This window comes from Brassica napus, chromosome C6 (assembly GCF_020379485.1).
Source record: "Brassica napus cultivar Da-Ae chromosome C6, Da-Ae, whole genome shotgun sequence".
NCBI classification, from domain to species: domain Eukaryota; kingdom Viridiplantae; phylum Streptophyta; class Magnoliopsida; order Brassicales; family Brassicaceae; genus Brassica; species Brassica napus.
Window position 1 is genome coordinate 19,741,801 of NC_063449.1, and position 60,948 is coordinate 19,802,748.

Consider the following 60,948-nt stretch of genomic DNA (forward strand, 5'->3'; position numbering starts at 1 on the left):
ATTGTCCACGGGTGATAGAATGAGAGTTTGGGGCATCCAACAAGGTTGTGTATTATGTGGTGAGAGGGATGAAACCCGTGATCATCTTTTCTTCGCATGTCCTTATTCTTTCACAGTGTGGGACAAGCTGGTGAACAGGTTGACTGGAAATGGCACAGATCCAGACTGGATGGGCACGCTACGGCACGTCAGCGACAACTCACTTCCCCTATTTGACAGGATTTTGCTAAAAATGGCGTTCCAGACATGCGTCTATTTATTGTGGAAGGAAAGAAATGGGAGGAGGCATCACACATGTTTGCGAACAGTATATCAACTGATCAGGATCATCGATAAAACAGTACGGAACAGGATTACTTCGCTCCGATACAAGGCGGGCCATAAGTTAGAAGGTTTAATGCGTCGTTGGTTTGAAGTTACGGCCTAGTTGATTTTCTTCTCGATCTGTAAATCATTTAGCTATAGTTTGCACTAAAGCTTGTAATACTCTACTATTTCTATTCTGATCAATAAATTTAACATTTCATCAAAAAAAAAAAAAAAACAACATTATATATTTTTTAACTGGTATTTAGGTTACCAAACAAAGCTTAAAGATTTCTATTAAAATAGATATATCACAATACCGGCTCTATGAAATGGTGTTTTTGTTTTTTCTTTTATGAATAGCTTCATAATTTATTCTTTATCTTTTCCAAACTTGTTAATAGGATTTTCGAAGTATATCCATCATAGCCGACCATTTTTCTCATACAGATCATCAAAAGTTTATGCATTTACGTGTTATTTATATCTTAGACTAGTATGGTTTAATAACTACATTTTAATAAAATTTAAATTGTATTTTTCATTTATCTATAGATTAGTAACAAACCTCTTAAAATGGGTATTATTTAACTACCCATGATATTTATTATTATATACAATATTATTAAAAATTTGTCAATTTTAAAATGTTTCAGCATTATATAATGGTTAAAACGAAAACAGGAAAAAAAATTATTAGTCAAGGATTTGCATCTGACCTACTAATAAGAACATAAATCGTATCTTCTTCAACCTAAGAAGATAATCTTTTTGTAAGTTAGAAGTCTTTTCTTTTCTTGTTGAGTATCTTCTTCTCCGTATTTTTCTTTTGAAATTGTATCTCGATCTCACTATTCTTCGATTCTGATCTGTGAAGCTTGGGCCTCACCAGAAGTAAAATGGGCCAGCGACAACACCATATCCTCCATGGGCTGAGTTCACAGCAGGCCCACTCCAGCTCATAACACCTGATCACATACGAAGCATATATAATAGATGTGAGTATGATGATTAGGGCAACAGAAGCAATAATAAGGAAACATCTGATTAAGGCAACAGAGATCAAGCAACGAGGTACACAGCAAGAGAGAAGAGATATCAACAAGGATAAATAGCTTAGATTTAAGTCTATTTGATCTAAGGAGGTTGATTGTGTTCTCTAGCTAAGTTGAGGTTGATCCTATTGTAATCAAACTATCTAGTACACTGATTTGGTGTGACTAGTGTCTCTTTGATCTAGTGGATTTTGGGAGCAGAAGTTCTCCCACGAGACGTACCGCGCCGAGGGCCGGGAACTCGTTAAATCGTTTGTGTCTTTACTCTCAGTACTAGACCTAGGTCAAGATAACTTCTAACCTAAGTAACCTAAGATAAACATTCTACAAGTGGTATCAGAGCTTCCGGTTTACATCAAGGTTGCTTAGGATAGAGAGAGACAGAGGAGGTGTATAGTCAGTACCTGCTTGATGGTGAACACAAAGGAACGCATCGAGATCGACCGGTTCGAGGGTGATGGTGATTTCGCCCTATGGAAGGTGAGGATGCTTGCTCATTTTGGAGTACTTGGACTTAAAGCTATTCTCACCGATGATAAGCTTTTGAAAGATGATGTGGATCCAAAGGATGAACCTGAGTCTGCCATGAAGGACACGGGGAAGGGGCTAGCTGGGCTTGTTGCGCCCACACCTGCAATTGATCCTGCAAAATTCGAAAAATCAGAGAAAGCAAAGGACCTAATTGTGCTGAATGTTGGGAACAAAGTCTTAAGGAAAATCCAACATTGTGAGACTGCTGCTGCAATGTGGAGTACACTGAACAAGTTGTACACAGAGACATCTTTACCCAACAGGATTTATCTACAGCTTAGGTTCTACACTTTAAAGATGGCCGACTCAAAATCCATTGATGAGAATGTGTATGAATTCTTGAAGCTAGTTGCAGACTTAAACAATTTGCAAGTTGAAGTATCCGAGGAAGTTCAAGCTATCCTACTGCTAAGTTCTCTACCTAACAAGTATGATCAACTCAAAGAGACTCTCAAGTATGGGAGAGACACCCTAAGCCTAGTTGAGGTTACAGGGGCTGCAAGGTCAAAAGAAAGAGAATTGATCGAGAGTGGTAAATTTACCAGGTCAGGTGGAGAAGGTCTGATGGTGACAGACAGGGGAAGATCAGACCAACGCTCTGGCAAAGGCAATGGAAAATCCTATAGGGGAAGATCCAAGAGCAGACAGGGGCGTTCCAAATCGCGTCCCAGAAACAACAAAAACACCAAGGGATGTTTTGTATGCGGCAAGGAGGGCCACTACAAGCGTGATTGCCCTGATAAAAAGCCTTACAAAACGCCAGACTCAGCCAACGTTGTGACAGAGTCCAAGGAACCTTTAATTCTCACCGCAAGCACCCAATACTCTAAGGACGAATGGGTGATGGACTATGGCTGCTCGTTCCACATCACACCAGACAAGAGTTTCCTGTTCGATCTGGAAGAATTCAAAGGTGGAAAAGTGTTAATGGCAAATAACACACATAGCAACATTCAAGGAATTGGAAAGATTAAAATTCTAAATCCAAATGGATCGACTGTGGTTCTAACAGGCGTCAGATATATGCCTGGTATGAGTAGAAATTTAATCTCTTATGGAATGTTGGAAACATCAGGATGCAGATATGAAGGCAAGGATCTCATGGTTAATTTCTATAAGGATGATCAACCGGTTATCTCAGGGAAATATCATCAGGGACTCTATTATCTACAGGGGACAGTCTCTCGAGGAGAGGCTAATCTATCTAAAGTTGAGAGGAATATGACTAATGTTTGGCATTCACGCCTCGGTCATATGAATCTTAATAACATGTCTGAACTTGTCAAACGGGGATTTATCATTGACAAGGAAGTTAAGACATTGGATTTCTGTGAACACTGCATAATTGGAAAATCTCACAAGCAAAGTTTTCCTAAGGCTAAACATGTGACTAAAGGGATTCTAGAGTACATTCACTCTGACCTTTGGGGTTCTCCATCTACACCAGATAGCCTTGCTGGAAACAAATATTTCGTGACATTTATTGATGATTTCTCTAAGAAGGTTTGGATTTATTTTCTTAAGACTAAGGATGAGGTATTCTCTAAGTTCAGAGAATGGAAAGCTGAGGTGGAGACAAAGACAGAGAAGAAAATCAAATGCCTAAGGACAGATAATGGGTTGGAGTTCTGTAATAAGCAGTTTGATAATTACTGCAAACAGGTGGGAATTAAACGCCACAGAACCTGCAGCTATACCCCGCAGCAGAATGGGGTCTCAGAAAGGATGAACAGAACCATCATGGATAAAGTGAGATGCATGTTAGCCGAATCTGGCCTAGACCAAAGCTTCTGGGCAGAAGCTGCATCTACTGCTATCCATCTGATTAACAGGTCACCTAACTCTACACTAGAATTCAAAATGCCCGAAGAAGTTTGGACAGGTGCTAAGCCCGATCTAGGACATCTCAGAACATTCGGATGCACTGCTTATGTGCATATAACAGAGGAGAAAACGGGACCAAGAGCCATAAAGGGAGTCTTCGTGGGATATCCTATGGGCACTAAAGGCTACAGGGTCTGGATAGAGGAGGAAGGCAGATGCAGAACAAGCAGAAACGTTGTCTTCAACGAGGATGAGCTGTACAAACACACTGTTGCTAAAGGAAAAGAAAGCACAGAAGTGACTAAGAAAGGAAAACGAGCTAAGAAGAAGGTTTCATTCAGTGATGATTTGATCAGAGGACCTTCTCCTTCTGTCGAATCCAAAGACACATCTGATCAAGGTGGAGAAGAATCATCATCATCTAGCTCTAACAGCTCAGGTAACCAAGAACAAGATCACGAAGCTGATAGTGAAAGTGATCACGAAGTTGAGAGTGAGAGTGGTGCCATTGAATCTCTAGACACCTATGTTCTGGCACGAGATAGGGAAAGGAGACAGAACGTGAGACCACCATCCCGATATGAAGATGGGAATTTTGTAGCTTACGCTCTCAATGTGATTGAGGACTTGGAAGTTCAGGAGCCAAAAAGCTACGCAGAAGCTATGAGAAGCCGAGAAAAGAAACTATGGAAGCAGGCAGCAGAAGAAGAAATGGAATCTCATAGAAAGAACAGAACCTGGGATCTCATTGACAGGCCTACAAAGGCAAAGCTTGTTGGATGCAGATGGCTATTCAAGCTAAAGCCAGGAATCCCAGGTGTTGAGGATGAACGATACAAAGGCAGACTAGTTGCTAAAGGATATTCTCAGACAGAAGGGATTGACTACAATGAAATATTTTCACCTGTTGTGAAACATGTCTCTATCAGATTTATGCTCAGCATTGTGGTGAATTTGAATCTGGAACTAGAACAGATGGATGTTAAAACTGTTTTCTTACATGGAAGCCTAGAGGAAAGAATCCTTATGGAACAGCCAGAGGGGTTCATAAAGCCAGGGACAGAGAACAAAGTATGCCTGTTAAGGAAGTCTCTGTATGGCTTGAAGCAATCCCCAAGAAGATGGAACCATCGGTTCAACAACTTCATGAGGGATCAGCTATTTGAACGTTGCAGTAAGGACCTATGTGTCTACATGAGGGATGTTCAAACTAATAAGGTGATCTATCTACTCCTATATGTCGACGACATGTTGATTGCCTCAGGAAATAAAAAGGTGATCAAAGAGCTGAAGGAAAAGCTGAGTGGAGAATTTGAGATGAAGGACATGGGAAAGGCCTCAAGAATCTTGGGCATGGATATCACCAGAGATCGAGAGAAGGGAACCCTGATCCTATCTCAGAGCAAATACATTGAGAAAGTCCTAAGGACGTTTGAAATGCAGGACGCTAAGGCTGTGATTACTCCTACTGCATCACACTTCAAACTAAGAAGTCTCACAGATGACGAGTTGAAAGTGGAGGCTTCTCAGATGGAAAGAGTTCCCTATGCCAGCGCCGTGGGGAGCCTAATGTACGCCATGGTAGGCTCCAGACCTGACTTAGGTTTTGCAGTAGGCTACGTCTGCAGATTCATGAGTAAACCAGGAAGGGAACACTGGAAAGCAGTTCAATGGGTCCTAAGGTACTTAAAGGGGGCAGTGAATTCGAATTTAACATTCAGAAAGAACTCTACACTCCTAGTGGAAGGATACTCAGACTCAGATTATGCAACAGACATGGATAGAAGGCGGTCAGTAACTGGATATGCATTCAAATTTGGAGGTAATACTATCTCATGGAAGTCATGTCTACAATCAGTGGTTGCCTTATCTACTACAGAAGCAGAGTACATGGCTATGAATGAAGCAGCAAAAGAAGCAATGTGGCTAAAAGAAATATGCAATGAACTAGGTTTCAAGCAACAGGGGATCAAACTCTACTGCGACTCTCAAAGTGCCCTAGCTCTAGCAAGAAATCCAGTCAATCACGAAAAGACAAAGCATATAGCTACCAAGTTCAACTTCATTCGAGATCTAGTGGAATCAGGGGATATTGTCCTACACAAGATTCATACTAATGTCAATCCTGCAGACTTCCTAACAAAGACGGTACCTGGTCAGAAGTTCCAGCTTTGCTGTGAGCTTTTGAATGTGAACTGAGAAGACTGGAGACGCTCCAGGTGATTAAAGTTGTATGATCCCATCCTCGCATAACACAAAAAAAAAAAAAGGTCAGTGTGTGCGTAAATAGGGAATCAAAGGCAACTGGGAGTGTCACTAAAGAAGAAGGAATCACCTGGAGGATGATTAGAACCGGGTAAGAAGACCTGGTTTAGGTGGAGTAACTTGGGCCACCAGACATTCCCACATAAGAGGACACAGACAATGCTTCATGAGTTGTCAGAAGCAAGCATCGGGGTCCGGAAAGGTTTCAACAACCAATCACCAACACCTACGAGACAGTGAACCTACGTCAAGCCACAAAATACAGTTGTGAGTAACAAACCCGAGAACGTTACCTGAGCACAAGAGTATTTGTTGAAAGGCTTACCAGCAGAACATGATAATATAATAACAGTTCAGAGAGCTGAATCACATGTCCGATCAAGGAAGGGTTTCAAGACTGAAACTAGGTGAGCTCGTCATCGAGCTAAAACCGGCTCCTGAAACAGAACAGAAGAGTCAGATTGACAAGTGAAGAACATATTAGAGAAGGGTCGCTGAGAAAGGAGGTTACTTTATCTACAAAAGGGGTGGAGTGTGATGATAGAGCTCAGGTAAGAGCTCACCGACATGTCAGGGTCTCAATCGCGTCTAGAGACAGAGCCGCGAGCCATCTGAGACGACATGCAAAGGAAAAGAATCCACGGGTTAGCTCAAGACCTACAAGACTCGTTTAGTATCCCTAACAGATGATACTAATCGCTCATGAAAAGGAGAGATGAGAAGTACCTGGGGATATTAGGGAGGAAAGATGATGGAGTCACGATCAGGTGAGCCATCATCAGAGAAGTAAGTCGCCGCTCGGCGAAGAGACTTCGAGGGAAGAATGGAGAGGAGAAGATGCGACGCTATCGAGGTGGAGGTGGCGAGATCTTCTTCAATCGGAGTGACGTTTGCGAGGTGGAGCAAACGGAGATCTCTCTCAAGATAAGACCGAGTCCATTTCAGTGGAGAAGGTTCGCGAGAGAGAGGAAAGAGAGGAGAGAGAGTCATACTGACTCGTCTTCCTTCGATCAAGACAAAGAGACAAGGAGAGATGGGCTGTCGGCAACCAGGATTGCACGATGGGCTATTATTGGGCTCGACTCAAGCTGGTGGAGATTTGTGAAGCTTGGGCCTCACCAGAAGTAAAATGGGCCAGCGACAACACCATATCCTCCATGGGCTGAGTTCACAGCAGGCCCACTCCAGCTCATAACACCTGATCACATACGAAGCATATATAATAGATGTGAGTATGATGATTAGGGCAACAGAAGCAATAATAAGGAAACATCTGATTAAGGCAACAGAGATCAAGCAACGAGGTACACAGCAAGAGAGAAGAGATATCAACAAGGATAAATAGCTTAGATTTAAGTCTATTTGATCTAAGGAGGTTGATTGTGTTCTCTAGCTAAGTTGAGGTTGATCCTATTGTAATCAAACTATCTAGTACACTGATTTGGTGTGACTAGTGTCTCTTTGATCTAGTGGATTTTGGGAGCAGAAGTTCTCCCACGAGACGTACCGCGCCGAGGGCCGGGAACTCGTTAAATCGTTTGTGTCTTTACTCTCAGTACTAGACCTAGGTCAAGATAACTTCTAACCTAAGTAACCTAAGATAAACATTTTACATGATCTAAAACATAAAGGAGATGAAATGGTGTTTCCACCGTCTTTACCTTTAATTTCAGTCGAGCCATTCGTTCGCATGAAAAAAGAACTCTAAAGTAAATTCCAAATTGCACAACAAAAATAATCTAATGTTTAGAGAAGAATAAAAATTCATCACTAACTCATTTGCTAAGAAGAATATGAACTCATCCTTACCACCAACCAACGGATACCGAGGCGGTATTTCCTAAAGCCTTCTATAAATTTTGCTTATTTTTTTCTTAATTTTGCCTCTCCAAAACCTTTGCATCCTCATCAAATTAAAGTTTCATCTCTCTTCAGAGAAAAAAGTTATGAAAGCATCGGCTATTCTGTTTCGTGGAATAAATTAGTTGTTTGTAGAAGTTGATATATGGAAATGATGTGATGTATCAGAAAATCATGGCTGGAAGCCTGGAACGGTTGAGACCACTAAAATGATTTTGCTTTCCTTTCTATCTTTATCGTTTTTTTTTTTGTTTTTTTTAACCAGTTATTTTCTTTACGATTTAATTGCAGAACAAACGTCTTGTATCAGAATTTTTTTTTTAATTTAGTATTTGAAAAAAAAAACAAATAAACATGTGGCATAATTTAGCTGATGAGGCGACTTGCACTTTGTTATATATAGGATATGCAAATCTGCCACATAGAATCAATTTTAAGTATTCATTAATGCAAAAAAACAAATATATCATTGTTATTTCCGATTTTTTAGCCGACTATAGTGGAATTGACATGGACAATGCGCATCTCCAACGCTTAATCTGCCGTGGCAACTGTGTTTTTGAATGGTGGCACTGATTGCCATGAGATCATAAGTGCTATAAAATGCAATGATTACCAAAACAAGTAAAACTATGCAATTATATTATTATAGTCTGAAAATTTCATCAATATAATTTAGTTCATACTGCCTACTCTGTCAGCAAATTTTTATAAATAGAAAATTGCATTCATTTCAACTTAAATAAGCTTTCATATTAAATTGAATATTATATAAAATGAAATATTAGAGTCAATAAGTTGATATCAAATAAGTTTTGTAATTCAAAATTTATCAAAAATATATATCACACAATTAATCAAATAAGTTGCAGAAATTTAATTAAAAATTCATAACAAAAAGATTAAAATGTCTGAAAAAAAATTAATTAATATCTTATATAAGTTCATATTAATATAAATACAAGATATATATATATATATTCAAATATTATTTCTTTAATAAAATTTTGTTAAAAATATTTCCGCGCTGATCAAGCAACGTAAAAAGTATGATTCTCCTTTTTTTGGCAATGATTGTTTCCTCCCAGCCACAATAATCGACACTAGTTCTTATCCTTCGGTCTGAGCGCACACGATTTTGCATTGCCACTCGGTTTATTCATCTTCTGGCTTATTACCACTAAAAATTTCGCTCCTCTTTTCAAATTTTTACCGGTTACGGCCGTTGGATAATACTACTCCTTGCTCATCAACCCACTTGGTTCTTCCCCCAATCCGGGTCGGATGGACCGCCTCCAGCTGTCCCATCATCGGTAATCGTCTCCTTAACCCTACCGGAGATGGACTTTGGATGTCACTAATGTTGGTGTGTTGCTACTTTAGTCTTGGAACACTTACTACGTGTTAGTGTCTGAATCAAAGCGATACTTCCTATCTCCTCCTAAAATATTCAAGTACTCTCTCATTCATAGTGAGAAGAAACCTTACAAATCTCTCTAAGCTAGCTTTTCCATATTGTGTCTCGAACAACCATGAGTAGAAGACTTTCCTATGCAGAAAAAGGCAAGGGGTTTGCCGTTCCTCCTGAACGTCCAAGAACAGCTAGAATCAGGGTCCCTTCTTGGACAATACTGATCTCATAAGGAAGGATTCTCTTATGCTGGTAGGAAGAATCCCAAACCCTAAATATCAAAGAATGTGGTCATTAATCCCTTTCTTTGTTGAGCACTGGAAAGTAGAGACAGGTCCAGTGGATGCAGATATGGGGCAAGGCTGCTTCCAGTTTCAGTTTTCCTCTGAAAGAGATATTTTGAAGGTGTAGGAAAACCAACCTTATCACTTCTCTCACTGGATGATGATATTACAAAGATGGGAGCTCTCTACCTCTCCTAGCTTCCCAAATCAGATTCCATTATGGATCCAAGTTCAGGTATCCCTCTCCATCTCTGGTCAGATTTGGCCCTAACCTCCCTAGAAAACGATATAAGAACCCTGGAATCTGTGGAAATAACCTCAATAAAAGCTCGTATGAAGCCATGACTGAAGTGAGGGAAGTTATGTCACGGTACACAAACTATATTGATCCAACAGAAAGCGCTGACAGAAAAGAAAGATTCAGACAAGCGGAGGAATCAGGGGAAGTAGAAGAAAATGCAGCTATGATGACTAGAGATTTACTAACATCCAACTTACCTGATGCAGAACATGAAACCATACTTCAGAGTCTCACTCCAACTCCACCGTCAGTTCTGTCCCTTATGAGATTAGGCCCGATCATGGAAGCAGAAGAAGAACTCACAGCCCCTGACCTTGAACCGCCAGTGGTTGTGACTAAATGCGGGCCAGGGAGACCGCCTGGTAGAAGAAACATAACCTCTTTTCCACTAAGGTTCCTGGGAGTAGGAATGCGGAGAAGGAAATCTCAAAAACTCAACCCTCTCCATCAAGGAAGAAACCTTCTATCACCATCCCTCGTAAAGAGGATAACACTTGTGGAAACACTGGAACTAAGTTTGCAGGAACCAGTGCACCTCCAAGAAGAATCATAACCTCGAAACTTGCGGTACCTTCATTTTCAACGCTACAGTGAGACTGTGGGGCAGATTTTCAGAATCTGTCCTCTCCTCTTCCTTAAAAGTGGTATGCTGGAACTTTCAAGAACGCTTGAACAGTTTGTCATCTCAGAGAGATCTGCAAAAAAATTGACCCATACATTATTTTTCTCTTAGAGACAAAAAAATCCCCACAGTGTGGTGGAAAAAAAGTTATAATGCTTGCGACTTGCAAATATAACTTTCAAATATAAAGACAGTAACTCCACACATGGAATAACAAGAGGAGGGTTAGCTCTACTCCGGAAAGATGACATTGATCTAGAGATTATATCCTCCTGTAAATTTTATTTGATACAAAACTTATGTATGAAGGAAATTTGAGCTATGCCACTTTTGTTTACGGTGATCCGGATAAAAAGAAGAGAAAACAAAGTTGGGACTACCTTACTGCACTGTCTCTGATCAGAGACTCTCCCTGGTTTGTGTCTGGAGATTTTAGTGACATGACATGTAACTGCGAGAAAGAGGGAGGCTCATAATGATCAGAGTGATCTTTTGATGACTTCAGATAATTCCTGTCAGAATGAGACCTTTATGACATTCAGCATTCTGGAAACTGCTTGTCTTGGAAAGGTAAGAGGAAAGGTCACAACGTCATATGCCGTCTAAACAAAGCCTTCTCCAATAGCTCTTGGACAGAGCTTTATCCCTCAAAGAGATGTGAGTATCTCTGCTTTGAAAGCTCTGATCATCAACCCCTAGAAACGTTCTTCGAGCCCCTGAGAAAGAAAAAGAAAGGAATCTCCAGATATGATCGATGTCTTAGCAAAAATGCTGATATGCAAAAGCTATTTGAAGACACATTAGCAGAAGAAGCACAACTTAAAGTCTAGCAGAAAATCGATAAATACAGAAGAACTATCATTAAATGGTCTAAGCAACAACAAGTTGAGAGAAAAATCACATTGGAAACCTGAAGCACCAAATTGATCAAGTTACGTCCGATTCCAACCCTAACAAGAGTTGCCTTAAAGAGCTTAATGAAGAATTGCAAAAAGCCTGCAAGCTGGAAGAAGAAGTGGCAGCAAAGAAGCAGACAACTCTAGCTAAACCTAGGGGACAAGAATACATGCTTCTTTGACGCTTCAACAAAGAAGAGGAAAACATTAAATAAATTCTCTGTGCTAGAAGTACCGAATGGTAGAGCAGTATATACAGAAGAGGAAATTACTACTATGGTGAAGAATTACTCCAGAGACATTTTTAAGCCTATAGACAGAGGCTCCAGGGATATGGAGACCATCATCAATAATGCTATCTCACCCCTTATCTCAGAGGAAACTAATCAAAGTCTAATAGAATTACTTGACGCAAAAGAAATCAAAGACGCCCTTTTCTCCATCCACCCTGGAAAGGCACCAGGGCCTGATGTCTTCTATAGCTGCTTCTTCCAATCAAACTGGAATGTAATGGGAGAAGATGTTGTTAAGGAGATCCAAGACTTCTTCCAATCCGGCTGTTTGCCGAGAACTGTCAATGAAACCCATATAATGCTTATTCCAAAGATTCTTAGTCCTAAGAAAGTAGTAGATTACAGACCTGTAGCACTCTGCAATGTGGTTTATAAGGTCATATCAAAGCTCCTTGCAAAAAGGCTTCAACCTCAACTATGCAACCTCATCACTGAGACTCAATCTGCATTTGTACCAAAGAGAGCCATATCAGCCAATGTTTTGATTACCCATGAGTTCCTATGCTACCTACCTTCAAAAGCCAAATAACATTGCTACATGGCTATAAAGACTGATATGAGTAAATCCTACAATAGGCTGGAGTCGAATTTAATCAAGACTACACTGGTACTGTTCGGCTTTCATCCTACTTGGATATAGTGGATTATGCAATGCATCAATACAGTTAGCTACTCCTTCATTGTTAATTATGCAACAAAAGGATATGTGAAACCAAGCAGGGGGAGCAGACAGTGAGATATATCCCCTGTCCCCATACCTATTCACAATGAACTCCTTTCGAGTCCCTGTAAATTGGCTCAAAGGAACGGAAGGCTGAAAGGGATTAAAATAGCATCAGGGGCTCCATGTATTAATCATCTGCTTTTTGCAGATGATACCATGTTTTTTGCAAAGCTAATGCTAAAAATGCTCAGACACTCAACAAGATACTATCTGCCTATGAATCAGTATCAGGGCAACTGATAAATACTCAGAAATCAGCCATGTCTTTCTCCCACATAACCAGCCAAGAGAGAAGATACCAAATCAAAGAAATCCTAAAAATTGAAAATGATGGAGGTTTTGGCAAATACCTTGGACTCTTTGAGCAATTTAGTAGAAGAAAGAGAGATTTGTTTGCCAACATCATAGACAGAATAAATCATAAATCCAACAGTTGGTCCACAAGATTCCCCGCAAGAGCTGGTAAGATGATCATGCTGAGAACAGTGCTATCTACTATGTCCTCCTATTCGATGTCCTGTTTTAAGCTTCCCCAATTTCTCTGTGCACAAATATAGTCTCTATTAAGGAGCTTCTGGTGGGATACTACACATGACAAAAGAAAAATGTCATGGATTGTTTGGAAGAAATTCGCAAGACCTAAAAACCTTGGCGGTTGGGGGTTTAAGGATATTACAACCTTTAATGATGCTTTACAAGCCATGCTCAGTTGGAGGATACTATAGAATCCGTCATGTCTCCTTGCTCGCTGTCTATTAGGTAAATACTGCAAGGAAGAATTTTTTTTATCAGTGCAACCATCTAAATCCTCCTCCCATGGCTGGAGGAGTGTTTCCATTGGCAGAGAGACCTATTGGTAAAGCAACTAAGATGGATTGTGGGCGGAGGATCATCAATAAGTGTCTGGAAGGACCCTAGTTATCATCTGCAGATCAACAAAGACCCTACGGACTTGCTCCATAAGCTCTTCAGGACCTTAAAGTCTCAGACTTAGTGCTTGATGGCTCCACTGATTGGGACCACCAAAAAGTGGAACAAATCCTCCCATTCCATAAACACCAGATCCTACAAATTAAACCAACCATTTTCAATGCCTCCGACGAACTGGTGTGGCTCAAAACTGCTTTAGGCGAGTATTCATCAAAATCAGGATACAGAACCCAAACTGAAATCAATCTCTTTGAAAAAACGGTCAATCTTGCAAAGCCCCAGAGTGCTTAGAAAATGTCTGAGAGCTAAAAACCTCAGACGAGATAAAAGTGTTTCTATGGAATTTCATACATGATGCTCTAACAGTAGGAGAACAATTCTCTATTCGAAATATACCTCTCTCAAACAGATGCCGCAGATGTAATGAGATGGAATCGGTGGTCCATGTGCTCTTCACTTTCGTATAACCTAAGGATGTATGGAATCTAGCAACTAAGCCTCGGTCGTGGACCCACGCCTCATCTCAAATATATGTGATGGACTTGAACTTCCCCGAAGAATCCCAACTCTCCCATCCGTAGAATTGGGGCCATGTATGCTATATGTTTGGATCTTTTGAAATTTATGGATTTCTAAGAACCAATTAATCTTCCAAAATAGGATCTTTACTCCTGAAGAAACCATGACGAAAGCGATTTCAGAAGGTAGAGAATAGTCTGTCTCTCAAGATCCTCCTTTGAAATATGAAGTAACAAGACCTAGCATCAACCATGATCATATTCTAGACCCAGATCGAATCTACATGTACACTGACGCCGCTTGGAACCGTTCGATGGAGTGTGTAGACCTTGGTTGGATTAATGATGATGAAGGATCATCCCTGATGTGGTCATCAGATCAGCAACTGAACCGGAGGTCAACCCAAAGCCCTACTCAACCAGCCAAGGCGCCAAGCAAAACACATGTGCATTAAAAATGCTGTATCTTACAAACAAGGAGGGTTTAAGTCACAAGACAAATTTTAATAGACTCTACACTAAATAAGGAGTCCATCCCATTTGGAATCAGTCCAAAATATTCACGGAGCAAGAAGTTATGAATTTTACAAGTCAGAGGTTTTCCAGCCCGTCCATCTGCAAGTACCCGACTTTAGAAGGAGATTTAAGCTCAAGTAAGGAGCGGCCTGAAGCAAAGCCCATCATAGGAGTCAAGAGGAGTTTATCAGATTTCCAGAAAGCCCAAGATCAGGAGAAATGTCCACGGAATTATGAAGTTATGATCCAATCTCCAAAACCGGTCAATCCAGTTCTACACTTGCCTCAATTGGAAGCTAACCGGTTCAATCAGCTTCAAACCAGACATTGGCGACCAGGAGATCATTTCAACCAATCAGAAGATATTGTAGGAGTCCAGGAGGAGTTCTGCAAGTTCATACCATGCACCAGCAACCGTTGGATCATGAGGATCCTCATTTACTCAAACCTGCCTTATTTGAAGCAAACTGACATTAATGTCCAACAGCTCTTTTCTCTTCAGATCAGGCACGAGATCAGAACCTATCAAGCACCCAGGAAGGTCCCAAGGAATCTCTCTTATCCATTAAAACCTTCCAGGTTCAAGAAGAATCAAGTTTCTCACTTGGAGCCAAAATCCCATAAAGGGCTCCAATGGCTAGTTTTTCGATTTTGTTACTTTGCTTGATTTGTTTCCTTTTCTATTTGTTTTAGAACGTTGGGACCTTTGTATCTGAGCCTTATATAAGCTCCTAGACGTCCATTGTAAATAGCACCCTTAATCACCAAGTTAATAGAAAGTTTATTCAGTTTTATCAAAGTTGTTCTTTGTATAAAATAACGGTCTTTAGGATTCAAAAAGAGAATCTTTGTTGTCTTATTGATTTCGTGAGTCTAGTTTGTTTGTGAAAATCAAACAAACTCAGTACACAGATTGAGAGAGTCAATCACTTCGATCCATCATTCCATCAGATTGAGAGATTCAATCAAACCTTTCTCCGCAAATCCACTTGAGTTCATCATCTAATCAAGCTGAGAGTGATACACATCCAACAGCTTGATTTCAACCTATCCTTTGTTTATTTATCTTGTTTTATTATCATTATCATCATCATTTCATTCATTTTCATATTTGTTTCTGTTTGCATCATAAAAACTCTAAACTCATAAAAATCGGTTCTCTTTGTTTTCAGGTTTAAACCTTGGTTCCACTATTTTTATCAATTCGTGGGTTACCCCCCCCCCCCCCCTGTGCCTACAACATTTTGGTATCAGAGCTTAAGCTCCTGACTCAGGTGATTTCTATCCTTGCATCTCATACTTACTTGCATTTGTTTTTCCATTCATAAACCGAAAGTCCATAAAAACTGTTTTTTTCTGTTTCAAGTTTTGTTTCTGCATATTTTTGTTCTTGCTGTTCATCATACTTTAAAGCCACGAAAAAAAAAAAAAAAAATTTGTTTGATTCATTTAAAAATCGAAAATCCCAAAAGAAAGTGTTTGCATTCATTAGTTTCCATAAAAAAAAATCCCATAAAAATTTCTGTTTTGAATTTGATTCCTTTTCATTTGCATTCATAAATTCAAAAGCCAAAAAAAATCATCCTAGTTATTGTTTCATACCATTTCTACTTGTCCATTTCGTGATTGCATCAGAAAAGAAAAAGAAAATATTTTTTAAGCTTTAGTTTATATCATTTGCATATTTAATTGTTGCATTTCATCCAAAGAAAATTCAAAAAAAAAATTCAGCATTAGTTTGCTTTCCATATTTTCTTTTCATTTGTGTTAATTGTCATTTATTATTGTTTCATTTTGAGATTTGCATTAAGAAAACCAAAAGAAAAATCATTTTGCATAATTTATTTCATTTCGGTTCAACATTGCTTATTTTCTCGGTTTAGTTTTAATTAGCTTGCATTTTGGTTCTTATTCTGATCCAACCATAAATTCCCTATTCTTCACTTGATCTTTGTTATTGCTTGCAGGAAGAAATGGAAGAATTAGCACAAAGCCAAGCCTTATTGGCCTCTCAAAAACAACAGTTGGCTGCTATGAAGGGTGTACAAGATCGGATTTCTCAGCTGGAGAAAAAAAACAAGGCACAAGGCCAACGACCACAGCAAGGAGAAAGAAGATTTGGAGATGCACTAGATGCTGGCTATGTTGAGCCCAAGCCACCAGATCCTTCATGGATCACCAAACACCAAACTTCTTATACTCATGGATACTCAAATAATTCTTATCATGATTATAACTCTGCTGATGATGTTAATATTTATTCTTTTTCAGGAAGTAGTTGGTCAAGTGAGTATCTAACATGGGAAAGAACCATGAATGATTGGTTTACATACTATGGCGTGCCAAAGAAGGAGAGGCTAGCTCATGCCATCAAGCAACTTTCCGGAAAAGCTTACTCATGGTGGAAAAGAGTAGATAAGACACATGGTAAAAGTCCAGAAGAGGTTGTCACCAACTGGGAAGATCCTAAAGATGTCATGATCAGGAAATATGTGTCATCACGTCCCTTACCAGAAGTCAGAGAAAGATACCCAAGAAAGTTTTCAAGCCATGGGTATAAAGAGGGAAAGAGAAGAATACCAAAAGAAGGCCATAGAAGCTTGTTCCATCAAGACCAGATTCGGCCAGACAAGAGGTCCACGGTTTTCTATGATCAATACCAACCTTATGAGGTCCCAAAGTCCATGGAGAAGAACCTTTTCAGCCCAGATACATTGGCCAGACACAAAGAAAAATCAGACAAACCAATTCTTCAAGGAAATGCCAAGGTAAGTCCTATACTTGATAAATTTGTTTATAAATCATCTCCCACTGGTATGAATCACTTATCCTTGTCCAAGAATGTTAAGACAGGTCCTGATGTCCAGAAAGATATGAACTCAACATCCTTGTTGGAATCAAAAGCTGTCCATGACTTAAGGAATAAAGAGATTCTAAGCCCAAAGAAAGAAGAGACAACAAGCCAATGTAAGTCTTCTAACTCTAAAAATTTAAAAGATCAAACATGTTATAGATGTCATAAAAGAGGACACTTTGCTGTAGTTTGTCCAAGTAAACAAGTATTGATAGAGACATCACTAGAAAAGAAAACAGATTTATCTTTGAAAAGTGATAGTTTTATTCAATATGATTTATTGGTTCCAAATTCTTGTATAATGCACTTGTCTTTGTCAAAGGGTGTTGTAACAGGACTTAAGGAGCAAGAATTTAAAGAAGAAGAACCACCAGGCGTGACTCTTGTGATGGACCAGAAGATTGTTCAAGAGACAATGCAGTCCATATTGCTTAAAAAAGCAAAACCAAAACAATACCAAGGTAAGGCTTTAGAATCTCAAAAGAAAATGAAAGCTGACTTGCTCTATCTTGGTGCAGATTATACAGTTTCGAGGTCGAAACCTTGTCAAGAGGGAGGGGATGATCTGGTCATCAGATCAGCAACTGAACCGGAGGTCAACCCAAAGCCCTACTCAACCAGCCAAGGCGCCAAGCAGAACACATGTGCACTAAAAATGCCGTATCTTACAAACAAGGAGGGTTTAAGTCACGAGACAAATTTTAATGGACTCTACACTCAATAAGGAGTCCAGACCATTTGGAATCAGTCCAAAATATTCACGGATCAAGAAGTTATGAATTTTACAAGTCAGAGGTTTTCCATCCCGTCCATCTGCAAGTACCCGACTTTAGAAGGAGATTTAAGCTCAAGTAAGGAGCGGCCTGAAGCAAAGCCCATCATAAGAGTCAAGAGGAGTTTATCATCTTTTCAGAAAGCCCAAGATCAGGAGAAATGGCCATGGAATTATGAAGTTATGATCCAATCTCCAAAACCGGTCAATCCAGTTCTACACTTGCCTCAATTGGAAGCTAACCGGTTCAATCAGCTTCAAACCAGACATTGGCGACCAGAAGATCATTTCAACCAATCAGGAGATATTATAGGAGTCCAGGAGGAGTTCTGCAAGTTCATACCATGCACCAGCAACCATTGGATCATGAGGATCCTCATTTACTCAAACCTGCCTTATTTGGAGCAAACCGACATTAATGTCCAACAGCTCTTTTCTCTTCAGATCAGGCACGAGATCAAAACCTATCAAGCACCCAGGAAGGTCCCAAGGAAGCTCTCTTATCCATTAAAACCGTCCAGGTTCAAGAAGAATCAAGTTTCTCATTTGGAGCCAAAATCCCATAAAGGGCTCCAACGGCTAGTTTTTCGATTTTGTTACTTTGCTTGATTTGTTTCCTTTTCTATTTGTTTTAGAACGTTGGGACCTTTGTCTCTGAGCCTTATATAAGCTCCTAGACGTCCATTGTAAATAGCACCCTTAATCACCAAGTTAATAAAAAGTTTATTCAGTTTTATCAAAGTTGTTCTTTGTATAAAATAACGGTCTTTAGGATTGAATCTTTGTTGTCTTATTGATTTCGTGAGATTAAATCTTTCTTGATTCTCTTTGATTCTCAAGTTCTCAGAAACTTAGTGAAATCACATGGAAGACATTTAGAGATTGCTGACTTCTCAACAACATTCACCAACTTACTCATTTTTTTTATTGCTATCCAGTTTAGATTTATCCCAATGTTAGAGTTGATTCCCTCGCCAAACAAGCTCTGTCTTTAATTTATTATATTTAAATTCTTAATAAAAATTGCTTAGAAAAAAAAAAGCGCTGATCAGAATCTACGGTCTTCAAACTTTCTACAGTAACCCCAAAACAAAAGGCCGCCGACAATTCCAAAGGTTTGAGATTTTGGGGTCTTTCTGAGATGAACTCGATTCAACGTTTCTCGTTAACGCGGCGGTTGAGCAGCGTCGAGTCCTATCTACGGCATCTCTGCGGAGGAGCGTTCCGTGTAGGCGTGAAGGACGAAGGAGACTGGTTCTACTCGCAGGAATGGTGGGACCCTCACGAACGCGGTCACACCGTTTCACAATCTTCTTCGAGCAGAGGAAACGGTGTAGTTTCCGTCGTCGCCCACCCTTCTTCTCTTCCTGTGAGTATCCGGTGTGGAATCAGTTCTTTAGCTCTAGATGATTTCTAATGCTTTCTGTTGTTATGTAGAGTAGAGAATCATGGGCAGAAACTGAAGGATGGCTAGATAATAGGTATATGGAGATAATGGGAAGAGACGGAGCTAAGAATGAGAAGTTTAAGATACTTGGATATCAATGGAGATCACTTCGCTTCAACGATGATACTCGACAAAGCACTGTGAAAGTCATGGCTGCTTTTAGAGCATTGCAACCGAGTTCCATTTTCTACATGCAACACCCTCATTGCCTTGCTGTTCCATGTAATTATATTAACCCTCTTTCGAGCTCTCTTTGTTGCCACCAAATGCTGATTGCTGAATCACCCAACAGAACATGACTTGTTCAGATGAAACTAGATAAGTGAATGAAGCTAATAGGTTTTTTTTCAGTTATTAGTTGTTGCCGCCAACTTATCATGTTTTAGGTTCTCTGTTTCCCATTCGATAAAGTTTCTCTGCATTATTCTTTGACTTGACACAGTTCAAATTGTTTACGCTGTTTCATATTGTTGCTAGTTCTCTGCTTTAACTATAACATAATATTGTTGTTACTTCTCTGCGTCAACAATGGTTTTGATTCTTTTGAAGCCGAACTGCTTTTTTTTAATTGTGACAGATTTGAAGAGCATGGTTTCAGTGGGATTGACGTCTCTAGCAGCTTCGAAATATGATTTGACGAGTGCAGCTATTGGGAAGAAACAAATGCGCATATTATGCGTTGGTCACGGTGGAGGAAGCTTACCGTTGTTTTTAGCTAATCACATTCTTGGTAGGAACTTTTCTTTGTACCTACTATATACTTTCCATCACTCGTTCTTATGTTAATTTATGTGAGTGGTGTTTTGATCCGTCTTCTAGGTGCTCTTGTTGACATAGTTGAGATCGACCCGGTAGTTATTTCAGAGTCAGTTCGAGCAATGGGCTTCCCTGCATTCTCTGTCATGACAGCAACGGGGAAACGTGCGTTACCAACTCCTGACATTATTGACCAAGTGATGTGGCGAGGCATCCACGAGAGACTCTTCCTCTACGAGTCAGAGGCTAAGGAATTCATTCTCAATAACCAAAATAATTCTTATGACATTATCTTCATGGATGCTTATGATGGAGCAGACATTTTTCCACACAGTCTGTGGGATTCCAATTCTCTGTTCATGAAAGCTCTGAGCGAAAGACTTCACCATGAGCATGGGACTCTGGTGGTGAACCTTCACTCTGATGCAGACATCTCAGATTTGGACAGATCAATTGAAGGTGTAACAACGGGAAAGTATGTTAGGAAAGTCGGTAAAGCCTATAAAAAGGGTTTAATGGAGAATGAGAGGAATGGATTGGTTTTTTCTTGTGAAGTTCCATGGCTATGTAATGTATCTCTGGTGGTGAGCAGAGGCATGAGTTCAGATGGAAGACATAGAGACCAAATCAAGACCAGTCTTATGAAGACTTCCTTAGAAGTGGACAAAATCCTTCGTCTTCCTTTCTCTTTCTTGGATTACCTGAAAACTGGTCTTGCTATCATATAAATTGATCTCTAAATATGAGGTAAGTCTTTTGACTATGGTTTGTGCGTAGAAAACAGAAGCAAAGCAAAAGCTAAACACTTATTTGGTGTCAAAGACTACTTTGTCTTGCACATGCGGTTGCTATAAAATTTTGTTTTGATTCCATATATTCATACAAGTGTTGTCTGGTGTATCTAGAGCTGCCAGATGGTCTGTCTGCCCCCAATTGTGTTTGTCCATGCACACCTTTGTTTATGGAGAATGTAATTGGTCAGTCCGTAACGGAACACTTACCACAGCCGATGCAGACCATGTACAGATGGAATTGTCACTGACGGCCCAATTTTGTGGACTGTTTTTTACTATTTCATTAACCTGTGTATTACAAATTGGTGTTTTCTCTTTAAAGAGAAACTCAAACTTCTAAAATCTAAATGTACGCGTTGTCTTTAAAGATTATTATAAGCAAAATCAAACTTCTAAAATCTTAGTGGTAACTGAATTTCAGGAGCCCTGGGCTCTGTTACCAAATGATATAGCCTGGGATTCAGACTGTACTGAAGGCTTGACTGAGGTTTAGACTGGATCGATCCTGTATGATCGGGTGGGCGATAGCAATGGGCGATCGATGGTGCAATTCTTACCTGAAACAAAAGAAGATTTTTTTATGGTTTTTAAATGATGAAACAGAGGATAAACTATATGATGAATGATGAACAAGAACGAGATATAGTTCAGATGAAATATGAACTAGATGGGCGATTGGTGATGAGAAGATATGCAATACGAAACAAAAAGAGAAACAAAGAGATAGAAAGATGGCGGATGGGATCTATTGTTGGATGTGTATCTCTTTCACCAGATCAGTGGATGGAAGATGAGATTTGGTTTGCTGGATGTGTATCTCTCTCAAGCTAAATCAGTGGATGGAATGGAGTGAAGAATCACCACAAGCTTGGTGATATAAAGCTTGATAGGATTCAAAATTTGCTTCTTGGCCGTTTCACACAAACTAGAAAGACTTAGGGTTTCTTGCTGGGGCAAACTGACTCAGATATTTCATAAGCTAAAAAAAATACATGGCTGCTTATAGTGGGAATTAAATACCTACAGCTTTGCCCTTCTAAAGGACTTGGAAAATCCATAACTTTCTTGTCCGTGAAGATTTTCTTGAAATTCCAAGCCTCAATGACTCCTTGATAAGCTAGCTCTCTTGTAAAATTTGATTCATGGAAAAACTCCTTCTGATTGTCAAGATATCCTTCTTTTACTGAAGCTTTGTCGCTGGTATTTCCAAGGTAGCCAGTTTGGACAGCTTGGTTGACCTCTGGTTCAACCACTGATTTGATGACCACATCACACCCTCTCCCTTGACAAAGTTTTGACCTCTAAACTGGACATCCTGCACCAAGATAGAGCAAGTCAGTTTTCATTCTCTTTTGAGATTCCAAAGTCTTATCTTGGTATTGTTTCAGTTTGGGGAAGGATTGTGCATCTGGTGGTTCTTTGAAAAGATGGGAAATGATCACGCCTCTGTCTTGGACATGGTCATTGCATATTGATAGACCATAGATTTTACTCACTATTAGCCATGGTATATAAGTGTTTTAAAGTATATTCACTACGATATATAGTCTATTTAGAGTAATTACAGGTTCATGTACTTACTTGAGGAAAATGATGTATTTGGAGCAATTTGGAGACTTTTTGAGGACTTTGCTGGAAACAGAAAGAGTCGATTATTTGTCAGAATATCGACCGACGATTACCAAGAACAATCTATCGATGAAAGACTCGTATCATCGATCGGCGGCGAAGCCACCCGCGAGTTAATTTCAAATTAGAAGATTGCAAGTTTCACAAAAGTTTCAATAATTACATTTTAAGTCCATGGCCGCCTGTTAGGTTATTATTAGGGTTTTGTATTATTTTAGAGGCAAACTTGCCTAGAGACCTTTTGAGACATAGTTTTGGAGAGAAGCAACAAACCACCATTGGAGAGAAAGAGCTTAAGATTGGAGAGATAGATCTGAACTACAAAACAAAGAAGATCTTGAACTCTCTTGCTTTCATTTTACTCTACTGCTTACTATTTGTTATTCATTTTATTTAAGTATTTTTCAGACCATCATAACTATGTGCTTTATGAATATGTCTGAGTAGTCTTACTGTTAGATTTAGGTTTCTCAATAGGTTGATATATGTATTAATAACTTGAACTGTTGCTACGGTGTTTAAAAATATAGTTTTTCATCTAGTTGTTCTTAAAGCAAAGTTTATGATTGATCACCCTTTAAACTTAGATCTTAGGATTAGTTGAGAACAAGCCATCGCTTGACTCAATACCTGAAAATAAACTAGCATGATCTAACTAACTAGATACACACGAGAGTTGGTCTAATAAGTTAGAAAATATTAATCAAACCTGTCCATAAAGCTTTCAGGAAAAAGAATCGATCGACGCAACGATAGTTCTGTCGATCGATCTTTTGAAAGGTATATCGATCGATATTCTTTACGAATCATCGATCGATACTTTCTTGCGATTAACATACGAGAGTTAAAATCCGAGATCCAGATTAGATAATCTATCAGATTATATCTAAGTTTGAATTCGAGAACAATTAATATCAATAAACCCCTAAAAACCCAAATTAAGTTTTTTACTTATCATGCCTGAGAATATACCTGAATATAGCTATTCCCCCAACTGTTAACAACCTCAAATCAAACCAATCGAGCAATCACCTTGCTCACCAATTCATTTACTGCTTTAAAACCTATTAATCTAGCTTTATTTCAAAGACTATAAATCTATTGTGTAATCCTAGAGTCTCTGTGGATTCGATCCCTAAGTACTACATCTGAACCTCTTATTCGAGAGAGTAATTCACTCCTTAGGGTAATTTGAGTGATATCACATATCTTCTTGAGTTGATGGTCCTTCACACTTTTGGTAGCCTCGTTTTTGACCATCATTGGAGTTGACTCTGCAAGCGACAAAAGAGTATCTAGTGGGATTTCTTTGAAGCTTTTCTTCTTTGCAACCTGAAAATTCTCAACATTCTGGACAAAGACCAAGTGTATAGATAATATCTGATACTAGAGTTTCATGAACAGAATGTGGTATGGCCGAATTTACGTTGGGTGCATCAGCATGATGAAGAATGAGATTCTTCTTTGGACAGGCCTGGGTTGATGGCTGCCCTTCTTGCAACTTCAGATTTTAGTTGGTATGACCTTGTTTTATCTTTGAATCAATTTTTTTTTTTTTGGAAAAGACAAGTGCATTATATCTGTGGTTGAAGATTTATAAAAAGAATATGTAAAGTTGATACTTACTTTGATTGCATCAAAAAGTTGAAGTATGATTTTCTCTTGGCTGTAGCTTCTTCTTCATTCTATTTTGCACAAATAAGGTTGAATATGTGCCTTTCTATAAACGTGGGATCTCTTCCCCTAGGTTCTCTTTCTTTTGTTATTCCTGGATCAAAACATCTTGACAAAGACAAGTGTATTATACCAAAGTAAAAGGATTTATAAACTGATGCGAACAAAGAACAATAAACCTTAATGTCAGCTGTGGCCGGAGTGATCTCTTGTACTTGCTTCAAACTTAATCTACAATCTGCTTTTGGCACTTTTTACAAGAACAAGTGTATCATATATAAATACAGAGGGAATAAGGATGTCACACTGGAAAGTTTTACCTCAGTTATGGCGGATTGGAATTACAAGAATTCAAAATCGCTTGAGCCCTGATCAGAAAGTGGAAACATCATGGTTGGTGTTTCTTCCTTTTGGGCAGTGTACTTTCCTTGGTTTCCTGTACCTCTTTCACTTTTACTTGGATAAGACAAGTGCATTAATCTTGTCTTGGAATTCATAGTAGCATGATGATCTAGAGTGAAAGTTACCTCAGATTTTGGCACTTGAACAATCCTTTGTTCAGATTTCGTTTCCACTTGTGGTGAGGATTTTGGTTGAGCTCATGTTCTGGTTCGGCCCTTGGAACTTCAGTAGGCAACTAGGCATATGGCTCTCATGTGATATCCCTGTACCAAGAATATACACATTTAAACCAGTATCTAAAGGTGATGTTAGACACTTACCTTGGTTTGATACTTCGATTACTAGTTTTGCTGCTTTTAGCAACTTTGATTGCTTTTCCTTCTGGTCCATTGATATACCATGAATTTTTCCACTTTTAGAGCATGGTATATGTGCTTTTTAGAGAATATTATATTTTTTTGGAGTATTTTTTAGAGTCTTTTCAGGTTCAAGTATATTTTGGAGAAATTTGGTGATTTTGGAGCGTTTAGAGGTTTAGAGTTGCACAGACGCATCATATGTTTAGCTATGGATGGAAACCTTCCCAGGGTGCAATTGAGCTCATCTTTTGACACAAGATATATCTTTGAGTTATATTTACAATGCCACCTGTTTGAGGTCAATCAGCTTCATATATCAGAAGTTATGTCCGATTTACTGAAGAGTGGCATGTTTGCCTCGCGAGAGGAAACTGTCAAGGAGATGAAGGAATGTCGATCGACGACAGACTCTTAGCGTCTATCAACGGTGATCTCAGAAGACAGGCCGAGCCTATTTCATGACCGATTTAAGCCCAGAAGTTATCACAAAGTACTAGAATGCCCATGGCCGACCTTAAACCTTGTTTATGTGTTTTCTAAGTCATTGTTGACGGCTACACTTTATATTATTCATAGTCTTAGGTTTTGAGAGAAGGGAGAAAATCCTTCAGAGTCCTTCAGGAACTTCTTTGGTTTTGGATTTGGTTTTCATATTGTTTTATATGACATATCTATTCATCTATGATTTCTGTGACAACTATCTGAATAGATCTCCTGAGGGTTAGAAGTAAGGTTATGAGGGATTAGCCCAAAATATAGATATGCTAAGGTAATAGAGATTTTATTCAAGGAATTCCTATTAATGTTTGTGTTCTAGAGTAGCTAACTAGAACCTTGAACTTATGATAATTAGGCGCACGCGAAAGCATAGTCTTTTACCTGAATTAATTCTCTTGAGCTAGGATTGCTAGAAACAAGCGACATCTGATTTAGTCAAACTAGTGAACCTATCAAACACCTCGATAATGCTTGCCTAGGTAAACATCGAGCGACGCTAGTCACATAGGATCTATCAACGTTCAAACTATATCAACAAGCGACGACTGAGATATAGACTTAGTCAATAGGATTTATTCCCACGCAGAAGCTGGAATACTTTGCATTTAGAATTCGTGTTCTAGGATTGAAAACATTATCATCTATATCACTATAATCCGAATTACCTGAAACCCTATATCTAACTATTTTTTAGATTGTTTACAACATCAATCAACCGAAAAACTGCCATGTTCACCACTGATTTACTATATTTACTGCTTTATACTCCATTAGCCTAGCTTAATCGCGAATTGTTTGAGTTTATTGTGTGCCCACACTCCATGTGAATTTGATCCCTAAATACTACAACTGAATCTCTTATTTAAGAGAGTAAATTCACTCCTTAAGGTAATTTGATTGATATCATCCATTAGCAGGTTTTCTCTTGGTGTGTCGTCTTCGTGGGATCTAGGCTCTTTAATACCTGTAATAATACTCTTGGACAAAGACAAATGCATCATACAAGTGGTAGATGATTCATGCATAGTAGCTGGCGCCGATTATGATTTGGTTATGCTCAAAGTGTTTTTGCCGACATTTTCACTCAATTTCATGGCCTTTGGGATGTCACTCTTCTAGTCTAAGCAATGGACAATGGCTTTCCCCTGGTTTGGTTGAAAGTTGGCTTGAGGCAAACCTCTTTGTCCCTATTGTGCTACAACTTTCCTTGCTTCTTTGGAACCATGAGTTGGATACCTCCTTGGGTATAATTCATGGATTTGCTACGATCAAGCAACTAGCTCGACTGGAGCAAGGGAACCGTCCCAATGGTCCGTGACTTAGGGGTAGGAACCATCCTTACCTAGAGGATCAACGATCTCAATCAGAAGAGGATATCTCCGATCCTGAACCGTCTGACTAAGAAGAGCCGCAACCCACCCAAACCGGACGAGGATGCTAACGAGAACTTCGGATCCAAGGAGATGGGAGCCCGATCAGAAGGAGGTTTCGTGATAAAGAGGTTCCATGGCAAGGATGAAAAGACCTCAAGCTTAACATGCCGACCTTTGCTGGAAAAGTTAACCCGGACGCCTATGTTGGGTGGGATTCAAGCTCAAGAACAAAGTACCAAGCCATCACATAAAGTCCATGAGAAGAAGAAGCCAATTAAGTCTTTGAAGTCTTCAAAACCAGTAGAACCCATTTTCTGTAACATGTCCAACTAGTCTAGTAGTGACTTCTCATTCACTAGAAGTTAACTCGGATTTAACGAGTGAAGTTATATCTCATGTGGTATGTAAATTTCCTACTTCTCGTATAATGCACTTGTCTTGCCCAAAGGATGATTATGCAGGTCTCAGTAAGGACTAGGAGGACGCGGGTTCAAGGTTTAAAAAAGAAGAAATGATCCCTGAACCAGACCCATAAGAAGAACTTAAACCAGCCACTAGCGATCCATTAAAACTAGAAAATGTTTCTGTGCAAACACATGAGGATGTACAAAATAATATAAATAAAATAGTGTGCTCTGTTTTTGATACTTCCAAAGCCACCATGATATGCTTGTCTAGGCCCAAAAGGTATGAAACAAGTACATCATTTAGCAAAGAACCTATGAAGAAAAAGAAGGTGGTCTTACAGAGAAATGAAAAGGCACCACCGAAGGAGCAATATTTTCTTAAACACCTCTCTGAAGAAGCTTTTGATGGCTTTTTCTCCTTTGGTTTTGTGTTCTTGCTGTCTCTGAATTATCTCATGTGTGTAATCCACTTTGAACTCTAGCTCTTCCACACGCTGGCTCAGTGATGCAATGTTGTTGTTGAGAGAAATCAACTCCTCAACATGATTTGTACTTCGCAGGTTCTAGTGGATAAAGAGGTTTAGGATGAACTCCAAGCATCTGAAAACATCTTTCATGCTGTGGTAAACTCAGGTAACATCTTCCCAATCTATCTTTCATCTCAAGTATATCTTCTATGGCTTCGAATGAGTAATGCAGTTCAAAATATGCAGATCAATAGATAATGCAGATTAAGTAGAACAAATGCAAATCATGCAAATCAAATGAAGATCTAACTGATTAAGTTAATTTACCGAATTATCATATCTGACCCAATATTAAAAAATATGTAACTTAGATATTTAAACATAAAAATACAATTCTTATATATAAAATAGTTATTATTATTTTAATAAATACAATGAAAATTTAAACATTATATAAAAATTAAATAGAATAAAATTGAAACATGTATAGAATATTTTTGTTTGCCCATAATGTATTTGCAATAAAATCAACTATAACATAAATGTTTTATATTTATATAAATCTTTAATAAGATTATTTAGTGTAGCTATATATTTCTATAGAACAAAAAAATAATGTGTATACAATTTTTTAACATAAATTATATTAAATTTATGAATATGTAAAATATATATATATATATATATATATGTGTGTGTGTGTGTGCATATATTTATTTAAATGATTTCTATAAAAATATATATTTAAATTTATAAATATAAGAATTTAATAAAGTATATAAATTCATTTAAATGATTTCTATAAAATATTATAAATTGATAATTAACTTTTGTAGACACCTGTAATTAGTTTATTTATGTTAACCATCAACAACAAAAAAAATCAACAATGGTATATATGTTTTTATTTATCTAAACCTTACATAATGATTATTTAGTGTTATTATTTGGTTTATGAACAAAAATAAAGTTGTCTGTCTACGGGTTAAAAAAAAGAAAAAAAATCACCTATTGGGCCTCAGCATTAGGCCAGACTTTTTTTTAAATTTCAAACTTTTTGATAAATTGTTTTTTTTTATATTTCGTTTTGAAAATCGAAAAATTAATTTTGAAACTATTTTTTAATTATTTTTTAATATTTTTAAGTATTTATTTATATATTTATTAGAATCCTAAATTTCACATTAGCCATGTTCGTTACAAAGACGCTGACGCAGCGATCTGCGAGAAGAAAAAAACACCGGTGATGGCAAAATCACACAGTGATAAGAGAGAAAACAGTGCTTGCGACTAATAATTGATGCCAGAAATCCAAAATGTTAGACTCTGTTAATTTTGGCGATCTAAAGTCTGTCTTATCGTAAACATTAAATGATCGCTGCGATCGAATCTGGGAAATATTTCTTCACTTTTGTGTTTAAATTTCGACCTCCGCCGCTAGTCGCAGCGGAACAAATATGTTCCAAAAACTATACCCCACTCTTCAACTCTAAATCTAAGTCTAGATTAGTTAACCTTAGGGTTATAAATATCTTTTACCATTCATTAAAAATGAGAATAAAAGGGGTTAGTATAAACTTGAAAAATGTACTATAAATGTTGTATTTTTGGCAATTTCTATTTTTCCTTTATTTGCAGAACAGTTTTTTAACACATAACTCGTTCTGTACACAGTTTATTAAATTTTTTATCATTAATTTTTTGTTCTGCAAATTAATTGTGAATAGGAAATAAATGCAGATACGACTGGATTACAAACTCTCTTCCATCTCTCCTATCTCTCTCCTCCACCACATTCACACCCTATATCTTCCTTTGAAACATAGATGATCCTTCCATCCATACAGGCCCGGACCAGCAAACCCTACTGCCTAAAGCAAAAAATGTTTTGGCACCCATCCTTACTCGAACCCGGTACCTGCCACTCAACACAATTATGTACAACAACTGAGATACATGCATATTTTACAGATTGTGGTGCCCATTAATATTTAGTCTAGTTTGGCGCCTAAAGCGGCTGCTTCCCTAGCTTTAGGCCAGGGCCAGTACTGCATCCATAACATTTGCATTGCCTTCTTCATCTCTGTAAATGATATACTATGAATTTTATCACTTTCTATGTCATAGTATATGTCAATATGTCTCATTAAGTACGCCTCTCGATTACATACCACCAAAAACAAAGACATGTGGAAACTCCCAGCCAGAGCTGATATCAAGCCCCATTTTTCCCTCCTCAACCAACGTGTGATCCCATTCCCACCATATTACTTTTAAATTCTGTAACAGACTTGTAGTGTTCTCCATCGAGATGAAGAAAGGCCAAAGCGACCATCCAAAGTAACCGACATAAGTCCTTATTATGATCTTATAAAATGATCTTAACTCGTACAACTTTAAGCAATTTTTTTTATTATTATTACAATTCATAAGAAAAATAAAATAGAGTAAAAATAAAACTAGTAAAATACAGCCACACAACAGGGAATAAGATCATGAAGTTAAAAAATAAATGACAAGCAAAAAAATAAAATAAAATAAAGAAGACAGATCATCATATCAGAATTTCCATCAGTTATTCTGGCCACCGTAGGGGTAACGTGATTGAACGACCACTCTAGTCGTGTGCTCGAGAGGTTGAGGGCTAAAAAAATCAGAGTAGACCTCCATAAAAAACTTCTCAACCACATCGATGTAAGCAGCGCAACGAAGACGAGAGTAGCAATCGAGGAACTCCCGAACATCTAAGACATGTTCCTCATCATTTATTATATCACCATTCATTATCTCCTCCATCTTTTGTAGCTTTAGGAGAACAAGCTCAACCTTTGGTTTGGAAAAGAGTGTCTCATCTCTGTCTCCTCTTCTCGGTGGTTGAGTCAAAACTCTGTTTTTGGTCACATAATCTCTGGATTTAGGCTGTAACTGCTTATGTATGGCTGATGTCGATGATGATGATATGATGTTATTTGGGTTTTGATGATGATGATCGTTGATGGAAATGTTATGAGGTGTTTTAGGTAGTTTGTGATAGGTAGCATTGTTGGAGAAAAATGATTTGAAATTGTCGATAGTTTTTTGGAAGAATTTTTTTGTGTTGGAGATGGAGCTTCTAAGCACCATCTTTCTGTTTTCTTCTTGCAACTCTGAAGTCGAGAAGCAGACCTGTTTTCGTTTATTAATTTTGTCGTCTTCTTTGAGTTTGGTGAACTGTCCCTAGAAAGCTCTTCCTTATATTAAAGAAAAAAATGAACTTAGTGACCATGGTTTTTTGTTAGTTAGAAAACGCTACAGTATTTGTAAATATCAGACTAGTTATCTCGAGTAAAACTTTTAAAATATTATTGATTTAACGTGTGATATTGCTTTATTTCAAAATCGGTAAAACACATAACTTTTTACGAAATTATCATTGTTTATATACTAAAATGAGGGCCGTGCGGATTAATATATATGTCTAACAAATTTTGGTTTTAATGTGATTTTTTACTTAAATATAAATTTATAAATTACATACACATTTTCAATTTATATTATAGAGTATCTAACTTTGATATACATGTTGACAATTGATGTATTAATTTGTTTTTGTTTTCATATTTTTACTTAGTGGATGTAAATCTTTTCTATAGTAACAATCAAATTATTATTAACCAATTTTGATTTGAAATCAAATATTTCCTGTAGCTGTGAATTGAAAGGAATCCTAGTATCACTGAATGCATTAGAAACATTAATATTTCCTACAATATTAACAAAATAACAATAACCAGTATGATGTCAAAAATAACAAAATAGACATTAACTTTTTTATATTAACAAAAATTTAAATAATAAAAAATGTAAAATAAAAAATAATTATTAATATTACAATACTCATACATGGTATTTGATAATCCAATAAATTGATTTAAGGACTTAGGGAGTAAATGAATTTTTAAAACAGAACTTAAAAATCGGCAGATCAATCATAAGTACAACAAGGTTATGCTAATAATTTCATTTAGGTTTTAAAACTCTAATTGAACAATAACAATTTATATTAAAAAAAAATGAATCTGAAATACAAAAATATAAATTTGAGATTAGCTTCACCGTTTATTATATCTGGCGCCAGCGAAATGAGAGGAGACATACACAAAAGAGTCGACCAGCAAGTCAGCTTGCAAAAGTGATAGAGAAGACGATCAGACAAAGGATCGTATCTACTTGATACCATGAGAAGAAAGGATTAGAGGGCCTGTTACAGCGTTAGTTTAGTGCACGCATTGAGTGAGAAAATGATTTAAAGTAGTTATGTTTCTAGATTTATTTGTAAATAACCATTCTTTTTCATGATGATCAATAAATTTACCATTTCATCAAAAAAATATATAATTTTTTTTTGCTAATACCACTAGACCTAAACACATAATATTTTTTTTGTGGAATAAATACGGCATAGAGATAATTTATACTTTTGTTGCGGTTTTTGGTTCAGAAGAGGTTATATATTCCTATATTTTTTTCTAAAATTGGATTCAGCTTTGTTCATGTGCATTTAGTTTACTTTATTTCTTGCATGATTGCCATTAAGTATCAATGAATTTTTTTATTTTTATTTTTTGTCATCAGTATCAATGAATATTCTATGTTTTATGGTGTCACATTTTGTGCTTGAGACACTCCCGTTCTTGTTCGTTTCTAAAGCACCGAAACGTCCACTTTTTTTGATCTACCTAAGTACCATTATTTTTGACCAAAAAAACCTAAGTACCATTATTATTTATATTATTCACTTCTTTGGATTCCGTGGAATCATATTCGTCTTCAAAACAAAATCTCTTATATACTAAGCGAAAAGCATTACAACATTTTTTTGTAACCACATGTCATCAATATAATGATTCTTAGAATCCTTAGAGAAATATGTTGGTTCATCTAAATATATAATAAGCTTTTTATTAAACTAACCATAAATACATTATTAATGTGTTTCATTATTTCCTTAAATAAAATTACGGAATTGCCTAATGTGGCTAAAGCATATACGACAATTAATAATTTTGAATAAAAAAATTTGATAAAAATAAGTGTTTCTTATGTTATATTTTTTTAATTTAAACTATTAAAATAAATTAAATAACCATATTAACCATATAATAAAAATTTAGATTTTTCTGTATATGTTATATTTTGAATTTTTTAAAACGAGTATAAATTAATAAAACTGTTAAAAGTCTCACATTCAAGTTTTGTGATCCATGGTTTAAAATTTTTGTTATGACATGATACAAATGATTACAAAATCATATAAGTAGAAAGCCTTATTTAATAAGTATTAAAATTAAAAGATATATAACTATATATATCATTTTAAATTAAACTATATGCCATATAAAAATACATAAATATTCTAATTTTGAAATATACTTTGAACAAATTTTTTTTTTGATAAAAATATATATATATCATTTTTTAATATTATAAATTACTTAAACTATTAATCCCACAATGAAATTTTATTATCAGTAATTTAAAGTTTTTACAATAACAGATTCAAATGATCAAAAAAAAAATATGAGTAGAAAACATCATTTAATAGATATTAATATTAAAATATACTATGTATATGTTGCTAACTTGCTATCATTTAAATTTAACTATATATCATATCAAATAGACAAAATATTTTTTTAGATTATAAAATTTATTTATATGTTCGCACCAATTTAATTATATAAGTAATAGTTACTGAATTTTTAATTATTAAATATATATTTATTATTTCATAATATGTTAAAAAAATGATAATCCATATAATAATTTATATATATAATATTTATCGCGTGCAAGGCGCGGATCTTAATCTAGTTATAATCTATTTCGTAAACAATCACTGGATATCATTACCGGCTTACGCCCTACACATATAATATAAACTAGAGATTGGCCCACACGCGGATGTCAATTATTATTTTAATTATAAATTGATATTTTGGTTTTATGATTACTTTTATATATTTATAAGTGTTTTCATGCAATTAATCGTATAAGTATTTAAATATTTTTAGGTTCCTATACATTAAAATCAAACTCGAATCAAATCGGATAATATGGTTACTTTTGGTTATTTGGTTAGTTTTAGGTTATTTTTAGTTTCAATTTAAAATAGCCGAACCAAATCGTTAATAATGGTACTTTTGATACAAATATCCGAACATGTTTCACATACATTTGGTTTTGGATATTTTTAGGTTTCTATCCTTCAAAACCGAAACCATCCAGACTTGGGAGGACTCGACTCGAAACCCACCTGAAAATCTATAATACCCATTCAAAACCTGATACCTGAAAAAATAACCTGCACCTGAACGGTTACCAAATGTCTATGATAACGGATTATGTAACAAAAAAAAACTCTTTGTTAGTCATTTTGAATTCTTATCACAAATGGAGTAATTTCATTTAAACTTGTCGGATTATTATGGTTAATATGTAAAATAAATGTTGTTGAAATATTATAGTAAAAATAATTAATGAAATAGTTAAAACGATTGAGAAAAAATAATGTAAAAGATATAATAAAACACTTCAAAATACGTAAATTATGTTTAGTATTTCTGTAATAAAAGATGTCGAATTATTTAGAAAAAACAAATAAATGAAGTGGTTATAATTAATTTAAAATAGAATAAAAGCTGTAAAAAAATCACTTATAATATGAAAATATTATTTTATAGTTCAGTTTTAATAAACTAGATGTTCGAACTTCAATGTTTCGTTCCTAAGCAACCGCATTTCCGAAGTTTTGGTTCATCTCCACCGTCTTTCTGCATTTGTTAGCGAACATATATTAAGTAATTGTATTATGTTTCAAATGATCACAATTCTTAGTATAAAAGAGTTTCGTAAAAGAGTATTTTTTATATCATACTGTATATAAACTAAATTGAAATAAAAGGTATTGCTTGTACTCTTTGTATTCTTATAATTAAAATTTTACTGAAACTGAAAACAAAGAGGAAAAAGAGATAGACAAAAGAAGAAGTAAATGTAGTTTTAGTGAAAATAAAACAGTAAAAAATTAATTTACCTCTTTGAATGTTTGATTTTAAAGTGAAATATCACAAACTAATTTTCTTGTAAAGTATATATATCGACAACAGAAAAGGATCTTGACTTAAAAACTTTTGTGGAAGGAGTGAAGTAAGAGGGAGGACATGCTTTTAAAGGTAGAAAGGGGTTGATTTTCTGCAGTAGTCTGTGGTTGTTGAATTGGTACCATTCGATTTAAACTACTCTTGATTTATCTATTTTACTAATGTTGTATCCACCCACCTCTTTCTATGCTTTTATTAGCCTACACATGAAGCGTCCATGTTAATATGATATGGTTATTTGTTAGAATATCTCATCTTAAACAAAAATGAGAATGTATCCTTTAAAAAAAAAATTGTTAGAAAGAGTCTTGTTGTAAATGAAGTGTTGGGGAAATACTTCTGTTATTATTACTGTCGACCAGAAGGTCCATATATATACAAGGTTTAGACCGTCATAAGGTCATGTTTATCCTAACAAGATAATGATAAGGATAGACACTATGTTACAGATATACATGGAATATATACTAGATAAACACATAGTCTCTGGTTGTCTTTATCATGTCCCGGATTGGGCCTGCAGTACGGGCTGGGTTCATGGTCGATCATCATTTGGTTTATAACACTCCCCCTTGATCGACACATCCGGTACAGGTTCGTTGCATGCTTAATGTTGCCTCATTAAAACCTCTCCCGAAAAACCCCAAAACCAATGTGGCAAAATGGGAAACCAAAGACAGGAAAAAGAGTACAACACATGAACTCCCCCAGATGAATGCATCACTGTAGTAGACGCATTCCCATCTGGTATCCGAGTCTTCTTGAACGTTGAAGTTGCCTATGACTTGGTGAAGATGATCAGCTGGATTCTCCTTGAATGAACTTGTAAGTCTTGGACGTTGGTATGTCTTTTGGAACTCCATTAAGATGTGGTCAGGATGTACATCTTTGCTGCTGATCACTCCATGTCTTGGTTGAACTGATGGTGCTTCAAATGGTGCTCGGATGGACTTTATAATATGCAATAAAACTTTACTTGCAGGTCCTTTTTCATGTCCCACGGATTCTCTTTGGTTATATGGCTTTCCCAAAACGCGGACATTCAATATATATTGAGTCATAGACCCAGAACACATACGGACAACTTTACTTGATATCTTTCGTTCGTTCGGACTTATATCTCTTCGTATGTGCCAATGGCTTTATCCATTGTAACCAATCATTCTTTATTTTGTTTTGTCAATCCATGTTGAGCTATAGACCTTGTCTATATTCGTTCATAATCATGAGTGTCTAAGGTCATACCATCAATAATTATTTGCTGCAATGAAACTCATCACACAATGAATTCGCAGTCATACACTCATGTCCTTTGTACATGGTTATCGATCTTTTCTTGCTTTAGCAATGCTTATAATCATTAAGCCACGACCAGACATCCTTCTGGTCACTATCCTGGTTTATGGTTCTCACTTAGGCGTGCTGACTTAATCATACACACACACACGGCTATGATTTTTCTACAGACTTTCCATATGTAAAACATAGCCTGTTTAATCAATCGATAACTTGTATCATTGAACCTTTGAACCATTAAACCTTTTTCTCTCAGTTGGTCTTTATTATGATCACAAGGAATTATAATATTTTCTGTATGGACTGACTGCACTAAGTAAATACTTAGTCTTTCATATTACTTACAGCTGCTGTATATTACAATCCATAAACAACTTAGGAACAAAGCTTGTTCTATGAGAATTTCTTTCTCATATTTCTATGGTACGTTGATACCTTTATCCAGTGATCCATTTGCTGCTTACTACACCATTATTTCTTTAGTAAATATCCAGACAAAATCAAACTTGATTTTCTGTAGTAGCATCCACCATATAGGAGCATATCTCTTTATAAATTGTTCCTTGGTCCTTGTGAGTATCCTTGTGTAATCAAGCTATACTTGAACGTTATTTAGAAGGAACATGGACACACTATACCATGTGGTCATGTCCTTTAATCTCACGGAATTTCTTATCTCACAAGATCCATTCACTGGTTTCTTTCTTAGATGGCTTTTCTGTATGTACATGGTTACTACGCCCATCTGTCTTATAATTACTTTGAATTCTTTGAACACCCCACGTCCCTATATAGGTTTTATGAGTACTCTACGTGGGTTCATGATCCTCAGGTTATATCCTTCAAATCCCAAGTACTACAATCTTTTATGAGCTCTTATGTATGTAAATACATCTTTGGTGTTAACACTCTTTATCTTTAGTTTCATACTGTTCCAGACATGATCTAATTATATTTTGAGATCTTATTATCCAAGACCTTTATACCTTGCAGTTTGGCGTCCCAAACTACATGGTCTGGTACCTTAGATGTGTGGTTTCGCAACCTTATTTCTCTGTCTGAACTGGTTTCTCTTATGAACTCGGATTTGTACGATTCTGAGCACCTTTCATTACTTTCCGAGGTTCCTTATTATTTGGAACTTATTTGTCTATCTCTAATAAACATTGTAGCAACTTGATTGTGTCTCTTAGACATCTAATTCGTGGTGCTTAAGCTGGTATGACATAGTCATTTTTTCTTTTCGGGTCAGTGTGTCTGGCATATATTTCTGCTAGCTTTTATATCTTTTGATCATATTCTTTTAGAACGTCTAGATCATAATATTTGGTCTGAGGATCTTGCCAAGACAACTATGGTTGATACCATTATATTTCTCTTTTACTCTTTACTCTTTATCAGCCTGATTACTTTCTCTTTTCAAAGTTGGATAATCAGATTACTATCTTTTGTAATTTGTGTTCTTGGCCACTTGATTAAATCATCCATGTTTGGCACAAGATACATTATAGTTTCGTGGAGGAAGTCTTATTTATCTAATATATATTCCCAATCCTCATCTGAGGTTCCATCTTAAATGGCACACATATATGTGGTGGAATATTCGTATTTTCTTAAGATGGTTTGTGTATATGTCTGGTTTATGACCCTTAATCATTCAGAGATGGGAATGTCTATGCTTACATGTATGGCCTGATGTAAATCAATATTTATATACATAATGTCCTTAAGCTTTAGGCTGGACGTGGGTGATGTACCATTAGTGAGGGCTTTAAAGCTTTCCAGCCGTGTATATTATGGTTGTAAACCATGGAATCCGAATTTATGATATGATCATGGACTGTGGGTTTTAGTCCTCTCTCCCCCTCATGAACATACTCATAATTTCGTAGTGCTTAGGACAGTGGAGCCTTAATTATTTTAGTGATTTTCCCTTTTGTGTACTTATAACACATTGTGAGATTTTATGGGATCACTTTTGTGCCTTAATTAATTTTTCATCATGTTTTAGATCAAGATGGCTAATCTGGTCATGCCATAAGTGTTTATTTCGTGGTGAACCATACTGGTTACCATGGCTTTATGCCTCTTTCATACTGATCCTTAGCATAGAATAAATCAGTAGAAGATATGGGTATAGGCATTCATAATGCTTTTAGGCGATTTTTCAAAAATCTGAAAGGAATCGTATTTTCTTTGCTCACTGGCTCAATGTAGAATGTTATAAATCCTTATAACTCAATGGGTCTGAATAATGTCGTGTCTTTTACCATTGTCAGTACCAATTAATTGATTTCAAGTGATTATAGGAAGGTAAAGTTGAACCTATACAATCAAGATGAAGTTAAATCTATGCGAGAAATCAATCTATTAGTGAACTGGCTCATTAGTCTACACCCAACAATTGATTTTATGTGATTGCAGGAAGGTAAAGTTAAACCTATACAATCAAGGTAAAGTTAAACCATGCATGAAATCAACTATCAGTGGACTGATTATCCTTTTATTAAGGTTTTATTTGTTATTTAATCAAGAATCATCAAGCAAGACCAAGCAAGATAATATATAAAAACAAAATCGTGAATCATCAAGTAAGTCAAAAGCAAATCACAAAATCATAGACTTAAAATAAAATTATCATGTCGAGATCTTTCTTTTAGTCAATGTATAAGCCCGCCTCACAATCTATATTACTCCACACGGCTTTCTTGGATTCATCATGATCCAATGCCTCAGGATATCTCATCTCACTGTTTTGTTCCTCAATGCATCTTTTCTGAAGTTTCTCAAATCTGTCAATGATATCTTTAATTTTCTGCTTTCTTTGCTCAGTTGCCAATAGGTATGACAATAGGTCATTATAGGTTGTGAAACCTTTAGCTGTATATGATAGCAACTGATCCTTTGGATTGAATGTGGAATATGTTTTATACAGTAGATCATTATCTGTAACCACTTCATCACATAGTTCAAGACTATGTGCGATTTTCATTAGAGCAGAATCGTATTCTTCCACGGATTTAAAATCCTAGAACCTGAGTATCTTCCAATCATTCATGGCCTTTCGCCATAATTCCATTGAGTATATGAATTTTAGTTTTATCCAAAGATCATAAGGATCCTCAATACTTTCGTACTTATTTCTCAGTTCCTCAGTGAGATGATAGCGCATAATTGTTATGGCTCTATGCTTTTCACTTTCAACTTCATCATTTCTTTCAATGATACATTTCCCGAGTCCTCTAGACTTCATGGCAATTGAAGTGTTCATTTCCCATTCTGGATAATTATCTCCAGAGATATATAGGGCAGCATAATCCGAAGGCTCAAATCTCGACATCTGAAATCATTAATAAATTCATGATTTAGAATTCTTGCAACCAATTCAAATAATTAGTGCATATGATTTCATAAGTCTATCTATAATACTTTAGGCTACACGGCTCATGTTTTGTGATGCTTAGGCCTTAGGGCTTTAATCTCAATCAAGGGCACAAGGCCGCATGTATGAACCAATGCATTATGCCTCACGGCCATTCAGTATGATTGATAACAAAAACACAATGCCACACGATCCATATCAATAAAATAATCTAGCAACCTAACTCTCATTCAATATGTAAATTCTTTAAATCAATCTTTCAGGTTTTAAGTAATGAGAGATTTAAGGTTTCAAGGCCTTTAGGAATATCAATCAAGATTAACGGTTTCAAGGCCTTAAGGATTTCGAATCTTGAGATTAGATCTATTAATCAATTTATCAATCCTAACATCTCAGATCATCAATCATCAAACAAAGACATTTTAAAACCGATTTAAACTTTTAGGGTTTCAGTTTGAGTGATTTAGATTCAAATTTAAACAATCTTATCAATAGCTCTAGGTGATCAAACAATCAAAGTTTAAATCAAACAATTTAAAACCGATTTTCCAAAATTAGGGTTTTTAGGAGATTTCAAAAAACTTTGATCTTTGATCAAGGGGATTTGATTTGAGATTCAAAATCATTAAGACTTTGATTTTAATTGATCAATGGATCAATCTCGAATTATGGTTTAGGGGATCGGACTTATTCGAGCTCCGATTTACTCTTTAGGGTTTGATCTATTTTCCATATGGCTTTCATCTTTAGAGTTCTGATTTTAGGGTTTCAATCTTTACAAAACAACCATGTTCAATTCATGTTCTCAGAATTAGGATTACCTTTGTTTTGCAGATTGTAGAAACCGGACCACCAAGATGAACCTCGAACAGACGCGAGCTGGCTGCTTCGAGATCGCGAGCTGAGAGGATGCGATCGGGTTAGGTTTGTTAGGTCGCGATCGCCTTGGTTGTCTCTCGCGAACGGGTTGAGGCTGATCGTCGGATCGAGCTGAGGCAGTGGCGGGAACGCGAGACGGGATTGAGTTCAAGGGTTCGTTTGAGCTGAGATCGGGATGAAGCTGAGACGGTAATGCTTGCTGGAACGGAATCAAGAACGAATTAGGGTTCTTCGGGATTAGGGTTCCAAAAGACCAAGGCGGCGCCGTCTATTGTTTCTGCGAGTGTGGGCGCGTCTGAGATCGGATTGACAAACGGTTTTCGCTGATAGTTTCTTCTTGTCCAGAGCTTCAATTTGATATGTGGCTCGTCGTCTAGTTCCTCGGGGTATGAGAGATAGATTGATTTTAAGTTACGCCTTGATTAGGGTTTATGTGTGACGGATTTTATTTCTGGTTTTTAGGGTTAGGGTTTATGAGAGCAACGTCGTTCTGATAACGTGTTGTAAATGAAGTGTTGGGAAAATACTTCTGTTATTATTACTGTCGACCAGAAGGTCCATATATACAAGGTATTAGACCGTCATAAGGTCATGTTTATCCTAACAAGATAAGGATAAGGATAAACACTATGTTACAGATATACATAGAATACTAGATAAACACATAGTCTCTGGTTGTCTTTATCATGTCCCGGATTGGGCCTGCAGTACGGGCTGGTCCATGGTCGATCATCATTTGGTTTATAACAGGTCTAATTTTTTTGGGCATTTTACATCTATCTAACTATTTCAAATAATAAAAAACATGTTATTATCGATCTTTAGAAATTAGAAAATAAATAAAAAGACCACTAAAAAGAAAAGATTTGCATTGTTTTTCTCATCTAAAATATCCAATATCCTCAACTCGTTGAACCTTATCATCAGTAATTTATGTAGGTGATGAATCTTTTGTATCCGATCCTCGTTTATATCTGACAAATGTAACTATTGGTCTTTCAGGTCAAAGACGAACAAGTCATAGGCGAACAAATTGCAGGAAGATTGTAAAGACATATAACTTGTAAACTTTATCATATAGTCCAAGACAAACATTATGCATATTTGTGTCTCATTGAGTGAAAACCATGGTCTTCATGATGTGAGTAGAAGTCAATAGCATGTTGAATGCTGCTGCGGATTTGGTAGTTTCAGAAATGTTCACTGCAAGAAAACATAGGTATTACAAAGATGGTATTCGTTGTTAATTTGATTACTGTTTTGTTATAAATCGTCCGTCGTAACTTCCTTGTTAACGTTACGATGAATCGTATACGTTGGAACAGAGAAGCATTGATATTCATCGTAATTTCGTAGTTAAGTTTCGTCGTGAATATATGATGTCAATTTGTCATTAATTGCTTGTAAAGCTTACGACAAATTTACAAGGAAGTAGTTGTTAAATCTCGTAATATTTTACGACGAATTCACTAGTACTTTAATATAAAATTGTCCTAAACGTTATGAGGATTTTACAAGTCCTTCCGTATAAATTTCTTGTAAATGTTACTATGAATTAACATTGTTTACTGTAATATAGTTTTATTTTTATTAATTAAAAACAAAATTATTTAAAATTAAACTATTATAAAATATAAAATATATATATATATATGTCATAAAATATAATTTTATAACTATTTAAATTTATAATAGAAAACGAAAAAAGCTACTGGAGGACGTCATTGTAGAAATAGTTGTTGGTGGGGTTCATTCCCACAAATCCGGTTCTTCCTCCGTGGGACCGAGTGGAGGACCAAGTTGAATCCCGAGCTTCTGTCATCTCATTTCCAATGCTGTCTGCATTTTTTGGTTTCCAACCGCCATAGCTCGAGAAGACTCTCCAGGGTATCCATGCGAGTTTGTTTCGCAGCCATATGAGCCCGCAGCTGAGAATTCTCCTGATCCCATCTTTGAGAATAGGATTTCATAGATTTAGTCTAGGCTTTTTGCTTCAATTTTGTATTATTATTTTATTTTTGGTTACCTATAAGAAATTTATTTTCTTGTATCTTTCAGGTGCATGCCCATCAACCTTAGAAGCAACAAGGAAAAAGATCTCTTGCCACCGTCAGACCCTACTCAACTCAAGCGTACAATCCGCAAAGAGAAGCGAGCCACATCGATCGAGACCACATCTTCGTCGATCAACACTACTCGTAGGCAAGCAACGATCGACACCCTTCCAGAAGCAACGATCGGTACTAACCTACGAGACATCAACATGGTCGCACCTCTTATACTAACCTGAGATGAGCATAGAGACCTGCGTGACCAAGGAGGTCACCTGTGTAATAGTAGGTCAAAAGATAGATGATCACGGGGTTGTAATCCCTGACTCCGAAGAAGATGCACTGCAAGCTGCTTTGGAAGCTTTGAATGCTGCAGTTAACGCAGATAATGCTCATGCTGCTCGACCCATAATGTTGCCTGAATACAACCGTCCAGATCAGTTTTACGCCAACAGATACGCAATTCTTCCTCATGCTTTCCAGAGGCATGATTTTGAGCTAAATCCAGATTATTTCACCCTTGTGGGACATACACCTTTCCATGGTTTGTCACATGAGCACCGAATGGATCACTTGGAGCGATTCTAGGATCTAGTGTCTGCTATCAAAGTCAATGGAGTCCCTGAGGACTACCTTCTTTGTAAGCTCTTCAAGTACTCGCTTGCCGGAGATGCTTTATATTGGCCTAAGCAGCTTGAACCAGGATCTCTTACGTCCTGGACTGACATCAAGAACGCGTTCCTACAAAAAAAATTCGATGACGCGCAAACTGAAGACTTGAGAAATAAAATCTCTACATTCACTCAGGAGCCTGTAGATTCCTTCAGAAATTCTTGGATCAGATTCAAGACCAGCGATATTGTCCACATCATGGTTTCAACCATGTATAGCTGTTGAGTACCTAGAGGAATAGCTTTGGTCTACTAGATGGCTTTAGACATAGCTAGTGAAGGCAACTTCAACACCATGAACCCAGAGAAAGCCACAAGGCTTATTCAAAACATGACATATAGTAATAGCATTAAGAACAGTAAATATGAGAGGAGGAAATCAGCTGCCGGCTTGGATAAAGAACAGATGAATAGGTTAAGGCAAAACTGAATGGGGTCCACAAACTTCTCATTAAGCAAGTCAGTTTCGCAAAGGTACAAGCAGTATCTCTAGATGGAGAAGAAGAGGAGGATGTGAACGTTGTTATTGATGCTGGTTTTCAGAGCCAAAGGTATGAGAATCAGAGCAACAACATGAACTTCAATGGTGCTGGCCAGAGAAGTAATTTCAACAACCAGAGCTCTCAATACCAGAAACTCTTCAGCAGCAACAACAATAGTGGCTACACCAGGAACTATGGAGCTTCTTCTTATAAGAACACTGCTCCAGCAACCCAAGAAAACAAACTGGAATCATTGATTGATCAAGTTCTTGAGGAAGAACAGAAGATGGCTGTAAAGATCAAGTTCTTGATTGATCACCGTTGCATTCAAGGCCACTGTGTCCTGTTCAGGAGTTGCCTTCATTTCTTCTGAATCTTTACTGTGTTCTTCTTCTACTTAATCTTCCTTAGAATGTTCTTGATACGCCCAAAACGGGAAGGATGGCTTTGGCCGGGTGTTTGATATGAACCGAGAAGGCGATGGCACTTCTGGAACTGGAATGGAATGAATGGATCGTCAAGAGATGCGGAATGACTCTTGATATACCCACGATCTAAGGCTAACCACCCAAGAATGAATGAATGTGTTGGCTAACCACCAAACAACACACAAAGATGAATTGGCTGACCACCAAATCAACAAGCCGGTTCACACCAATGAACTAGCTAAAGAACTCTCTCTCTCACTCAGAGAAAAGAAGAAAACAAAAATAAACTCAAACTTAGACTGATTTTATTATGAGAAGTGTTTACATATTTATACTACTTTAGGAATAGAAAAAGACTTAAGAATGTATTAAAGACAAACTTAGTAAATTGAATCTAGATGAGAAATTTAAAGACAATGTATTAAAACTCTTGGATCTCAGATCTGGTCAAAGAGACTCTTCGGCTAACGTCCAGGTTCATCTGAACCAAGTAGTTCATTCGCGGTAAGGATCAAGATGTGAGCAGGACGATCCATACGGCCCAAATTCGCGAGAACTGAAGGTCTCCTGATTTGCAAATTGCATAACTCCCACATCTGAACTCCGTTTAATCTGATTCTTCTTCGAGGAGCTCCGTAATTGAGTTGAGAACATTCTCCAAGTGATTTCATGCGAAGAGGACTCGTTTGTTGGAAGATATGAGTCAAACAATGAACATATATCATTACTGCTTTCCATGATCAAGCCATGCATGTCTGTTTTGCCCGGTGCGCTACTCAAGGGCGCATCATTCCCTCCCTCTTCAAAAAGATTTGTCCTCAAATCTGGAACATTAAAAGGAAAAGAGTTATAAGAAAATGAATCATAATCAGAACATTGCTCACCTTGAGTTTGGTTCGGTTTTTGAGTGGAAGAAAAGCTTTCTTGGTTTGCTTGATGACCACAGTTTTGTTCTTCATCTGGCCCTTCCTGCATTGACACAAAGCTTCCAAGACCAAAGTCATATGCACCAATATCAAGAGCATTCAAAGGACCAGAAAATTCATCCTTGTTCAAAACGTTTTCAGAATCCTTTTCAAACTGAGAAATTAATTCAAAACTACTTGGATTCTCTGGTTGTAAAACAGTTAATTGCAAGCAAGATTCATCAGGAACTGATTCGGATTGAGAAGAAAATAAGTTCTTATGTTCACAAGATTTCAAACCTGCCATTGGCTCATGTGTGTAGTCATCAAAAATTGGCAATGGGTCTGAAAATTCTTCCTTTCCTGGCTCGGTTTCAACGTTCTCATTCTCCAAAGTCACCAACGGTTTCTGGTTTTGGCACTTGTTAGCATAATGACCGATCCTATGGCATTTGAAGCACCTGGTAGAATGAGCTTTGCTTGTGGGTTTCACAGCCTTGCTTTTATCAGAAGACAACACATTAGTTTTCAAATCACAATTTGAAAAAGAAGAAGAATTACTTTGTTGTTTTGGTGCAGAAGAAGTGTTGGTGTTTCCCTTCTTTTTAAGTTGCTGGACAACATGAATCGCCTTATGCAACATTTTTTCCAAGCTGGCATAAGTCTGAAGCTCGTTCCGATCAAGCACATCACAGTTGCTTCTCTTGGCCTTGGTGAAGGGACGATCACCATTTCTGACCCTCTTCTCATCATCATCGAACATGTTTTGCCTCTTTCTTTGGTTTCTTTGTTTCTGCACAGAATCGAACCCATTAGAAGAAAAATGTTTCTTATCTCCAAAAATCAATTGCTTTTTTTCAAGCACGGTTTTAAAAGGATAATAAACATCTTGTTGTAGTTTTGAAGCCTGATTTGATTTCTTGTGAAGTCCAAACATCCTGCAAACACTTAACAAAAGAGTTAGCAAATAAAAATTCTCACACTCTCAAAGTGTTTAGCTCACGATTTTAGGTGATCACTCAGAGTTCTTTCCACTGGTTCAAAGGATGATAGGCAGTCAAAATTCAGCAATCAAAACCCAAAACAAATTTTTGTGAGAAAAGAAAAGAGAAAGAAAGATGAAGAGAATTTTGATATGGATCCGCTTTAACTGTCCTAAGGCTGGGTTTCTCTTCAGCCAGCAGGGTTTCTCTTCCACCACTCCCCCTGGATTTCTCTTCAGAAGTGATTCAAACCAAAACTCTTTTTTTTTTGTTTTTTTTTTTTTATCGATTTTTTTTTTTTGTTTTTTTATATATAATAGGCGATCACAAGGGAGTAAAGGAACAGCCCGGATCCAAGAAATAAGAAAAGAAAAACGTGGAGAGATGAGAAGTTTAAAGAGGAAAGAAAACAAACCAGCCAAAGTGGCTCTGATACCAAGTTGATACGCCCAAAACGGGAAGGATGGCTTTGGCCGGGTGTTTGATATGAACCGAGAAGGCGATGGCACTTCTGGAACTGGAATGGAATGAATGGATCGTCAAGAGATGCGGAATGACTCTTGATATACCCACGATCTAAGGCTAACCACCCAAGAATGAATGAATGTGTTGGCTAACCACCAAACAACACACAAAGATGAATTGGCTGACCACCAAATCAACAAGCCGGTTCACACCAATGAACTAGCTAAAGAACTCTCTCTCTCACTCAGAGAAAAGAAGAAAACAAAAATAAACTCAAACTTAGACTGATTTTATTATGAGAAGTGTTTACATATTTATACTACTTTAGGAATAGAAAAAGACTTAAGAATGTATTAAAGACAAACTTAGTAAATTGAATCTAGATGAGAAATTTAAAGACAATGTATTAAAACTCTTGGATCTCAGATCTGGTCAAAGAGACTCTTCGGCTAACGTCCAGGTTCGTCTGAACCAAGTAGTTCATTCGCGGTAAGGATCAAGATGTGAGCTGGACGATCCATACGGCCCAAATTCGCGAGAACTGAAGGTCTCCTGATTTGCAAATTGCATAACTCCCACATCTGAACTCCGTTTAATCTGATTCTTCTTCGAGGAGCTCCGTAATTGAGTTGAGAACATTCTCCAAGTGATTTCATGCGAAGAGGACTCGTTTGTTGGAAGATATGAGTCAAACAATGAACATATATCATTACTGCTTTCCATGATCAAGCCATGCATGTCTGTTTTGCCCGGTGCGCTACTCAAGGGCGCATCAGTTCTTCTATTTCATCTTCTTCTTGTTCTTCCTTTTGTTCTTCTACTCTTCTTTGTCATTCTTCAATTGTTGGGTTTGCATCGGTTACAACAATCTTCATGGATGTTACGACGGCTAAGCAGCGTCGGCCCATTCAAAAGTAAGATCCTACTCAAATTAGAAAAATGATATCTTTTTCTACCTAAAAAAAAATTAAAATATTTTCAGATTTTTTTTTCTTAGCTGAAAAAAGCGTAAAATTTTTGGTCCTAAGCCATTGATTACTCTACTTGTGCCATGGGCCGGGCCTGGCCTGCGGCTAAGTTAGGCTTTGCTTCATCTGGAATTGAGTTGGATCCAGTGTCTAGATCCCCTGCAACCCTCGGATGGAAGGATGCGTTCTTTGAACAGGTTCTCCGACCCTGAGGTCTGTTCGATGGTTCTGTGTTCGTATTCGACGGTTTCATTTTTTCGAATCCCCTTATTTTTTATTTTAGATTATATTGATAGTTCCACGAAGTTATGATCGTTGCGTTCTCTTGGCAAATGACATCTTCTTTGGTACGTTTTCTTTAAGACCAATCTTATCTTGTCGCAAGTGGTAGTAGAAGCAAACTCTACGAGATTATCATGTTTTGTATATCGTCCTCGCTAAATAATACTCAGTTTATCATCTCCTTGAACAATGGATAAAAAATGTTGCCATTTTAGAGCCGGATGTAATATATGTATAATGTGGAGCAAAAGCACATATCAGAAGTACAAATTATTCTTCATCAGCTTACATCGTGCAAATATGACTCGTTATATCTGGCAATCTTATACATGACAAAACTAAATTTTACATCTTGTTGGCCCTAACTACAACATCAAAATGTGTTTACAAGCCCTATGCCTACCTCTTCTGCGAGTTCGTCCCATACAGGCAGGAGTATCAAAACAACCAGAATAATTGCTGTCCCGACAAGTGCCTTCCTCCATGTTCCAACCTCGGTCACATCGTTCAGGCATGGTTTTTCGGGTGTTCTCTGTTCAAGAAATTTGTACTTTTATTAGAAACAGCTTGCATGGTTGAAGGTACAAAGTTACAGAAATTCTTTGTACCTGGCAGATTAGCACGTAGAGACCCCAAGGAAGTGCCAAAGGGCCACCGAGCTGAAAAGTAGGAAAAAAGTAAGGGGAATTAAACTCGAGAGCACAAATTATATCAACGCCAAAAAAAATGGCTCAGAACAGTTGAAATATACCACTCTGAGTCCAAGCATTACATAGGTCGACAACCCAAATGTAACCAGTACATTTTTCCCAAATGCGCCCTGCACGAAAGCCATAACCATGTTTCAGACGTGATATTATATATATAATGTTAACATTCTGATCCCTTGCATGAATATCTTGGAACATTTTCAGTCCATAGTTGTTTCTCAGAATAATTTTGAGGATATTTAATAATACAACACACGTGAATCAACTGCAGCAAGTTCTAATGACAAGAAGCCTTTTCCTTAATACGATTGATCAGGAATTTTTTCAGGTTCTGTAAACCAAAAGTTATACTACGCTATTAGGCATTGAAGAATCTGCAACCGTTTCAAAAACGAGACAAGTACCTGTACAGCTCTTCCTCCATCCAAACACCCAACAGGAAGCATATTAAAAGCCGTTGTTGTTAAACCACACCTTCACAAATAAATTTGTATGCACGTTAAAAGTTGTAACAATTTCTCAAATGAATAGTAGAGGGTTATAAGCCAAGGCACTAGACGCTACCATCCAGCAATAACAAGCGGATGGATCGAAACTGTTGTAGCATGCATAGCTCTGCAATCAACAGAAACGGATGTTGGAGTTAAGATTTTTTTTTTTTTTTTTTGTCTGTCTAGGTTGAAATGTCGCTAGCGGTAGAGAGCTTACGCGAATCCCAGGGTTGCTCGGCTGATGAGTCCAAGAAGTAATGAACCTTGGAATAACATGCTAGGGACCTGCACCAGATCGCTAGCTGCATCTGGGTTAGTAGATAGAAACAGACCAACAGCAAACATGGAAACTGAGAGTGCGGCTCCAGCAAATGGACCAGCTAGCGAAATGTCAACTTTTGTACTCCGGTCGGGAAGAATCGACTTGAACTGTACAAATCAAGTAAGCAGCGTCAGCCAATAGTAGTCTTGTCTTCAATAAATATTTTTAAGTAGAGAAGTAAAGATAATAAAATGTCTTCTTGTAGATGTGAATTACGTAGAGAGATCAACAGGAGAGATAAGCTCCCTGAACTTGAAAGAGTAGCGCAACAGACATGATGAAGAATACCACCTGTGTGATTGCACCAAAACTTCCGAGTGTAATGTTTGGAATGAAGTAAGGAATGCTAAGCTTTACTTTCTTTGGAACTGCAGCAAGAAAGTGCCCCAATTCCTACAAATAAATTTGAAAAAAATAAAAAGAAAAAAAATAGAGTAATGGAGCAAAAATAAGAAAGAAGCATGCCTGCTTGATATGAATATGAATATGAAAGAAACATAACAAGCTGCAACTTACATGAAACAAAAGAATTCCCAAGACACCATATGCCAAAGGCAATGCAGAATCTACAAATGGATACAAAAGCTCCATATCAGGTGGTTCAACAGCATTTGGATCGGTGAAATACCTTACCACCTCAGGAGGTAGACGGTTAATCTGTCATCAAGTAACTTCCATCACTGCATTTTTTAAGTAATCAGTGACATAATGATGGGATAAAAGTAGGGTATACCTGAGAAGCAATTCCCAATTCTACAGAGGAACCAATAGTCAGAAGAAACAATATGAATGCAATCACATACTGCCAGAGCGTGGTTGGTCCTGGCTCTGAGACTTCTTTACGAAGCAAACCAAAGCTAACACGTGCACCGCCGCGTGGATCTGGTCCCTCCGAGTTAGGCTCCTCGATCATGAACAAATTATACTTATCGCCAGTAAGCTCCGCCAGTTTCCTTTGAAGCTTTGCAAAAACATCTTCCCTTTTTCCTCTTAAGTTCCCAAGAAATAGGATGCCCTCTCCGAGATCCCCAAAGGGTTCTTCTTTCGTCACCCAGAATGTTGAATAGCCAAAAATGGTGTCCTTTATTAACTTCACATCTGCAGGGTCTACTCTCTCAGGTCCAAGAAGCTCCATTAGCTTAAAAGAGTCTATTTGGAAGCTGCTGTATGTCGGATCAATAGGCGATTCAGTTGATGGCTGAAAAAAAAAACGACACCAACTGCTCTTTAGTTGCTGCTTCCTAGTTCCTATTTTTCTAATTGCAAAACAGACTCTTCTTAATCCACAAACTTTCAAGTCTCCACTAAACAATTTTCTTTTTGGCTTTAAACAACCACTAACCAAAGGAAAATAAGGAAACATGTTTTGAAAAACTCTTGGCAATGTAAAAACCTCAAACAAAAGCATGAAAGCTACAACCAATTTGCAAACGAGGTGCCGTGAGTAAATGTTAATTGATTAAACACAGGAATGATAATGTGACAAAAAAAAGAGCCATTCTTACCATTGAAATCATAAAAAAAAAAAAAGGGAATGTAAAATCAGAGAAAATAGTGTGAGGAAGTATTATTGATTAAATCCAGAAATCATAGTGACAAGAACATACTGAAATTTGAGGAATACAAGACACAGTTTTACAATTGAAATCCGGACAAAAAGGGAACGTAAAATCAGAGACAAGACTGTGTACCCTTGAAGAAACATAAGGAGTCTTGTCGGAACCGAACTCGTTGATGCTGCTACTGTTACTTTTCTCGTCTGCATCTTCTTCTTCACGCGAAGCAGTTTCTACAGTTGAATCTCTAATAACGGACGATTTTGTGTCTCTGTTTTCTCCGCCGTCGATTCCTCTGCTATCGTTTTGATCATTGCCTAAACACTTTACTACAGCCTTAAATCCGCGGGTTTCCTCAGGGCTAGAGAAACGGTATCTCTCTCTCAATGGTGAAGTAACCTTAGGCATTGGTGTCTTAATCTTCTCCCGGAGATTGCAATGAAACGTTCGGAATCTGATGTTAGTGGCAGCTGCGAAAGCCACGCTCGTGAGAGTCCCCATCGGGTGGAGATAGAGAAAACAGATGACCAATGTTTTAAAAGATAAGGAAAATGGGTGAGAGCACTTTAAGATAAGACTAGGATTATTACCTCCCGTGCTTCTCGCAGCCCAAAGGTCAGTTAATTTCACTGTCGTCTGAATTATCTGATTTTGAAGTTGTAATGCTTGTCGGCATATAAAAATAAATTATGATTTTATCGCATATTTTCTAAACCTAGATAATATATTAACTCATAACCTTAAATACATTGTATAAAATTATAGATTTCATAGAACCTGTTTAATCTATCATCATCAAAATAAATATATTCAAATATGGCATTATAAATTTTGAAATATAATTTAATTATATATTTTAAAATTATACAATTTTATTACTAAAATTTTCAAAAATGTATACAATTTTTTTACAAAATTATAAAAATTTAATCGTAAAATCATTATTTTCTTATATATCTACAAATTTTATAAATATTTTTTAATTTTAATTTTTGGTAATTATGCAACTTTAACAAATTTATTTAATATATTTAATTAAAATAAATAGATATAAAAATCTATCTAAGATTATAATTTCAAATATATACATGTATATTCTTAAATATAATTTTTATGTTTAATAAAATCAAATTTATATTAAAATATTGATATGAAAAAGAAAATTTACAATATTAATAAAATTTTATTTTAAAATATAATTTATATTTATCTGTTAAAAAATATTTTAATTTTTTTTTACTGCACCATTTGCAGGAAGACACCTAGTATATAGGTAAATTTCACTGCATTTTCTATATAATTATAAACAAACAAATAACTAGAAAAGAAAATTTACCATAGTGTTAGGTCTGGATTTAGATAGTAGACATGAATCTTTCATTTGATTTCATTTGCTGCCTTCTAAGTATCTCCATGTTTTCTGTCTTTTTTTTTCTTTTCTTCTTGTGGTGCTTCTCAAATTCTCAGAGGCTGTGTACGTGTGTTCTAAATTGAGATCATATTAATCTTTTCGTGAACTATCACCACGACAACAAATAAACATATTCCAGTAAATTGAGAATTGATTAGTCATTTTAAATACATTGTTGACATATTTTATTTACCTTTTTCACATGCAGTATGTAGTTTTGGTTAATGTCTAGAAGTACATGAAAAAAATACGAAAGTTATAAATAGGTTAGAAGAGAAAATGGTTAATCAAAAAGATATTTGAGCATAAAGAGTTTAAGCATTTTTTTACTTTTCACTTACATGGACTTGAAAGCTTTATCATCCAACGTCAGTATCAATCCATAGCATATTGATGTTCGTCTTTTTCTCATTTCGTTAAAAGGCGAAATTCTTTTGAAAACTATTACCCAAATGTTGGACCAGAAACAATTTGGATTTGGATCTTGAACTGTAAATGATTTCGTCATTAGAAGTTGAAACTTTAGAGAGATCAATGGAGCCATTGCAAGAGATTTAAGAATTTACTATTTCTGATTGCAAGTAGAAATGGAACTAATATATGACAATTATCTAAAAAAAGATTAGTAGTTTCTAAGTAGTGGGATCATGGGTGTCGTGTGAATATATTGGAAACTTTTATTTTATATATAAAACAAATAAAAGGAAATCAGTTAATAGATAAAACATGTTTTATGCGTTTAAAATTTTCTGTATTTACATTTGTTTTTTAAATCGTTATTGTTTTTAAAATATTTTCCACATGTCAATTGTTTTTAATTGTTTTAATTTTTTTTCGACATGGCATTTTTTGATTAGCGACTTGCGTTTTAGTATATAAGGGATGTTAAGTCAAACTATTTACTTCCTTTATTTAAATACAAAGCAAATTGTATGACTTTTTTTTGGCAACGCAAATTGTAACCATAACTACCTTTTCTAATAAAATAATTTTGCAACCTTTACTTTAGTTCCAAAATTTTAGGAACCCACTTCCCCCAAATACATATATTCAGCTACGGTTATAAATATTGAATATTGTTTCTTCATTTTAGTTCATACCAAATGCCATGGTTTTATCTATTATATTAAAAGTAACTAGATTCTGAAAGGGCGGGTATATTTTTTGTTTTATATTTTTTTAGGTCTTTTCATTTGATAATTTAAATATTTTAAGGGCGGGTATATTTTTTGTTTTATATTTTTTTAGGTCTTTTCAATTGATAATTTAAATATAGGTCTAATGACATAAAACATAATAAATAATATTCTAAATAATGATAAAGATAAAAGAAATAGTTGTTGGATCCAACTTTTATCAATGGGTCAAACAAACATGTGTTTTAATAGAATAGATAGTTTAACATGTGTCAATTGTTATATTACTCATCCTCACTTTCAGATATATAATTGTTCCTTCCTTTTGGTTTGACTATTAACCTACTAACTAGCTTTTGATCCGCGCCCCCGCGCGAGTGTATATTTTTTACATAATTTATAGTTTATATATATTAAATACAGTTTTCCATATTACATATTTGCAGTGTTTTAAAAACCGGACCGTATCGACTCTCGAACCGGTCGGACCATGACTCGCTTCTCAAACCGATTTCGAGCTGTGCTAAAAATCAAATTTAAGTGCAACCATCAAATATGTGTGTCCGCTCAGATGTTTGTTTATTATTCAGACCATATATATTTTTATTGTATTGTGCTATATATATTTTTTTGTTGGATGTGTGTTGCACAGTTAGATAGTAATATTTTTTTTAAAAAAATCTAACTAATATTTTTAAAAAAAATCTAAATATGTATTAATATACAGTATGAATATAATTTGTTTTAAAAAAAATATTATATCAATTTAAAATTGTATATATTTATTTTATATCATATCTATACCGCATAAATTGAAAATCAGATATAAATCTGTACAGAAAGTAAAGTATACAAAAAATTTTATCTGAAATTTAGTTTGATATTTAATAACATTGGTCACCTGTAACTACATCTTATCTTTTAATTTCATATTTATTAACATTGAGATATATTATTTAATTTTATCATGCATTATCCAATAAATACATAAATATTATAGCCCAAAAAATAATTGTAAACAAAGCCTATTTTCTAACTGTTTATTCTAGGAAAAGTAAAAAAAAAAACCATGTATCCAAAAACATAACCACTTTATTGCTTTCTCTTTAATTTTCTGTCTGTTTCGCTTTTATTACGTGGTTACAAAATTGGTAAAAAGAAGTATAAGATTGAATTATTGATTGGCTGGATTTGATTCTGCTTAAAATATCAAACCGAGAGATTAATGGTACTGAACCGATAATTAATTTGTTTTGAATCTTATAGGTGGTTTGTAACGTAACCATAAAATCGCTGGCAAAAAAAGTCTGGGCCATCTAGGTATTCTAAGCCCAAAACAATATAATCTATTATTACTAACCATACCTACGAATTATTTATGGGCTGGCGAACAATGAGAGAGTTAAATAGGGTATGCGTTAAACGACAGTGTCAATTTCAGTTGCATTCAGTTGTAATTATTGAGAAAAATTCAGGATCAAAACTTATTTGTACTTATGTTTTAATAGTTTAGATAATTAACTAATATGTTTAATCAATATTATTTATTCATTTGATTCTTAAACATTTGCGTTATGTTTTCAACAAACGAACTGTTCACTCATTGTTATAAAACATTTGAAATCAAAAATAATATCATCTTATAACTACAGACATTTCCTAAAATATATAATATTACATTTATAAAATTATTATTATTCTTACTTATTAACCGGCCAATGTTATTTAATAGTATGATAATATTTTAAAAATTGTTATAATTAAAAATTCAAAAAATGTTTAATATTTAAACAACTTTCTATTATATATGATATTAAAGTATTATAAAATTGTTTTCTAAACCAGAATTATTAAAGGTATATTTAAATCATATTGGTTGCAAATATTACATGTACCAATTTGAATTAATAATATAATATCTTAGCTATTTATTCTTTAATCCTTCGAATAATGCAGTATTCGTCAAAATCAATAGCATGCTTCAATCTGAAACTATATTTTCCATATATGAACATATTCTAAATACAAAATTTAATTATTTAACAAAATCAGTTAAGATCCAGAAACTTTAGTCCAACCAAAATCTACAAAGTATATGTTTGGAAGTAAATTTAAGATTATTAAAACTATTTAAGTTGATATTATTAACGAAGTATTATTATAAAAATATATTTTACGGATTTTAAATAGTTTATTCGATTAAAAAATATTTATTAAATATGAGTTTACATAAAGTTAGTGGAGAACATATTAACCCATATATATATATACATATATATGTACATAACAGAATATACTAAAAATTAATTTTTTCAAACATTTTTTGAAAACTTTGTTCGGTTTTCGGTGTGGGTTGGATTTGACATTGGTTTCCGGATATAACACTTTAAGAACCGTTCGAATATATAGGTCATGTCTAATAAAGTATGAGATTTTAATTTTCTGGTCGATTCCGAGTCAGGTTATTTGGGTAAGAATATTCTTATATGTTTGGTAACTATTAACAAAATATAATATGTTGCAGACTTTAGAAATAAAGTTTAAACATAATTTTTAAAATACATATGGCACAAGTGTATAGTTATGCAATTTGACATATTTAATATAGATACCAAAAATTATATTAAATTAAAGTAATATTGAACATAAATACGATTACAAAAAATAACACAAATATAAAAATTAAATTTCTCAAAAAAATTAAAACAAAAAATATACCCGTCTTTTATAAGGGCGGATCAGAATCTAGTTTTATTTTTAATACTTATATTAAAATAATCAGTAAAAAGTATCTAACATAACAAAAACCTGTTTATCTTATCAACTGACTCAAGTTTTTGAAAAATGATTTTTTAAAAATTATTCTTTAAATTTTTATAATTTAATAATTCACTTAATTAATATATAATTAAAAGTTTTAATAAATAAATAAATATATATATGTATATATATATATATATATATTATGATAAGGTTTTAATAAATACAATATATATGTATATATATTGTGCCCCATGTTAAATTATTTTCTAGATCCGCCCCTGATTGACATGGCTGCACTTTCTGAGTGATATATATAAACACTTTAATCTATATGTGATTGGTAAGTTGCCACATATGTTGGTACTAGACACAATTCTTTCTTTTAGTTTCTACATATCTTGGCTTTGCACAAAATCGGCATTCCAGTAGTTTCTCATCGTCTTTCCAGAAAATCATACAATTGTCAACGCATACATCGATCATTCAGATGGTAGACCAAGATCCGCAACTAAACTATGCATTTCATAGAAATTTTCAGCAGCAAGATTATCTTCTAATTAATACTCATTAATTAGTTGAGCTCATGAATCCATGCAATTCTCACTTAATTCTAATCAATTTTAAGATTCACCATCCCAGATGCGAGTGATAATCTAGAAATCCCTTCTATACATCCTTTTTTTATGGTTTTTTTTTTTTGCTGCGTCTAATATATTATAAAACTGTTTTGCATCTATGTTAGGTTATTCCCTATTACTATTAGGAACAACAGCTTCATGAAATGCATCGGTAACCATGTCATGATACCTATTTCCATGTTGCTCATACTCATCTCCCGCATTATTTCCAAACATAGTCTGTCCATGGTACATATAATTAGCATTATAACTTGGTAGTTCAAATCCTTGGTCTGTACTACGACTTGATGCAATTCCCATGCAAAAATCATATGTAGTAGTTTGGTTTAAATAATCTATTATATAGATGCATTTTTACAGTATCTATTTCTAAATATGGCTCGTTCTTGCATTTTCTACAATGACAAAATATTTTACCATGTTCCCTCGCGAATGGTTGGTTAGTTGCATGTTGTAAGAATCCTCATAATCTAGCACAATACTTTTTCAGTCATTTCACCAGTCTTTGGATCTTTATGATTGTACATCAATGCCCGTAATGCGTATATTTCATGTTCGAAAGATATTTTTCTCTCTCCATTTTTTTTCTTTTACGGTGTTAAGTATTCTATTTATGTCTGCTATTAATAGACTTTTAAAAAAATTGCAAGGGATTTGCGAAAAATTTCTCCTTGCAAAATTTTAGTACTCACAGAAAAAAAATGTGTTTCAACAACTTTACTCGTTTTTTGCAAAGGAATTGCAATGGACCGAAACTGACACGAAAATGCCTCACAAAACCCTCGCACATTTGCAAGAGAAATATTCCCTCGCAAATTTTCCAGGTAACATGTTCCTTTTAGTTCCGATACAATTTTGTGAAGCAAAGTTTCCCTTGCAATTTTTCCTCGCGAATTAAGTATTTTGGTGTAGTGATCTTCTATATTGGATTCAAAAGGTTACATAACCAATTATCGATTTGAAAAGGGTTTACTCTTCAAATAAAAATGAAATTAGTTAATACATATTTCGCCGTGGGAGAATGTATAGGCCTACGTGTCCAGAACCTCTTAGACATTCAAAAAAAAAATAATTCAATTTTTCCATATGAGCTCCCGTTACAACTAACTCCTCGAAATCTCTTGTTGGCGTGGAATTATTCAACATGTTTGAAACATCAGTTGCTATTTTTTCGATCATGGCTGCTTCATTATCCCTAAAAGATAGAGAAATCAATTTATAATTCCATTAAAATACGTAGTTGTTGGTATTGTTAGGACAAGTAAAAAACAAATGTATACCAGTTGTTTGAATGGTAACCAGCGATGGTGGCCACACCTTCCAAAGCCTTTTTCCATGTCTCAATCTCGTCACTTGTTTTGCCTTTACAAGTTTTTCTAAAGGACTTCCCAAAATCTTTCCTCTGCTTCTTTACATCAGCTGGATCCACTTCATAGAAAATGGTCATAACTGTCTGACCAAGCTCTGTCCTACACTTCATGATCTCCACCAACTCGTTTAGGCACCAAGACGAAGAAGCATAGTTCTTGGAGAGCAAGATGATCCCAATTTTCGATCCTTTAATAGCATCGATAAGCTGGGGACCGATCGACTTATTCCTCTCGATATCATCGTCAATGAAAGTGTCAATCCCTTTGCTTCTAAACTCCTTCAAAATGTGACTCAGAAAGGATTTGCGGACATCTGCCCCATGGAAGCTCGGGAAGACATGGTGCTTCCAATTTGGAGGCAGAGAAGATAGAGGAGAAAGAGGAAAAGAAGACGAAGCCATTATAGTATGATTGAGATGGAAGCAATATCACACCGCTTTTTTAGAAAGCAATTGCAGAAAGGGATGGACAGGGTTTTTTTTTGCAACTGATTGAATCTTGAAAATGCTTCTATTATTGAGATAATAAAGGAACTTTCGTAGAATCCCTATATTCTGGATTTACTAGGGAGGTAAGACGCAAAATATGTGGCCAAAAATCAAACAAAAAAGATTACAATTATAAAAGTATTGGAAAATTCTATATTTATTCATAACATATAAATTTCTTATATAGGAGATTACACCGTTATAGATAAATGGAAAGATTACAAATCATAATCTCTTGGTTATGAGCCATCCACAATCTGGTTCATAACACTCCCCCTTTGATGTCATAACCATTTAGAGCTTGTAATGTGCTTTAATGTTGCCTCATTAAAATTTTACCAGGAAAACTCAATTGGGACAAAACAATGGTGAAGGAAAAAGAGTACAACACACATTACTCCCCCTGATTTGGACATTACTGAAGATCTCTTGGACCTCTCCAATTTTCTGCAATCCGTGGGTGATGAAGATCTTGGACAGAATATGTTTCGTCCTCGAACATGATAGTTAGTTCTTCTTTACCATCGGCCATGCCACAATCTGATAGAACATATTGAGTCATCGACCTCAAATACACACACACAAAATCTTGGATGATGTTGCTGTGATATGCGTGTACCACCATGTGTAAAACATAACATGTCTGAAAATAAATCAACAAAACCAAATAATCACTCTTAAAATAACTCAAAATCAAAGGCTTCTTCATCGTCCTTCTTATGGGCCAATCAGATCAGTGTCTAAAACAAGACTTTTGCATCGTCCATCTCAGGACTAAATGGACTTCTTTATCGTCCACCTTTGGACTGAATGGATCAGTGTCCAAAACAAGTGATCTCACGTCCATGTACTAGATAATGGGTGAGACTGGTCCATATTAAATCTCTTGAGTACCATTTTCTGTATATACTATTTGATGCACAAGGATTTCATTGTTAATGTACTCAAGTTGTAATCCCAAACAAAACTTTGTTTTTTTTTAAAAGATCTTTCATCTCAAACTCTTTCTTGAGATATTCAACTATTTGGAAAATTGTATCCAGAGGTTCCTAAGATATTCAGATCATATACTTTGATGATTATCAATATTGTTCTCGAGAACTTGATGTACTTTCAGCTCAATACCCTCTAGTACTTTCGTTATCCAGTGGACCATATAAATATGCAGTCACTACATCAACTTGCTGCACGTCTAATTTTTTCTCTTATATAGCCACACTTATGAGAAATCTAAAAGTAGTTGCATCCACCACATAGGAGTATGTCTCCTCATAATCTATTACTGGTCTTTGTGAGAATCCTTGTGCAACATCAGCTTTATATCTCACGATTTTTATTCCTCACAAGACCCATTTATATCCATTGGTTTTAACATCATACATCGTCTTAATCATATGGCCAAATACGTCTTTCTTCCTTAAACTATTTAACCCCACGTTTCCATTCAATCCAATATGTTCTACGAGTGCGCACTCTTATATTGAAGTGGGTTCATGATCCTCGCCTATATTCATAAATTCAAGTGCTACCTTGTATGCAAATAAATCATCTTATGTCGACATTCCTTATTGGTTCCATTATGTTCCAGACATGATATAATCGATTGAGATTCATTATTATCAGGACCTTTAATACTTTGTAGCTTGGCGTCCCAAGCTACATTTTTGGTACCTGTACCTTAGAGTCGGCCGCCTTATCTCCATGTCTGGGATGGTTTCCTTAGTAACCTCGGATTTGGATTTTGATTATAATTCTCTGCACCTTTCTTTTGTTCCCAAGGATTCTTATCTTTTGGAACCTATTGGTCTACCACGTTTCATACGTTGCCTAGACTCTGTAGCAACTTAATTGTGTCTCTTCTTGGACATCAAATTCGTTGGTGCTTTACAAGCTGGTTTATATATGACTTAGTCATTCTTTTTCGGGTCAGCAAAGGTGTTTGGCATTTGATTAGCTAGCTTTGTAAATGTATAATCTTTGGACGTCTATTTCACATTCTTTAGTCCGAGGATCTTGCCAAGACATTGATGGTTGATTCCATTATATTTCTTTTACCATTCTTTTACCAGCTTTATTATTTTTTTCTCCTCCTGGTCTTAAAATAATCTGTGTACTTGGCCTCAAATATAATCACCCATAGTTGGCTCAAAGTACTTTATTATTGTGGGAGAATCATATCCAACATATATCTCCATCCTCCTTTTGAGGTCCCATCTTAGTTCTCTGTGGTGGAGCAATTAGTACATAGACAGCACATCCAAATGTCTTATGATGGGGTATGTCTGGCTCTTGACCTGTTAATAATTGTGATAGGGGATATCTATGCTCACTAAATGGCTTGATGCGTATTAACTTAGGTGC

General features: G+C 35.9%; 4 protein-coding genes and 1 long non-coding RNA gene across 7 annotated transcripts; 1 reads left to right on the forward strand and 4 right to left on the reverse strand.

Annotated features, from left to right (window-relative positions):
• The first annotated feature begins 18,986 nt into the window (after positions 1-18,986).
• BNAC06G11830D lies at positions 18,987-21,357 on the forward strand. Of its 3 annotated transcripts, XM_013821143.3 has the most exons (5): positions 18,987-19,331; positions 19,400-19,631; positions 19,987-20,139; positions 20,229-20,912; positions 21,071-21,357. In XM_013821143.3, the coding sequence occupies exons 1-4, from the start codon at positions 19,104-19,106 to the stop codon at positions 20,891-20,893; spliced, it is 1,278 nt and encodes a 425-aa protein (XP_013676597.1). In that variant the 5' UTR covers positions 18,987-19,103; the 3' UTR covers positions 20,894-20,912; positions 21,071-21,357. The 3 variants fall into 3 exon arrangements, with proteins under 3 accessions (XP_013676597.1, XP_013676596.1, XP_022551881.1); XM_013821142.3 differs by lacking the exon at positions 21,071-21,357 and having other exon boundaries at positions 20,229-21,039; XM_022696160.2 differs by lacking the exon at positions 21,071-21,357 and having other exon boundaries at positions 19,075-19,331; positions 19,405-19,631; positions 20,229-21,039.
• Positions 21,358-30,118: 8,761 nt separating this feature from the next.
• On the reverse strand, positions 30,119-32,669 carry LOC106379419. The gene has a single exon (XM_048761833.1). The coding sequence runs from the start codon at positions 30,889-30,891 to the stop codon at positions 30,340-30,342; it is 552 nt and encodes a 183-aa protein (XP_048617790.1). The 5' UTR covers positions 30,892-32,669; the 3' UTR covers positions 30,119-30,339.
• Positions 32,670-47,957: 15,288 nt separating this feature from the next.
• LOC106381250 (probable zinc metalloprotease EGY1, chloroplastic) lies at positions 47,958-51,364 on the reverse strand. Its single transcript, XM_013821141.3, has 10 exons — positions 50,917-51,364; positions 49,959-50,423; positions 49,742-49,882; positions 49,517-49,618; positions 49,121-49,332; positions 48,977-49,027; positions 48,817-48,886; positions 48,454-48,522; positions 48,311-48,361; positions 47,958-48,234 (listed from the first exon to the last, which is right to left on the reverse strand). The coding sequence occupies exons 1-10, from the start codon at positions 51,280-51,282 to the stop codon at positions 48,076-48,078; spliced, it is 1,686 nt and encodes a 561-aa protein (XP_013676595.1). The 5' UTR covers positions 51,283-51,364; the 3' UTR covers positions 47,958-48,075.
• Positions 51,365-51,956: 592 nt separating this feature from the next.
• LOC111202924 lies at positions 51,957-54,667 on the reverse strand. Its single transcript, XR_002655846.2, has 3 exons — positions 52,534-54,667; positions 52,386-52,420; positions 51,957-52,298 (listed from the first exon to the last, which is right to left on the reverse strand). It is a non-coding gene; the product is annotated as an uncharacterized LOC111202924 (long non-coding RNA).
• A 2,963-nt stretch (positions 54,668-57,630) lies between these two features.
• On the reverse strand, positions 57,631-58,605 carry LOC106379418 (probable disease resistance protein RPP1). Its single transcript, XM_013819374.3, has 2 exons — positions 58,010-58,605; positions 57,631-57,924 (listed from the first exon to the last, which is right to left on the reverse strand). The coding sequence occupies exons 1-2, from the start codon at positions 58,498-58,500 to the stop codon at positions 57,726-57,728; spliced, it is 690 nt and encodes a 229-aa protein (XP_013674828.1). The 5' UTR covers positions 58,501-58,605; the 3' UTR covers positions 57,631-57,725.
• Positions 58,606-60,948: the final 2,343 nt, after the last annotated feature.

Coding starts and splice junctions, on each gene's coding strand:
- LOC106381250 (XM_013821141.3), bottom strand. CDS start 51,282: ATGGGGACTCTCACGAGCGTGGCTTTCGCAGCTGCCACTAACATCAGA. Junction 49,619..49,741: donor TGGGAATTCTTTTGTTTCAT/GTAAGTTGCAGC, acceptor ATTTATTTGTAG/GAATTGGGGCACTTTCTTGC. Junction 48,523..48,816: donor ATGGAGGAAGAGCTGTACAG/GTACTTGTCTCG, acceptor GCTTTCGTGCAG/GGCGCATTTGGGAAAAATGT.
- LOC106379419 (XM_048761833.1), bottom strand. CDS start 30,891: ATGGTGCTTAGAAGCTCCATCTCCAACACAAAAAAATTCTTCCAAAAA.
- LOC106379418 (XM_013819374.3), bottom strand. CDS start 58,500: ATGGCTTCGTCTTCTTTTCCTCTTTCTCCTCTATCTTCTCTGCCTCCA. Junction 57,925..58,009: donor GGTTACCATTCAAACAACTG/GTATACATTTGT, acceptor TCTATCTTTTAG/GGATAATGAAGCAGCCATGA.
- BNAC06G11830D (XM_013821143.3), top strand. CDS start 19,104: ATGAACTCGATTCAACGTTTCTCGTTAACGCGGCGGTTGAGCAGCGTC. Junction 19,332..19,399: donor CCCACCCTTCTTCTCTTCCT/GTGAGTATCCGG, acceptor GTTGTTATGTAG/AGTAGAGAATCATGGGCAGA. Junction 20,140..20,228: donor TTTAGCTAATCACATTCTTG/GTAGGAACTTTT, acceptor TCCGTCTTCTAG/GTGCTCTTGTTGACATAGTT.